Raw genomic sequence first — 68,714 nt, forward strand, 5'->3', positions numbered from 1 at the left:
TTAAGATCAGTTGAAGAAGTGTCTTTCAGAGCATTCCGTCTGCGGCGTTCCCCTGTCTGACTGGGAAAGTGAGAAGAGAATTTCTCAACATTTCTCAACATTTTGCATCATTTCAGAAGCCATCAACGGCGACACGGTGGCAGAAAAGCTCGCCACAAAATTTTATTTTTTGCTGAAGAGATGTTGCCACCTTACCATCCCCCTGCGGAGTAGCTGCGTAGGTGTTCGGGGATGTCCGTCCCTCTGTCCGTCCCTCTGTCCGTCCGTATGTGCGGGCACTGTCAACTGTTGTTGAAAGATTTTCGTGTCGTTGTTTCCATGCCGCCTGCCACCAGACGACAGACATGAATTTTCCCGCAACAAAAGAACAAAAAATCCAAAGAAAAACGAATACATTTCGAAAATCTTTCTCGTTCCTTTAACATTTCTCTTGATATTTTCCTCGCGGTTTTTTGTCGCTTGCTCGGCGCAGCTCATACAAAACGTAAAAAGATTTAGAAATAGCAATGAATTTAGTTAATTTATGGCATTATTAATAACATCTATAGGAGAAAAGCGAAACTGTTCAAAAATGAGTGCCCACTGAAATGTTTTGTACCATACAGGCTAGAGAATAACACATCCACGTTCTCTCAATAGAAGAAGAAAGAGTCTTCATATATCTATTTATGCAGATAACTTGGGACAAATAATATCCTTTAATTTGAGTTATTTGAGGTTCTTTAAGAAGGGTGTGAATTGCTTACTTCCATTGCATTCCATTTAAGTTGTGAGAAACCCCAAAAGTAATAGCAATGTCAGACTACCTCGTAGAACATCGATAGCCCTTCAAGGGCTGAGTCTTGTAGCTGGTTTGGACAATGGGGAATCTCACTGGGTCAGCTTAGTTATGCAGAGATTATTGAATGTTAGCTGAGTTCCGATGCTTGTCTTGTGAATGGCACGAGCTATCAACCTGCATGAAATGCAAATAAGCGCCACAATGGAGATGCCAGCCAGCCGCGGCCCAAAACCAATTTACGACCCAATCAATAGAGCTTCAAAGCTGTTTCTTTGGATTTCATTTTGGCGTTTGTAGTTTGGCTTTTGTTTTTGGGTTTGTTTGGATCCGACTAACAGCGGGCTTCGATTAGTATTGGTCTCGAGTGGTTTCTGGTTTTCTAGAGTTCCATATTTACATTAATTTGTGAACAAAGTATGGCATATTATGCAAATATTTGACAGATTCTAGTCCGTCGGCTCCCCTAGCAACCAAACGAGATATATTCAAAGTGCAGCCCCCAGTGCTTGACGGTGGCATACTCAGCAATGGTTATAAAACTGTTCCGAGCTCTCCAGCCAATTGTTTGCCTGGAAACTACCAAAAAATCAATGGCTATCTGCTGGGATTAGTCGTGTATACCCGTCGTACCCAGCGTGGGGCGGAATGGTAAGCTCAGATTGAGACACAACTGACCCGAAACTGTCCGAGTGAAGCGTGAGGCTTTGTGGCGGAGATACCGATAACCTGGATGACTCTCTAGCTAGATCAGGCACTTAATTAATGTTATTTAGCATTGACTTGGAATTTAATAGTCCCCAGTTCTCAGTCCATGTCGCAATCGACATCGTCAAAACAGCTCGCTTTGTGCTGGACGCATTCCTTGGCGGCAACTTTGAACCCCACCGAGATTAAACATTTTCTGCTGATTCCAAACTATTGAAAGTGTAGATCAGAACGTCCCCTTTGTGTACAGGGCTCGGGAAACCATGAATGAGATTTCTCATATTCTTCAATTCCAACAATACCGAGAATATGTTTGTTCATATGTATAGAAAATTCCCCGAACTATGTTTGTGAAGCTCTTCAAGGAGAAAGTTAATTTTAGCCAGGGCCAGGCGAAAGGTTTTTCTTTTTCGAGGGCAATTTATTATTCAAATTTATGGCGATATTAAAACACGAAAATTGAAATAACACTTTTACGCATTTGACATTTTTATTGGCCACCCCCATAACCTGGCCCACCGCCACCCCTCCGTCGAAGGAGGGACGGGACTGACACTGACTGCCGCAAGAACAGCGAAACAGATAAAGAAGATTTGTACCAATTCCGATGCGAAGAAGACATTTTAAATTAAGTCTCAAGTCTCCTCGCCGCTGCCCCGATTGTGCCTAATTTATTGCATAATCATAGGAAAATGCCGAGACAACAAAGTAAAAAGATTATCGAACGTCTTGACCCCAAGAATAATAAAATAATATAGCAGTTATATGCCTGTATTTCGAAATTTAATTCGGTGGAATCTGTTTTTAAGAAACATTTTACCACTCCACAGAAATATTGATCGTAAGCAGATGAAAAATGCCATATACACACACACACACAACACTAGCGCATAGGCTATTGGAAATCGGAAACATGTAATTTGCATAAAATCACCTGATTGAACGTTAAATATTTTAAGATTCAGATTATAATGCAGAGAGATGAAATGCTCATAAAGTTCACGATCGGGCGGCACTAAAAAGAGACAACAATAAAATTGGGAGTACAACACTGAAAGAAATCGGTGTGAGCCGTCGAAGGAGAACCAAGAAAGTCTCCCTCTATATCTGTACAATTTCTTGCAGTGCAGAGGGGGATCTGGTGAATGAGGGAGAAAGAGAGGGAGGACTGTGAGCCCAACTTATGGAGCACCTTGCCTAAAGTCCAGCAAACATATTTGCATAAATTAACCAAATACCAAGCTATTTTACATTTTTAATGAACCACAGAAAATTTCTTATGCAGAATGAAATGATTGGGTACTGGGTACTCCCCCTTGGTCGCTTAACGTTTGTTGATTCTGTATTCTATTTCTTTATCTATTTTTATCCAAAGGTATTATAAATTAGAATTTTATGACAGCCATAGGTGGAAGATGGCACGAAAATGTGTCAGACATGTGAGCATAAATAAAAGAATTTCGAGTTAATTTGTTTTTGCTGCAGCTGAAAGCGCAGGGTTAAATGGGAGAGATTTAAATAGGAGGAAGCTGTTTTATTTACATGTCTTGCGGTTTTTATTCCCAGATAACTGTTAAAAAGAGACCGCAATATCGATACAAGCTGCAGTGCTGCAAAACGAAATACTTTCCGCCTATCGATACTATCTACCATTCTGAAGCCCTGAAAAGTATTTTCTTTAATTTTTGCTTTGATTATTTAATCTATAAAATTTAACAGGTATATTTAAGAACAAAATGTATAGAAACTTTTTTGAGTTTCCGATCTCTCCATCTATCACTTCAAAATTTATCCCAAGGATTGCGTTTAATTCATTCACTTTCAAACAATTTCTGTTTGGCGCGCAAAACTCTTATTCAGTCAATAGTGTCGAAAAGATGCCAGCAACACATGCTGGATATTATAGAACTAAGGAAATGTTTGTCACCTGAAGTTCCAATGATGGCAGAAAATAGTCAGTTTCTGTTTTAAAGCTATTTCAACGATATATAATATGAAAGTGGGAAATATGTATACAGGACACTAATCGTATGCCAAAATTGGTCTAAAACATGTCAATCTGAGAAAAGTAACTAGTAATGTTTCAAATCAGCTTAAAAACAGAATTTTCATATTAATTAATTGATATATGGTATAAAGGGGCTATACTCATAGTGGACACCTGTTGACCAGCAACAATCACGTAACATTCCATAAACACTTACGCTTTATTCCGTACACACTTACGTTTTTTGCTCTAATTTTTTGTTGACCTATTTTGTTTAAACCTAATTCTAGACACAATTCAATAAAACAGAGTAATTCAAATTTACATATCTTTTAAGAAATTGATCTATCAATCTGTTATGATCCGCCTCTTTGCCACCCTGGCCTATCGTTCCCAGCTAGCTCACGGGGAAGTCAGGGGTGTTTCCGACCCGATAAGCCAGGGGACGGATTGAACAAAACAAAAAAACAAAAAAAAACATACAAAAAAAACAAATCTAATTTATAGGACAGACTTGTCCTCGTTGGCACTTTCGTCAGCGGGGATAGTTGGTTTCGTTATCCCTAGCAGGGTCCCACCCTTCCATGAGCGCCACCTTTTGAATTCGCTCCCTTTTCATATTCAGGGTCCCGCTCTTCTTCTCGCTCTCGTCCCACCCAACTACCGTTTTCTATTCACTCATGACTCTTTTCAAATTTTCATTTTTATATCCACTATATTTTCATATTTAACTTGAACATTATTAATTAATAATCTAGGTTTATATAAAGGAAACAAATACTAGCACAAAAATACTAACAACAAAATAAACCCTATTTCGGCCGAATTGGCAGCCCCCTTTGATAAAAGTTGTTGCTTCCTGATGCTTGCTGATGTTTACGTTTGATCGTGGTGTCTTTTTATATGATCGTGATATATTGTTTAATTGTGGGTCGGACGGGTGTAGATGTGCGAAATGTGGTGATGTTATGTGATGTGTTATGAATGAGGGTATACATGCGTGGGTTGTGTGTGATGTGGGTGGATGAAGGTGGGTGTGTGTGAATCGTGTGTGTGTATTTCTGCTTTGAAGTCCGGATTCTTTCTCCGGGGGGCTGGTGTGTGGGGACAGAAACGTGTCTCCAGTCGGTGCTCCGCTGACGGTTCCTTGGTGCCGGTGCTCCGCTGACGGTTCTCGCATCAGTTTTCCGGCCTGGCCAGTACCGGGATGCTGCTGCCGATGTCCGCCGCTTCTGCTGATGTTGATGCCTGCCGCTGATGTCTTGGTGGGATCGTCGTCTCAACGATCACCGATTTTGTTTCCTTTTTTTCTTTCAGGGCACGTGCGGCCTCCACTATTCTCCACCGGAAACTCTCCCTTTTCTTCCTCCTCGCCCCGTTTCCTTTTCTCCCACGCAACTCTGCCACTACTTCCCAGGATCCACTGTAGATGCCGCTGTCTCTTTCTTCTCCAGCCCTGATACCTATCGGCTCTCTCCAAAACCGACCATAACACCACACTACCCTTGCCAGGATTACTCCGCCGAAACGGGAGTGCCAAGCTGGCGGGCTTTTTCAATTAAGGGGCCCCAAACGTAGGCCATCGCCCACACCCTGAGATTGAGAGTCTCTGGCTCCATCGACTGAGATGCCTGGGCTACTGCTTCAGATCCTTTGCGTGAAACACCCCAATACGTGAGCCTTGCAACGTCTCCAGCTCGTACAGACTGTTGCCCATACTCCGGATCACTCGGCACTTGACGTATTTTGGGCTGAACTTCGCGTTGATGTTGTTTTTAAATTTGCTCAACACGAAATTCCGCTTATATATCTCCTGACCCGGTGAGTACCTAATTTCTCGAGCTTTTCGATTATACCTGTTCTTCGCTCTGTTGTAGGATTTATGAGAGTTTCCTCGGACCTCATCTCGGACTATCTCCATCTTGTCACTCCTCGCCAAGGGTGACATTTGTGCATCATTTAGGGCGCCCAGTCTGCGTGCCAATTTATAATCTCGGCCGCTAGTAAACATGTGCTGCCCAAACAACACAAAGTATGGCGACGTCCCGATACCCGTGTGTATAGCGCTCCTAGCCACACACTGGATCTCCGTCAGCTTCTCGTCCCAGCGCGTGTGATCCTCACTAGCGTATGTCCTTATTGCTGCCAGTACAGTCTGGTTCACTCGTTCGGCCGCGTTCGCCTGCGGTGCATAGTTCCCCGACTTCAGGTGCGTTATGCTTCTCCTATCCAGGAATTGAGAGAATTCAGCTGACACAAATTGCTTTCCATTGTCGGTATGCACTATTTCAGGCACGCCAAACTGCGCGAAGACCTCGGCGTGCAAGAATCGGATCACGGCCGAAGACGTCGCCTTAGGCAAAGCCTTCAACCAGACATATCTGGACATGTGATCGAGGACTATTAGTATGACCACATTGCCACTTCGAGTCCTCGGATATGGACCCAGGAAATCCAGGTACAGTTTTTGAATCGGCCTCTCGGTTCTGGTTTCGGCCCCATGAGTGGACGGTGAACCTGTGTTGAATTTTTTGTTTCTTTGCAGGTGTTACAATCAGCCACATATGCCTTCACCTGCACGGTCATCCGGGGCCAATAATAGAACTGTCGCAGCCGTCCCAGTGTCCTAAACAGCAGTCCTTCCTCCACCTTCAGGTCTGGGAATTCATCCTCATCGCTCTGGACCGACTCAATTTTTCTTCGGTATTCTTCATCCTCGAAGGCTGTGGTGTCGAACTCCAGGAAGTCGATAGCGTCCACGTCAAAGGGACGTGACAGCATATCGGCGACGATATTTTCCTTTCCTTTGCGGTGCTCGATTTCGAAGTCATAAGCCTGGAGAGCCAACGACCACCTGGCTAGCCTCCCATCCAGTGCTTTGAACCGCATGAGCCACTGCAAACTCGCGTGATCTGTTATCACCGTGAATGGCATCAGTTCTACGTATGCACGGAACTTCTCTATGGCTCTTACCGCCGCCAGACACTCCTTCTCTGGCACGCTATAGTTGAGCTGTGCCCCTCTTAGCTTCGCCGAAAAGAATGCGATCGGGTGCTCTGCTCCTTCATCATCCCTCTGGAAGAGAACTGCTCCAATCCCCACGTGGCTCGCATCACACTGGATGAAGAAGTGCTTCTTAAAGTCTGGGTGATGTAGCACGGGGGCACTGGTAAGTTCTTTTTTGAGCTCCTCGAACGATTTTCCTGCCTCCTCCGTCAGCTTAAATTGCCCTTTTCCTTTCAGACAGTCTGTCAGAGGAGCCGAGAGTGCCGAGAAATTTCGGATAAACCGCCGATACCAGCCAGCTGTCCCCAAAAATCTCCGGATTTGTCTCACGTTCCTTGGCATTGGTATTTGGGTGATCGCCTGTACTTTCTCCGGATCTGTCCTAAGTGCGCCGTCGCCTACGATGTACCCTAAATACTTTAAATATTTATAGCCGAATTTCGATTTTTTTCTTCCAATTGTCAGGTTTGCCTCCTTGAGACACTTGGCCACTTCCTCTAACAGGTGTATATGCTCCTCAAACGTCCGGGAAATAACTAGTAGATCGTCTAAGTATTCAAAGACATGGCTTCGGAGTCGTTGTGGTATTACTCGATCCATCAACCGACACAGCCGTTGGGCTGCATTGCACAACCCGAAGGGCATCGATTTAAATTGATAGAGTGGTCTGCCCGGCACCGTGAATGCTGTGTACGTCCGACTTTCAGGCTCCAGCTCTATCTGCCAAAATGCGTGCTTTAAATCGATGCTGCTGATGTACACCGTATCCTCTACGCGGCTCAGAATTGACTCGATGCTCTGCAGCGGGTAAGCATCCTTCACGGTTAATTGGTTTAGTTTCCGCGCATCCAGACACAATCGGTTTTTTCCCGGCTTACGTACCAGCGTCACGCGGTTGCTCCACGGGCTCTCGCTGGTTTCGATGACTCCGAGGCGCAACATTTCGTCCACCTCGGCAAACAACAGCTCTTGCACCGCGGGAGACACCGGGTAGAATCGCTCCTTTACGGGTACGGCTCCCTCGATTAATTGAATTTCGTGCCTTTCGAGCGTCGTTCTTCCCAAACCATGTGTGTCGAATGCCCTGAAGTTGTTCTTCACCTGGTCCAGACGTGTCTGCTGCGTGTGCGTCAATTCGTGCGGTTCCGTTGGTCTACTCCTAGTCAGCACCTCAGCATCAATTTCGGCTAATTCCTTGTGTCGTTCTAGGCCTACTATATGCGGAGCCAGACCAAACTTCCGCCAGAAATCGACCCCTAGGTACAGCGGCTGTTTCAGCGAGGGACACAGGAACAACTCCATAGTCTGCTTCTGGCCTCCATACGTCATTACTGTCGACACATGTCCCAGTATTTTATGAGGAGTGCCGCCCGCTGTTTGTACTGAGAATTTCTTTATGTCTTGAAGTTTCAGCTCCAATTCTCCTATCAGTTCCAGGCCACCTTTCCCCAGAAGGCTCACCGATGCCCCTGTATCCAGTAGTCCCATCAGCGTCCTCGGGCCCAACTTCACTCGTGCGAATGGCCTGTCATCCTGACGAATTGCCGAGTGGACTGCAGCACACACCTGGAGCCGCCTTCTCTTTCGCCCCTGAAACCTGTCCCGAGCCCGCTGTGCTCTGACTGCTCCCGTTCGGATACTCTCATCGAGTTCGTCCCCCATTATCCGATTCCTGGCCTGTTCGTACTGCCGCTGTCTTTCCTTTATCGGCTTGCGCTCGGACCATCTAGCTTCGGGTAATACCGCTTGGTTAACCTTATATATGGTAGTGTAAATATTCTTATTGCTACTTCTTTCCTTAGGGGTATCTAATTTAACGTTGGAGGGCCTATCTATTGGCTGCTTCGCGGCGACGTGGAACTCGACTCCTCCAATTGCGTCGTGCTCCTTTTCGCGTTTCCCGATCGACATTTAGGACATTTAGGGAGGATGACCCCGGCCAGCCCGCACTTGTAGCAGAACAGGTTACGTACGGCCGACTCACACTCAAAATAGGTGTGACCCGGCTGAGCGCAATTCCAGCACTTCAGCTGGGTGCGGTCGCCTCCGGATTCCCTCGTCCTATGGACAGCATCCAATGCCTCGGTCTGTTCCTCCGGGTCGTGAGTGTTCGCATCCAATTCATGTACTTTGTGATCTTCCCTGCGCCTACTACCCCCATGGTCTGGACCGCTCTTTGTCCATCGCGTCGCCAGCAGTTTCTCGGCGTCCGCACACTCTTCTCGCAGCTTCTGGAGATTTGGTATCTGCATTGGATAAATCACCCTCGAAATTGCATCCCTAATATTGATCTTTATGATCTTTATTAGATCATAATCCGAGAACGGATTCAGCAATCTCGACCTCAACACCAACATCTCCTGGATGTACTGGTCCGCCGACTCCCCGTGGCGTTGTCGGCGTTCCCTGAGCTCTTGCTCTCGCTCGAACTCTGTCCGACGAACTTGAAACTGTTGCTGGAGACCATATCTCAGATTCGGCCAGTCCGGCATTCCTACCGTCCGCACATGCATCCAGTACCAATCCCTTGCGTGGCCACTGACCAATGTGTGAAAGGCTTTCAACACCTCCGCCCACGGTACCTGATACGACGCCTGTAGATGCTCCACCCGGAATATGAATTCCGCCACGGGCATCCCCTTTGGATCGCCGTCGAAGCTAAGTCCCCATCTTCGTATCTGCACTTGCTCCTGCCTAGCCTCTCCGAAACTCGGTCGATTCCTGTTAGGGTTTGCTCCTGCGCCCATCCCGTTGAACAGCCACTCCTCCACGGGTCTCTGATCGGCTTGGGTCCTCTGATCGGCCTCCAATGTTCGGTTGTCCACGAACAAGTGCGTTGGATGTGCTTGCTGGTTCCCGGGTGCTTCCTGTTGACCTCCTCCCAGACTGGTTGCATTTGATCCCCGATTCCTTCCATTCGCATCACTCGCCGTTCGCTCCGCTTTTAACGAACCCACCACAGCGTTGATCTCTCGCATGAACTCTAGCATGTCTGCTTGCATTGACGATCTCAGCGCTTCCATTTGCTGCCCGAGCGACGCTCGGTAGGTCTCCTGTGCTTGGGCTAAGGCTGCGTTCACGGCTGAGCTTAACTCGGACGGTAACACCAGGTCCTTACGGGTTCGCTGTTGACCTCCTACCGCTCCGGCCTCTGGGTCCTCCTGGTGCAACCCCGCATGTACGTTTTCCGCCACTTGCGACGGCCCTTCCGGCCTACTGCCGGCTTTACCGTCCTGGGACCGAGTCGTCGGCATGTTGTACGGCTGGTACCTGCGCTGTGCCTCTGGGCTACGCCTTGTCTTTCCCGACCCTTTAAAAATCTCCGGGTCACTCATCAACCAATTTTCCTAACGTACTCCTTTCCTTCGTCTATTCCCTATTTACTTAACTATCTTGGTGATAAATAAATTGGATTGTTTATTATCTGTTTATTATTATTAGTTCCAGGCTAATTAATCCTCAATACCTTCAATCGTAACGAGAAAACAAATAAATAAATAGTGCAATAAATAAATAAGCGAATAATTAATTCAATGCTTAGATAACCAAATAAATAAATTTAAATACATAAATCGGTTAATTTAAATCAATAAATTGATAAATCTAAATATCTAAATTGATTCAATCAAATAAATAAACACCTACATCTACAATTAATCGCCTAATTAAATGCAACACTAAATAACTAAATACTTCCTCTTCCAAACAAAAACTCTTTTTCCGATGACTTGCCTAATGCCTACTTCTAAAATTGCTTTTAAACAATGCTAGCGAGAATCGTCAGTCCTCAAAAAAAAATGATTTCCCTTTGGGTTTTCTTGCTTCGGCTTTCCAATAGTCTGCTAAATCACTAACAAAAAAAACATATAATTCCCAAACTGCTTCAGACAAAAATTCACCTTTAATTTGTTTGGTGGGACGAGAGACAACTGCATTAATTGTTTTGCAGGTGAGCGGACTCCCTTTTTTTCCCCTTGCTATTTACCTTCGCTTACTTTTTCTAAGTGCCAACTCCCTTCGCTGTTTCCTCCCTCAGATCACCGTGGATCCCCCAGAATCGGACAACGACGTTAATGCCTCTGGACATAACCCGGACCACGACTCGACAGATCCTCCGGCACCTCTTCCTCTTTTCAGATCCAGACAGCGAGCTCCACGAGTCGGACAACGAGGCTACTACCACCTGGTAATACCTGGACCACAACTCGGGACACACACTTCCTTCCCTTCTACCTCCGACACATAACTACCATGTCCATTTTCCTCTCTTCTACTCATCTCAGCGGCTACGACGGCTAGGATTTATTCCCGGCTCGCGGACCGGCTGAGTTTCGTTCTACCAGGGTTCCATTTTACACCGGGTCTTTAAGACTCGCGTTTAAAATCGATCCCTTCTATTACCATTGGGCGCCATTTGTTATGATCCGCCTCTTTGCCACCCTGGCCTATCGTTCCCAGCTAGCTCACGGGGAAGTCAGGGGTGTTTCCGACCCGATAAGCCAGGGGACGGATTGAACAAAACAAAAAAACAAAAAAAAACATACAAAAAAAACAAATCTAATTTATAGGACAGACTTGTCCTCGTTGGCACTTTCGTCAGCGGGGATAGTTGGTTTCGTTATCCCTAGCAGGGTCCCACCCTTCCATGAGCGCCACCTTTTGAATTCGCTCCCTTTTCATATTCAGGGTCCCGCTCTTCTTCTCGCTCTCGTCCCACCCAACTACCGTTTTCTATTCACTCATGACTCTTTTCAAATTTTCATTTTTATATCCACTATATTTTCATATTTACCTTGAACATTATTAATTAATAATCTAGGTTTATATAAAGGAAACAAATACTAGCACAAAAATACTAACAACAAAATAAACCCTATTTCGGCCGAATTGGCAGCCCCCTTTGATAAAAGTTGTTGCTTCCTGATGCTTGCTGATGTTTACGTTTGATCGTGGTGTCTTTTTATATGATCGTGATATATTGTTTAATTGTGGGTCGGACGGGTGTAGATGTGCGAAATGTGGTGATGTTATGTGATGTGTTATGAATGAGGGTATACATGCGTGGGTTGTGTGTGATGTGGGTGGATGAAGGTGGGTGTGTGTGAATCGTGTGTGTGTATTTCTGCTTTGAAGTCCGGATTCTTTCTCCGGGGGGCTGGTGTGTGGGGACAGAAACGTGTCTCCAGTCGGTGCTCCGCTGACGGTTCCTTGGTGCCGGTGCTCCGCTGACGGTTCTCGCATCAGTTTTCCGGCCTGGCCAGTACCGGGATGCTGCTGCCGATGTCCGCCGCTTCTGCTGATGTTGATGCCTGCCGCTGATGTCTTGGTGGGATCGTCGTCTCAACGATCACCGATTTTGTTTCCTTTTTTTCTTTCAGGGCACGTGCGGCCTCCACTATTCTCCACCGGAAACTCTCCCTTTTCTTCCTCCTCGCCCCGTTTCCTTTTCTCCCACGCAACTCTGCCACTACTTCCCAGGATCCACTGTAGATGCCGCTGTCTCTTTCTTCTCCAGCCCTGATACCTATCGGCTCTCTCCAAAACCGCCCATAACAAATCATATAAAATTATGTGTTCAGGTATGGAAGTCCCATCTAGCTAGTAACAGCAAATCGAATATCAAAATCATGGAATATGGTTTTCCAGCCCTTGACGGAGAATGATTAACCCATTGTAGACCAAGGCAATATTTAAATATTTAGCCATAAATAATGAAAATTTCATATGTTTTGAGCAGTTCGGGTGAAAGATATCGTGGTTTTTTTTTTTAAGTTCAGATTAAAGATTGGCATGGATCTACAAGAAGAATTTAAAATCAGTAATATTTTCCGCCGTTTACCTCAAGTCGTTGAACTGTTTAAATAGAGGGGCTTAAGTGGGCCAAGTTCGTTTTATATTTTATCGGTCCGCTGCCCACAGAGTTTAATTTTGTTTTGACTATTACAATTTGTCGAAAAACAGAATGGATGATCCGCTCAAACCCAAGCCGGTGCCACTGGCGGCCGAGACGGTCTTGTGGTTTGAATTCCTGCTCGATCCGCACAAGATAACGCAGCACCTGCAGCGCGCACATCCCGGTAAGAGGCAAATTTTCCACTTGTAGAGCTCTGGTGACACAACTACGGTTTTTTACAGAACCCAGCGCCCTCGAGTTGATCATGCAGTTCATCAGCGTGACGCCGGACACGGCGGTAGCGTCCGTGGGGACGCCTGGAAGTGACCTGCAAAACCTGCCGGGCGCCACTGTGGGAGGAGCAGTGAATTCACCCACGCCCGCGGCTTCAGCACCTCTCAATGTCTGCCCGCTCGCACAGCAACAGCAGTGGCCAGAGGAGAATGGGCTGGATCTCACCAGAAAGCAGTTGGCACTGAAAATTCTCGAGTTGAAGGTTGCCACATGGCTGCGATGGGACCTAGACATGCTGGATAATAACCTGCCCGTGCTAATGCAGCTCGTCTTGCTGCGTGATCTCTGCACCATTAGCTATGGCCGCAATCTGAGCATACCCCTTGCAAGTGACTTCGATTTGAAAATATGTAAGTCCGAGCGACGGCTGAAACGAAAGAACTGGATAATCTTTATCTTTATATTTCCCTTAGCCGCATTTGGGAACGAGCGAGCTGCGAGGTTTGCCCTCACCATCTATCACCGCCTACTGCTACGGCTGCAGCTCGTCAAGGAGAGTTCTCCTTTCAGATTCCAGCCGATCGATCAGCTGCAACAGTTCCTGGAGTCGCCAACGCAGCCTTCGATTGAGTATCTGCAGCAGCTTTGCGCATCCAGCAAGCCGTTCTACGTGTTCCACTACGAAAGCTTTGTGACCCTGCATTGTGATGATGTCAGCACTGGCCAGAACTACGACATAATGCATCTGATCACCCCCCAGGAGCTGCGGGCCCAAATCAACTACGAGCTGGCCCACTATTACCTGTACACCAAACAGTATGTGCTGGCGAGGGAGGCGGCTGCCGCCTGCAACAACAACTTGCAGGCGATATCACCGCAGACCACCCTGTACTTCTGTCACATTCGGCCCGTGGAGCTGGAGGGGCTGCTGCTGGCCTGCGGAATCAGCGCCCAGAAGCATACTCTGATGGAGCGTTTCCATCAATCGTTGCTGAACAACTATGCGGAGATTGTGACGATTCTGCGGCTGGATAACCATGCACGCGAAATTCCGCTGGTCAGTAGACGCAATCTGGAGCTGGACCTTGAGGGCGCCATCTCTACGGGACAGCTCAAGGATACGATGCAACTGCAGCTGCAGGTGGCGGCCCTCAATATGGTGCGGATCATCTTCGAATGGGGCAGCATATTTGGCAGCGTGGAGTACTTTGAGAAGTATCGCGAGCTGGACTATCTGCCGCCTCTTGTGGAGGCCTTGACAGAGGTGCTGCCCAACTGCAACAAGGCGCAACAGTCAGCCCTCAAGCATTTCCTCATCGACTGTATGCTCCACCAGGCACAGCCACAGCAGTCGAAGCAGTTGCTGCAGATCGTGCGGGATTTGGGTATCTTCACGGTCGAGGAGCTGGACGATTTGGATGATCAGATGCTGCAGGCAGCCCCTCCCGTGCCGAACAGTTCTCTGGCCTCGCTCACTGACTGGATGTGCCACTCCAAAAGTAAGTGGCAATCGATGCGGTTTTCCCATTTCTAACCCCTTTGTGTTTTCTGTGCAGGTGCCCGTGTGGACGTCGCTGCCCTAGAGCGGCAACTGATCAGCTGTGAGAATGCGAACACCGTGAGGATTCTGCTAGTGAAGCTGTGTGGAACGGCGCCGGGAAAACCCCTGTGTTTCATAAGTCCCAGCTGGGATGTGCCTCAGCCACTAAAGGCAATGGTCATGGCGATGCCAGTGAGTTTCCTGCAGGATTTCAGCTACGTGCTGCTCGGAAAGGCGCGAGAACTGGCGACGAGGGGCGACTACATTGAGGCCGTGTCCATGCTGAGTGTGTTAAAGTCAGAGACGCAGCGCCAGGAGATAGCCGGTAATACTCAGTTGATGTGCAAGCTGCTCACGTGGGAGATTCTGAACATACAGATAACGCAGAGCCTGGAGGAGTGGCACCAGAATCCGCTCGACCTGCAGTCGCTGGGAGCGCGATGCAAGCAGTGTCTAAGTGTACTCCAGGCGGGCGACTCCATATTGCCTAGGCCGGACATACTCGAAAGCTGTGCCATTATGCTGCTCAATCTGACAGATTTCCCGCCACTCCTCTACCTGGAAAAGCGGACAGGTCCTCTCGAACTAACTCTGGCCTTTGCAGCCACCTTCATTGAAATGGAAAAGATGAAGACCAACAAGAAGGTGTCTCGCGATGCGTGGGAGCTGATGGTGAGCATGTTCCTCAATGTGCCCAAGCGTTCAACGCCATCGAGTGGCGGCAGTAGCTCTCTCCAGACATTCTTGCAACGTGTTCGCCATCAGAATATATTTGGTCTGGCCATCTCCATGCTGGGAAAGCTGCACAACATACTCAAGGATGATCCCAATCACGATCTGAGCTGTGAATACATGCACCTCTGGCCCACCAGCGTTAACAAGTGAGTCCCATATATCGTCCCCTATTTATACTTATATAATCTCTAAGCGAATTTTGTTCCCATCCTCTTAGCCCCATTAGCTTTAGCCTGCGTAGTGTTTGCGAGACTCTTCAGTGGCTGCTGTCCGAGGCTCTGTCATACTATCCGCAGACCATTTCCTGGCTTAAAATGAAGGGCGACCTGGACCTGGCCATCGGGAATAACGAATCCGCGATGCGGTGCTATGTAAATGCCCTGGTGACCGGAACGGACTACTGCACGATGCCGCTGCAGCGCAATGTGGCGGATGACTATGTCATTCGCAAGATGATTCGCTGTGCCGCCAATTTGGGCTGTCATATGCAGGCCACCGTCCTGTGTCAGTTTCTCGAGGAAATCGACTATGGGATTGTGTTTAAAAATCTCAGCGAGAAGTCGTCAAACTTCACCGATGCCATGGATTCGTACTACAGCTGCATATGGGACACCACGCTTCTGGAGTTCATTGTCAATCTGCATGCGAAACGAGGCGAGCACAGTCGAAAACTGGAGGCGGTAAGCCAATCCCCCAATCCTTGAGAAGCACTCACTCACTCACTCTGTCACTTTCGCCCTTCACACAGATCTCCATGATGGGCACTTTGGAGCTGAATGCCAATAACAACGAGGAAATCAAACGAGAAAGCGCCATGGTGCGCAAGTCTCGCTTCATTCGCGCCCTGGCCAAGCAGTATTTGCTGTAGTCGCAGACGCAGGTTAACATCCACATCCACACAAATCCAAAAGAAGACCAACTAGAAATAAGCTCAAATCGATGTAGTTATAATATTAATTGTAGGCTTTAAATATGTTTAAGTTAAGATTAAAAAAAATTGTACGTTTTTGTAGATAAAAACTATTTGGGTCTTCTGCCACGTGCGGCACCGCCGCTGGTTTTTGCCTTCTTGTTGTTGGCACTCTTTTTTGCCTCCTCGGCCTTCCGCTTGGCTGCATTCACGGCATTCGGTGTGCTAGGCAATGTTTTAAAGAAGCTATCCAGTCGCACTTGGGTCCGAGCATGCTTGGACTTGAACAGTTTTTTGGCACCGTTGCGAACACGCTCCTCGCTGAACTGCCTGTCCCCGCAGAGGAACTTGACCAGTCCCTCTTCGTCGGGTTCCGTCCACTTGAGATCAATGGCAGAGGCATCGGCCACCTCCGGCTCAATGAAAAGCTCGCGCGCCACCTTGTAGTTCCAGTTCTCGGGCACCGTGTACTTGCTGGTGTCCAGGTTATCCAGTATGGTCTCAATATCCCTATAGTTGTTGATCAACTCTATGGCACGTTTCGGGCCGATGCCCTTGATGTTCTCGCAGTAGTCGCAGCCCAGGAGGATGCATAGATCGATGAACTCGCGGTTGTTGACCTCTAGACCCTCGAGCACCTTGTCGTAGCTAAACTCCTTGACCGGCATCTTACGGGCCTCGCTGTATGTGAGATACCTAAGCAGCTTTGTTGACCCAAATGTCAGCGCATCCATATCCTCCGTCGCCGTGGCATACACCTTTCCAGCCTTGACGAGCGCTGCACACTGTGCCTCTGCCTCACAGGGGGCGTCTACATCGGGAACTCCCATCAGGGACAGCAGTTCCTTGGCTTCGCGAGCATGCTCTTTGGTAACTCGAACCAGGCGACGATTGAATTTCTCGATCTCCGCGTCATCGCCGGCGTCCGTGGCAGCCTTTAGGGCCTTCTCCGCCTCCTCACGGCGCTCGGCACGCTTGGCCAATTCCCCAGACTTCAAAACTGGAGGCTTACCATCAAACACATACACAGGCTTTATTCCGTTGTCCAGTAGTAGGATGGTGCGATAAAATATGCCCATCAAATGGGACGTGGGATCTCCGTTGACTGTCTCCAGCTGAGCTCCCTCCGACCGCACTGCTATGAGGAACTGGTACAAGCACATACTGGCATCGATAGCCACCTTACGACCTACAAAGAATAGGATCGGATAAGGTTTAAGAGGAGTTCTTTTGTTCAACCCAATTCAGACTCACCAAACAAATGCTTCATTTCACTCTCACGTATGGCCTGGGGCGCCAGGTCCGCTATGAGCTTTGATAAGCCCAAAATTCCCATGATAAGTGTGTGATCACTGAATTTCGAGTACGTAAATAAATATAAGGTTTATTTTATTCTAAGGTCACTCCGGCGTTTCCAAATTACTTTTTCCTGACAAACGTCGTGCGCTTTTTTTGCGACCAACCACTTTCGATAGTAACGATGAATTCCTTGCCGGCCGGCCATCGGTGTCTTCGATAGTGTAGAGTAAATATTAGAAAACGAGATCTATATAATTTAAACAAAAAAACGACACTTTATAACATAAATTATTAACTATTAATACCAGCACTTTAAAAGCAGTTGTCTGGTGCCTTTTACCATTAGTATTTTAAAGCAATATCTATCAGAAAGAAATATATCGCGACAAAACGGAACCCTGATTCATATTTGATATTTTTTAGGCACTGTTCCGTGCTGATGCGGTACCATCGATAGTGACACCACTAGTAAATGTGTGAATGTGTGTCGGCTGACGGAAAAATATAAAAACCATTAAAAATATGGTACGTAGAATTCTGAAAATGGTTTTAAAACAAAGTTGCGAGTGTGTGCCAAGGACGCGCATTGAAAACGGCTAGTTGGCAAATGCTTTTGTGGTGTAAATAGAGCGCAACAAATATTGGCTCCAGAGAGGATGCGGATTGCCCGACTATTGTTCTCTCCCCGCTCATTTTATGTGTATAAACATGGCGTCGTAGCGGCCCATAGCTAGGTTTCAGTGCGTGGGAGTGAGACAACGAGTGCGTGCGCGCCTCATAGATTTGCAATGTTGTTTTTCAATTTCTATCTCCTCTCCCTCTTGCTCGTCGTGCGGAAGACACGCATACAGAAGCTCTCGAACTCATTCCCGAATAAAACGCACAAAATCGAATGGTAGATGGTGGTCGCCGCCAAAAATTAGCAAGTGAAATAAAATTGTGATTTCGTATCTCTTTCCACTCTATTACCAGGATGCTAACAAAGCGGCAGAAACGGCAACAAAAGAGAATGCCGCCGACAAGGTAAACGAGGCGAAGGCAGTGGAGAATGCAGCGGCGGCCGCCGAGGACCGTGATGAAGAGTCGAAAGGAGCCGAACAGGGATCCGATGCAACGACACCCCCTGACGACGATGGGGCCTCCGCCACCACTGCTGATGACGTCGCTGATAAAAAGCCCAAAGGAGACACAGTGGAAGCCCCCACCCCCGACTCGGATGCAGGTAAATAAAAGCCACGCGCCCACAACGACAACCTGCCTATGTAGCAATGTCGTATTAATCGTGCTCGTTGGTGTTGGTGAAGAAAGAGCGAGAAAAACAAAAATCATAAAATGAATTTTGCGCGCGTTTCGCAACGCGGCGAAATGGGTTCATTTTCATCTGTCCCCAGCAGAGAGTGTTGTGGTAGGGGGGACATGTGTTCGCCGGCCCACATGCATATGTGTGTGCGTGTTCCTATTGGCTTTCTGCTGCTTATTTTAAGAGTTTCCGTGTGGCGCTGTCGTCTAAACTGTTCGTCGATGTATATGTTCCATGGTTCGAACCCCACAAGAGCGAAAATCTCCTCTCCCATCGGAGTAAAAGATAATTTTCGTTTTTCATTGGCTATTGTTCATGCTAATCCTTTCCAATGGGGTTTTTGCGTAGTAAAGGCCGAGGTATAGCAACATTTTCAGTATTCATAGTTCCTTGCGCTCCTAAGTGAAGTTAGCTCTGGACTTCCCAAGGCTGAAGACAATTCCTTTTTCCAGCAATTAATCTTTCTTTGATTTACAGAAATTTCTAATTAGTTTTAATCCTTTTTTTTCTGTGTTTGCGCAGGCGCATCGGACAAAACGGAGGTATCGCCTGATCCGGTGAAGAAGGTTAGCATTAACAACAGCAAGGATTCAAAGAAGGAGGATGCAAAACAGGAGGATGAGGATGAAAACGAAGACGATGCCGATACTCAAGGGAATGAGGAGGACGATGACGAGGACAAGGCTAGCGATGAGGAGAGCGACAGGACCACTAAAACCGCTGCAGACGAAAAACACAAAGGTAGTGATGCCAAGGATGGGGCCAAGGGAAAGACAGTTGCGGGAGCTGACAAATCGGCCCCAGCCAAGAAACCATTGTCGAAGCCCAAAAATGGTAAGGTGGAGAAGGCAGAGGACGACGACGACGAAGAAGCCGGAGATGCTGGCGAGGACGATGGCCTGGATGAGAACAATGAGGTGGCAGAGGACGATGAGAATGTCGTGGCTTTGGCGGAGATTGATCGCATCAATGAGAACATCAACAAGACTCGTGTCGACGGCCTACAGACCCTACATGCGGTGAGCGGACGAAATGAGATTATCATTCGGAGAATAATTGATTTAACATCGAATATACAAATCTGTTTTAGCTCTGTTTTGGGGCCCAAGGCAAAAACAATGTTGTGAAGAAGAATCTGCGCTCCTTTGCTGGATTCGAGTTCGCCAAGGACTCGACGGAATACAACAAGAAACTCGATGCCATCAAGAAGGTGGAAAACAAAGGACTTCGGAGCATTTGCGAGATTCTCACATTGGATCGCAAAGGCAGCAAGAATGAAATCGTAATGCGAGTGCTCAAATTTCTAATGGAGCCAGACGAATCGCTGTGCTTGGAGCAGGGCGACGAAGACGAGGAGGAGCCAGAGGATGACCTGGACGAAGAAGAGGAAGAGGTCAGCGAGGATGACAAGAAACGCAAGAGCAGCAAGTCGGGTGGCAGAGGATCTGCTCGCAACTCTAGCGGACGTCCCCGGCGCACGACGGCTGGCAAAAGTAAGTCAAATACAATCATTAGTTCGAGAAGATCCTTAACCCTGACCTTTGTGTCGTCTGCTTTCAGAAATGTCTGCGTACGGTGACTTGTCCAGCTCCGAGGAGAGCGAGCAGAAAGTTCCGGTGACCAAGCGGAGACGCAACGATGACTCAGAGTCGGGTTCAGACGTAAGTATTGCAGCGGATAATGCAAAAACGAGATTCTCTAATTTACACCATCAATTACAGTACAATCCTTCGGCCAACTCAGACTCTGATGCCGGTCGTGGCGGCGGCGGCGGCGGTGGTGGTGGTGCCGCTAAAGCTGGTCGCAACGTGTCTGCACGAGGCAGTCGGGGTCGTCCAGCGCGCAAGAGTCGGCGAAGAAATTCGGATTCTGAGGAAGAAGAGGAGTCCGAACTATCCGATGCCGATAGCGATGTATGTCTACCCCCTGTGCCCTTCCAAGTCACCTTCTAATCAGCAACGATCTTTCTACACTTCTAATAGGTTCCGAAGCGCAAGCGCCCAGCCGTAACTGGTAAGCGTGGGAGACCGGCGGTCACTTCCGTGGCTGGACGACGGGGACGTGGACGGGGGGCACCTGCGCGAAAACGCAAAGATTCCGACAGCGAAGAGGATGACATTTCCGAAGATGAGGAGGAGGAGGAACTGTCGGAGTTTGGCAGCGACCAAAGTGAGGTAAGCGAAATAACAGACATGGAGGGCATAGAGGGGAAAGGTTGTAACATCTCCATCTTGCAGGATGTACGCCCCAAGAGGAGTAGGAAGCCCACAACGCCTGCGAGAAATAGCAAAGCTAATAACAAGTCAAAACCAGCTGGAAAGGGTAAGCTTACCAGCACCTTTGAACCATTAATTATTTTTTAACCTCCGCCTCTCTCTGCTCGATGCATCCAGCCGATGGTCGATCAAAAAAATCAAAGAAAGAATCGTCCGAGGAGGAGGATGATGATGTCGATGACAAAGATGAGTCTGACGAGGATGAGCCACTAACCAAAAAGGGCAAAATGGCATTCCCAACGGTGAGTAGCCGCTAGCTCTGGCTATTGCTAATTCGATCTTAAATCGTGTGGTATGGTATACCTTTTGATTGCAGGATGAGCAAATACGCGGCTATGTCAAAGAAATATTGGATAAGGCAAATCTGGAGGAGATAACCATGAAAACAGTTTGCAAGCAAGTCTATGCGAAATATCCAGAATTTGATCTAACAGAAAAGAAAGACTTCATTAAGGCCACAGTAAAAGCGGTAAGCAAACATCAGTGAATTAGTATCTTTGCCTATTGATCGGTCTAATCGCAATCCCTATGCTACAGTTAATTGCGACATAAAACGAAGACGGGGGGCATCTTCAAGCCGGAGGAAGGGCCAGGTCCTGTAAACAAACCAAGCAAAATAAAACAAACAGCGGCAGAAAAGTAACCTTTGCCACCCTTTGAGAGCTGTTTCAACACCATCCAACGTTCGGCGTAGTTCAAGAAAAGTAACTCTAGCTCTCCTATAAGTATATGATGATTTGTGCTCGTAAAGCTATCTGCAGTTAATCTTAACTCAAGTTAACTCAACGACAGAGTCATTCGAAAAATACAATGACGTCTCCTGTCCACTCTTATATATATTCACATGTATATATAACTTCTTTTTGATCCCAGAAAGCGACGCCCCCGCGCTTTAACTTTCATTTATTTAATGGCTAAATGTGCTCTTGACAGCTCTGCAAAATGTGTGTAAATTAAGCCAAGGAGAAATTTGTAAAAATCAGCTTAAAAAACGTACTAACATGTAGCTACTTTGATTGACATTCAAAAGAAAAAAATTTTGTATTTAAAGTTAAGGCAAGATAAATAAAACAAAAAAAGAAGAAAGTAAAAGTAAAAATCGAAAGAAGAAAAAGGAAAAATAAATAACCAAAATTCACACACTGACAGCAGTACAAAAACATAATAATGAATGAAGGAATTAAGCCACTTTGCAAGTAGATGGAAGAAGACTTAAAATTTAAATTATTGCAACACTTTTTGGCAATGTAAAAAATTCAACTTTGGGCGAGTAACTGTAGTTTTAAGGCGCAGACACACACACACGCACGGCAGAGAGGAGCGAGGGAATTGAATGATAATTAATTGATGATCCCCTCCCGCCGCACCCCCATAATCCTATTCAGATCAAGTGCTTCACCATCACACCTAGTAGTTGAGGATTGAAAGGAAGAGAAGAGATACATAGGTTTCTCGGCAACATAACGCAAATGGGAACACGCTCACACGCCACGGATGAGTGCATCAAATAAATGAATGAAAGAGTTAAATATTATAAATATTTATAAATGTAAACAAAGGCGGAAATAGATGTATGTTAATTTTAAAAAGAAAAAAGGCAGTACACAACACAAAAGGGAATCAAGCAAATCGTTGAATTATCGACGAAAGGAATCGTACAGAACAAATTCAAAATATATATCTAGAACATCAGCATTCTCAATGTAAGTTTTCTTGTAGTAAACTCGTTCATAAATAGCAGATCAAAAATCCAAAATTATACAAATAAAAACAAATTGATGTATGTTGAATTGCCCAATCTATTATACCTACTGATACGCACTGTACTATGTATGTATGTCGTCTAGTTTAAGAGTTTACAATATGAGGTAGTCTGCCTGACGAATCCAGCTGAAATGGATGGTTGGATCGATCTAGCAGGCACTAAGCTCTATAAATATATACATATACATATTCTGTTGTTCTAACTTTAAATGTTTCTTTGCGAAATGCTTAAGAGGGATGAGATGAACAAGAAATGATATATATATCAGTAATAAAATGCGAGAAGTTAAGTAAAAGCAAATCTGTGTGCTGGAATAACTAATGGTAGGGAAGGGGAGGGGATGGGGTGTGCATGTGGTAAGAAATTATTATTGTTTTTTTTTTTGCCCCTGGCACCCTACATGAGCTCCATACAATAAACGGTATCGTTTTGTGGTTTTAATATGGGGAAATTTATTTGAGAAAATTGGAATATTCAATATTGAGGACATTTCATTGGGTATATACGATTTACGATCTATTGCAAGTTGAAAGGTTAAGCTAATATCCATCAGACTCTGACCAGCCGAATATACGAAGATCACGCAGATAGGGCTGTAAATTGCAGATATTTCATGGTTCAGTTATATATGTATTATCAAAAGATATGGATATATCAACAAATGTTATTAAAACAACAACAAAAAATATATATATGTTCCAATTTCTGGTTAAAAAAATACGATATAATATCTATGTATCTATGCATATGTTAATATGAGTTATAGAAAGGTAGAAAGGGATTTTGGTATATTCAATTGCCCCTGCAAATAGCACGTAATTTAAATCAAATATAAAGAAATACATCTATGTATCAATTTCAAAAATATCATTTGATTGCAAAATAAACGGCTTGACATTGGATCCAAAAAAATGCTGAATTGGGTTTTAAAATGGACTTCTAAGGGTAGATGGACCATACTTACCTCTCTGCAGATCGAACAGGAGGCCATCAGGGGATTCGAGACCTTTGCTGAAACTATAAGAGGACAAACGGCTTCCCGATGTTATATAAAACAGGTCTAGGCCAATCTAAACTAGCAGAATTCCATATGTACATCAAACTGTTTGAGATATGCCTTGCACAGATACTATTCAAACCCTTCCTAGTCCCAGACCTATGCCACACTTTGAGAGGAGTTGTTAGACAATATACAGTATACAAATGGTGGATCTATAAAGATATACATATGTAGATATAGATGGGCTTTGGAGGCAATGTTATCCGAATATATAGCAAGCAAATGATACCTTGAAACTATACACATAATTATCTGTTTATGTTCATGATCGACTGAAGTCTACTCTGGGGAGGGAGCACTGCACTGCACTGTTTGGGATATCGGATATCGTCGCAGTTGCTATGAAAATATATAGAAATATATATATATATATACACACTTGATCATTATAATAGGTACACGTTGAAGCTTTTCATTAATAATTAGTTTTGTCGTACTTTAAGTGTTGAAAACAAAATTTTTTTTATGTTTTATTTGTCAATGTATTGCAGTTCCGTGACAAAAAAAATGAAACAGGGGAACCGCCGAATAACAGAGCTTTAAGCGAAATTGCGAGTTGACATCACATTTTGGCTGATCAAAATAATAGGTACAGTGTCAGTAAATTTGGAATATCAAGTGAATAATTTGGAAATTCTTGGCTTTTTGGCAATTAAACATCCATTTCATTTAACTACAGTCTAAATATAAACAAATAACTATTTTTTTTCTTACAAGAATAGGCCGAAAGTCTTATTGTACAGCCCAATTGGCTCTTAGTCTGAAAAGAGAAGGTTAATCTCTTCGGGCCATTGCCAAATAAATGAAAAGGTCGCATAATTTTGTTGAAATGCTTTAAAAATTAAAACCTAGTCAGGAAACTCGCGGAAAGCCACAGAAAACAACCATAACACTTGACCACTACATACTTTTCTTTGAGGAGTAAGGACCCATTTAAGTCGTCAAAGGCTATGGCATCAGAAATTGCACTAGAAGTTAGTGCTCCAACGATCCGTAGAAGGCTACAACAAGCCAGCCTTCCAAGGAGAATAGAAAGAAAGGTCCCACTTACGCGTCAAAAAAATTTAGCCATGGGGCAAACTTTTGCTAAAGATCATAAAGACTGCGCAGGATGCGCCGGAGAGAAAAAGTGGAGAAGCCTTTTATGGAGCGACGAAACTAAAATAAATTTATTAGGGAATGAATGTGAAAGCAATGTAGGAAGCCCTAAACGAAAGAATTTTGATCCATGTTTTACAAAAAAAAATTGTCAAACATGGAGGTGCCAATTAAAGATATGGGGCTGCTCATCCTGGTACGGCGTAGGTCCATTTTTCGTGACAACGAACAGAATGGACGCTGACGCAATACAAACCCAGATTGCAGACAGTTATTCTACCTTATGCTGAAGAAAACATGAGTTTCCATTGGGTATTTAAGTAATATAACGACCCAAGGCACACATCCAAGCTTTTGACCAAATTTTTTGAGGGCCAAACAATAGACGTTTTAAAGTGGCTTCTTAAATTTTCCGACTTAAATCCAATCGAAAACTTGTGGGGAGATTTACGAAACAAAATTAGCTAAGTTTTCATTTTCAAATAATCAAAAATTATGCGAGGGCGTCCAAAAATTGTGGTATGAGACACCTGCCAGACGCTTATTAAAAGTACGCCAAAAATAATTATAAAGGTGACAAAAAATAAAGGAGGATACATCGGATATTAACTATTAAATCCCATTTAGGCAACAAAAAAATAATAATCAGTTAACAATCTTTTTTCATAACAATACTTGAAGTGTACGTATTATTTTGAGCAGCCTGACATTGACTTTGAAGTACAAATGGATCTATTTTCTTTTATAACATTATCTTATAATATAATCAAGATTATTTTATTGAAAACAAAAACTTAAGGAATAATTGAGAACCGTTTTCTGTTATGTTAAAGTTTACGTAGATGTGTGTACCTATTATTATGATCAAGTGTGTATATGTAAAGTTTGCACACAAAAATAGATGTTCATGTATATCATATGTCAGCGTAATCATATCAATCAAATATCAATATTATAAAAGTGCATTTCGATAAGATAAGGCAATTGTATATGTAAAAATCGTTTTCCAATATTTTTCAAGGCATACCGATCGTGGCACTGAAGCAAGCAATTAATCAATCAACCAATCAATCGACTAGGAAAAGTTAAAGCCTGTCCTTTGCCTGTGCCCCCAAATATTCTCCAACGCCAAGACCACAGCAGCGCCCCTGAAAATACGCTCGAGAAACGATTTTCAATTATGGCAATAGACAATAGTCAATAGGAAAAAAAGAAAAAAAAACATTAAAGTCAATAGAAACGCAATGGGGCATAGAGCACTGTTGAGTGCCATATGCTGAGAATAGATTTATAATAAGTATATATATATATATGTGGGATATATATTATATATGGTATTATATTAAATGTTTATTCAATGTCTCGACGGCTGCGGGCAGATCAGATCCGCATTGAGCTCTGAGCCTGCCCTGCCGGCCAGCGTTTACAAATTGTTGTTGTTCATCTGCTGTTGCAACATTCAGATGTATTGGTGCGACGTAAAACTTAGTTTAGATTATACAAATTAATGTTTAAATATTATGGTAGACCAACTTTTCATATGGGTAAGTTTTATCATATCATTGTTAGATTTGCATATATGTACGTTTGTATATCAATATGTTTTATATAGATAGACAGTAACAAGAACACACGATCTTACCAAGCTTGACACTTTTACAATTTAATATTTCGTATCTGTTCATGTTCAATTAGAGAGTGTAAAGGAGTTCTGTTCTGGAGTTTTGCTTTCGGATTTCTGTTATGAACTGGCTTGAAGAATGACCCCTCTGAAAGTACATATATGTTGGCATATGTATGTATAATATAGGGTGGCATATGGTAATATATGTAGATATTGAAATATATGGTGGAAATGTGGCGTGATATTATTCTATTCCTTGTACCTTGGGAAATAAGTTTTTGTTTTAAAGAAAATACATATTGAAAATAGTTTCTCCAGTTAATATACGATATAGTCCTATATATAGTACAGAAAATAGAGTACAGTACGAAATCAAGTCTAATTGTATTGAATCTTGGGTTGATCGTAAGACTATTAAGTAAGGTATATCTTCTCCACAAACTGAAAGGTAAAAGTTATATATTGAACGAGCATGTGTTTAATTATTATCATCAAATCAATTCGGTTTGGTTTCAATATCCACTCCACTCCACTGCACTCCACTTAACAAACATTTCAGACAAGGCCCTGGACTTTCAGAATCTTATGAAGAGTACATTTAACAAGTTGAAAAGTCTTACCAGATCACCAGATATCGAACTTCGTGTATTGCTTGAATCGGTTTTTGTAATAACACTAAGCTAAGTACGAGAGAAATATGTTCATATATCAAAAACGATCATCATTTATGAGCTACATTCGATTTATAGGTAATATATATGTATGTAAGTATATGGATGTATATTAATATAATTCTATATATTTCAGTTATTGCAATTTGAGAACTCTCAAAAATGTTGTCTTTAAAGTGTAAAAAACGCTCAGCACTCTCCGTTCGCTCATTCATTTCGCTTGACGAGGAAAGAAATTATATTCAGATATACATATGCAGATAGATGTACTATATGTCACCAAAAACGGATTGGATTGGCTTGGTTTGGTTTGAGTCTACTGTGTGTTTGTATGGCTCTGTGCTATTGAACATGGACAGCAGAGGCAATATCTTTTCTTTCAGTTAGGTTTATAGATAAATATAAATACAAATATAAAAGTAGAGTTCGGCTTTCAGGGGGGCTTACTTATGTACTAATGGAGAAATCATAGTGTGAATATATTAATTTACAATTATGCAAAAGTGCGACGCTAGAATGATTTGTCTTGTTTGACTGATGGATCCGGTCTCTCTTTCTCTCTGACTTCGCTTCCCTTCCCTTCTGTGCACCCTTCTCTGTGATTCTTCGTATTGCTGTTGTTGCGGTTAAAAACTTTTACTCTTATGTTTTACTTTTATTTTTTGCTAGCTTGTGGGGGATAAAAGACATAGGACATAGTGGAACAATAGATCACTGCAAAGAGTTGTACGCATGGTAAACGAGATTTGGTTAGGATATCACATAGTGAAAGCATATATATTGTACTAGTACGTATGTATACATAAAAAGTTGAGGGAAGGGCTGATCACTAAAATGAAGCAGGCAATTAAAGCAGAAAGGTAAAGCAAATATACGTAAAGCAATTATTTAATGGCAGCTATTTTCAGTTCAACACGAAAGAAACGTTCCGTCTATCAACTACTGGGACTACGGTTTGTCACTTGGTTGTCACTCACCCAATTCAAGGCACCTGCCACATCCGTTAAGTGGAGTAATTTCCACTCCAGCTACAGCTACCATCTCTACTCCGACTCCGACTCCTACTTCGATCTCCTCGCCACATCACATCCCGAATCGTTATCAATGCTTGTCATTTTTCTGCGGCTTCTGTTGCTGCTGTTGTCCCGGCGCACCCGGGTAGCCGCCATAGCCACCACCCGGATATCCACCGGGATAACCAGCGGGCGGACCACCGCCGGGCTGCGGTGGTGCTTGGGGCTGACCCGCAGCCGCAGCAGCGTAATACTGTGAATATTGTGCATATTGGCTAGGAGTCATACCTTGTGCATAGCCACCGGCTGCTGCAGCAGCGGCCGCTGCTGCCGCCGCTGGATTGGGCTGCTGCTGCTGGCCGGGATTGGGGCCGCCTTGGTTGGGGTTTTGCGCATTGCTTTGGCCAACAGCAGGTCCACCGTTCTGTGATTGCTGCAAGGCATCAAAAGTGCCCCAACGACAGAATTTAGCGATTGTTTAACCAGAACTCAACCACTTTTACGACTCACCTTATTCTTCAACGTCTTCTCAATCGCCTCTGCTTCCTCGTGCTTGCCCACACTGCGGTAGTATTCCGCCCACTGGGCGCTATAGTCAGCGCTGTTGCCGCCGGATGCCTGCTGCTGCTGTGCCTGCTGCGGCACTTGCTGTTGCTGTTGTGACTGCTGCGGCACCTGCTGACCGGGACCAGGTGCTCCGCCCCCTTGCTTGGCCTTCATCTGTTGCTCGATCAATTCAGCCTCGCGATGGCAGCCCATTTGCCTGTGAGTTGATTGATTTGTTAGACGGATGTGTATGGAGGAGACCAGCTTAAAATTCTTACTTGTAGTACTCGATCCACTGGGCCGAGTAGTCCTGCCCAGCGTTCGCACCGGAGCCACCAGGTCCACCGCCCATTGCCATTTGCTGCTGTTGCTGGGCCGCAGACGGATCCCATCCCTGTTGGCCATAGGGACCCCAGGGCTGTTGCTGCTGCTGGTACGCTGCTGTAGCGGCGGCATTCGGATCGCCGCCTTGCATTGGATTGGGTCCACCATAGCCGCCCTGCTGCTGACTGTGATGGGAATTGCTGGGTCCACCTCCAGAGCCATTACCACCGCCGCCACCGCCGCCTCCACCGCCACCACCACCATCACCGATGGGCTTGCGGGCAATAACAGTGAGCTCCATGTTGATCTTCTCAGAAATCATTTGACGGGCCACCTCCACCTGGTCGGTGGTGCCCTTGGACTTAAACAGCTTCTCGTTGGGCGGATTGCTGGCATTGCGATCCATTGCAGTAGGGCCCCCGGATTGCTGATGGATCAGCTTAATCGTCCCCCCGCCACGTCCAATTACAATCTGCAAGGTAAAAATTTCAGTTAAGATGGGAGGTGGAGGGCCGGAGGAGGTTTGTTCTCAACCTACACCGCATTTAGATGCTGGCACCATGAATGTGATCTCCTCACGCCCGCCCTGGGCATGGTTTACGCCATAGCCATAGCCGTAGTTGGAGTTTCCTTCGCCGCCACTTTGGGAGCCGCCGCCATTCCCATTGCGGTTCAGGCCATTTCGTTGCTGTCGAATAGAATAGAAAGAGGTCAATGAACCAAATTTTGATTAGATTATTGTCTCCTACTCCCTAGTGCGACATACCATCACGTTCTCGATCAGTCCATCGATGGTCCGCTTGGCGTCCTCGACTTGCTGGCGTGTGCCCTGGATCACACAGCGTCTATCGCCCATCTCATCGTTCTTGCCCTGGATGAACTGCAGCTTGCAGCCGCATTCGGTTTGAATCTTTCGGATCATGTCTCCCCCCTTGCCAATGACAACGCCGACGGCGATTTTTGGCACAAAGACCTCTACGCTCCCGCCGACATTGCCATTGTTGAAGTTGTTGTAGCCGAGGCCAGGGCCACCGCCTCCGCCACTACCGCCTCCTCCGCCACTACCGCCCCCGCGTCCACCCTGCTGCTGAGCCAGTGCGTCTTTCTGGGCGATGAGATCCAAGACCATCTGCTTAGCATGCTCGATCTTCTGCGGATCGCCGGAAATGCGCAGAGGTTTGATAACCTCCTGGTTGGGTCCGTCTTGGATGATAATCATCTTGGCTCCCGTCTTCTCCTGCAGCTGTTTTATGGTGTCGCCACCCTTGCCAATGACCAGGCCCACCTTTGCTCCGGGTATCATGATTTCTTGGTAGGGCGAATAGCCACTGGGTCCCGGAGGCGGCATGTTGATGGTTAGTAGTACCTCCACGGTTCCGCCACCACCGCGGCTGGCCATCTGCTGGATCATATCTCGCCCCTTGGACACGGTGTCCCGTTGGCCACGCAATGTAATGACTCGCTCCTGTTCCGGCATCAACTGTACCTTAGCCTCCGACTCGGCCTGGATATGAGTGATGGTGTCGTTGCTGCCACGTCCCATAAAGGCATTCGCTATGGATTCGGGTATGCGGATTTGCTCCTCGCACGTTGTTCCGGCCGATGCCGCCAGGCGAGCAGCCACTGCAGCTGCCTGGGCAATGGCTTGCGTAATGTTTGCACCGCCCGGACCTGATCCCCCTCCGCCTCCTCCACCGCCCCCGCTGCTACTGCTCATGTTCGAGTTGTTGTTGTGGCCGTAGTCCGGACTGCCAAAAGAGCGCTTGCAGTCTGGTCCGCTATCCCCGTCGTCGTTGTGCCTCTTGAAGTTGTTGCCCGCACCGGGTCCCGGCCCGCCACCACCAGAAGGTGATGGTCCTGCTCCAGGTCCTCCTGGACCGCCTGCCTGCTGGCTGGGTTGGATCTTAGCCGCTATCTGCAAACGAATGGCAGATACACACAAGACGTGTGTACAGAAATAAATGAATTTTCCCTCGTTTTCGCGTATGTATTCTTCTTCTTACCTGCTTGGCACGCTGTATCGCCTGAGCCAACGCCTGGGATTGACTGATACTCTGTCCTTGTTGCGGTTGAAATTCACTCATTTCAATTTAATTTACCAACTCAACTTCGTTCCCACTATCGTTAGCTTGTAGTTAAGGGAATCTTGATTTTTTCTCTTCGTCGGGGTTGAAAATTCAATAACCAATAAAGCGAATTTTCTAAGATGGCGCTAGCAATGTTTAAGCGTTTATTTTCCAGCCACGAAACACGTTTTCACCAGTTTTGACGTCGCGAAAGGCACAGAACTGTTTTAAGCTGTCTTTTTGCAGTTTTTTAATAGGTTTATTGTTTTTTCACGTCGAAAATGCGGAAATTATGCGTCGGAAAAAACTTTTGCAGCATTGTCCATGACTAGCAGTGTGACCGCTGATTTTCGATAAAATATACCGTCCGACCCAAGAAATATACCAAAATATACCGTCTCATTTAAAAACTCTGCCGTAGATTTACTGACGATTTCAAGTTTTATTACACATATTCCTCGTTTTTGATATTTTTGTCATGTATAATCGTAGTGACCACCGGTTGACAAGCACATTTGTGTATTGCAATTTTTATTTTCAAAATAAAACGCCTATTAGTTTTTAACTACCGATATTTTTGTGCACCGATAATTAAATATATGACATCCCTACAAGACTTAAAAACGTAAAAAATAAAATGCTCAACGCAAAAGTTGGTAAAGTTGGCAAAGTGTTGGTATGTGGCATGAAAGGCGTTGGTAAGACAACAGTAATTGAGCAGTTGGTTTATGGAAACCTAAATCCAGACACAGTGAGTAGACAGAACAAGATTTAGCACGGCCTAAGTGGGACAGTGTGTGGACTATTTTCGAATGGAAATTGGTTTTAATTCATTTAATGAAACGTAGACATTGTAAGATTGCACTAAAAGGGATGTGTGAGAATCAACACCGTCACGAGTACTGCCTCGACCTAAACTGAATTCATAAATGTGAAAGCGTGCATTTAAAACATAATTTGTTTGCTTCAGGAACTCCATCCTACCATTGAGGACATCTATGTTGCCAGCTGCGACACGGGCCGTGGAGGGGCTCGTGAAACATTACGCATCTACGACACAGCTGGACTGCAGGGCAAGCAGCCGCGGCACTACTTACAATTCCCTGATGCTTTTGTATTGGTCTATGACCCCATTGATCCACGAAGCTTAGATATGCTGGCTGATATATCCCTGTCATTGTACTGGCCAATGTGCGAGCCCGGGTTAAAAGGGACACACCACCAACAACGCCTAATCCCGTCGAAAAGATTATGGACCGGGCAAACATCTGGTGCCAGCGGGAGCGTATAAAGCACTACACAGTCAATGCCATGGAACGCCCTTCATTGTACGAGCCGTTCACGTCTCTGTGCGCTCGTGTTCATCCAGCACAGACGAAAAGCACGTTCCCGCAACTGCGCCAGGTCATGCAGAATCGGCAAAAGAGCGAGGCGTAGATTCCTACAAATATATGTCTCAAATTGCGAACTACTAACTAAGGGGTATTGGGGGTATTATTTATATCTTAATTTGTTTACTGTTTACTTGCCTTTCAATGTGCTGCTTTAATTGTACTTATATTTATGTTTGTGAGTGTCCAATTAAATATTAGTATTTATTACAAAAAGTCTTTGTAATGCATTAATTTCAAGATAGTCAACCTGTTGGTTAATAAGCCTAATATTACATACATATGTATAGTCAAAAAAAAATGACACTAGACTATTATTACCAAGGGCGTAAGTTTTTAGGCCCAGTTTTTTCACTATCGTTTCTCTTAAGTTGCAAATCCTCCAATTCCATAAAAAAAATCATAAATTCTAGAGCATTGTCTCTAACTATCACTGCATTCTTTTTCTAAAACTGTTTTAATGCTGCGCCCCTCTCTTAAATTGAAATGCAGTGGCATACGACTATTGCTCCGGGTGCTAATTACTCATTCTAATATCTTTAATTGTTGAAATGGTGTTTCGAATTTCTGATTTAATTTTAAGTCATTTACGATCAAATTAAGCTAATGACTTCAAAAGTGAATATATGGGCTCAACGGAAATTTCGAACGGCTCAAGTTTTACAAGAACGCAATGGTCATTGGCACTAAAAAGTTTGGTATTTTTCGGGATATGCTGACATATTATTCTAGTACGGTTGCATTTAATACCGCACAGATCTCTGTACCTTTGATCTCCGATTTTATATCGCTTCCATACGAACAACATCCCTGATTTGGTCGACCAAATATTTCGTCTGAGTTAGTCAGTCTAGGCTATAATTTTCTAGATTTTTTTTCTTTTTCATGGCAACTATTAGCTATGCTATTAAAAATTGTAGAGGGAAACATCGATATCATTCAATAGTGACAGTTGTGGTAGTCATAAAAATATGAGGGGTACTCAGGTCCTAGGTACATCTTCCGAAAATATTATGAAAATATTTCCATTTTCACAGACTGCATCATACGGAATAATACAGAACCAATTAAAATTCTTAAAATTTTCCTAAATTACCTACAAAGTCAATCACATCGCACCGTTCGCATTTCAGAGGAAAAACATCGATAGTCTTCAAATATTGTAACATTGAAATATCGATGGTTTTGCAGGCTTTACTGTCTCTACATGACACTGAACTGTAAGACGCTTCTTTCCTTTCTTTCCCACATACCATAATGGCGGTAGGTTTATACGAAATTTTGAGTGGCGTGTAAATTGCCCCGCATCGGCTATTATTTACCTATATTTGTGAAAAGTTGAACCGTCAAAACTATGTGGACGTCTGCAATATGCCACCCGAAGCTATATTTAACGCGAATACGGCTCCCAAGTAACGAAATTCATTGATTGTTTCAGGCCGTTGCTAAGAAGGAACCCAAAATTAAGCGGGACCCGGCGAAGAACCCGATGCGCGACCTGCACATCAGGAAGCTGTGCTTGAACATCTGCGTTGGTGAATCCGGTGATAGGCTGACCCGTGCCGCTAAGGTAACTATTCTTTTGTGTACACACGACTGGTGTCTGTTCAAGTAAACTAAAAACTGTCTTCAAACACAGGTGCTGGAGCAGCTGACTGGCCAGCAGCCAGTGTTCTCCAAGGCCCGCTACACAGTGCGTTCTTTTGGCATTCGTCGTAATGAGAAGATCGCTGTCCATTGCACCGTGCGCGGCGCCAAGGCTGAAGAGATTTTGGAGCGTGGTCTGAAGGTGCGCGAGTACGAGCTGAGACGCGACAACTTCTCCTCCACCGGCAACTTCGGTTTCGGCATCCAGGAACATATCGATTTGGGTATCAAGTACGATCCATCGATCGGTATCTATGGTCTGGACTTCTACGTCGTCCTGGGCCGTCCAGGTAAGCAAGAGAAAAACTTCGCCGTAAAGCGAATGTGCACTTAATTATTTATCTCTGCCAGACTAGGCATTGATACTCAGTGAATGTGCGCAAAGAAATGAAGATGTGCTCAAAGGGTTTTGCACTAATGCGAATCCATACGGTACAATTTCCACATTATCTGAATTTTTCCCAAACCTTTTTAGCATATTTCTTACCTATTCTTTTTACACCGTTTCAGGCTACAATGTGAACCACAGGAAGCGCAAGTCCGGAACTGTGGGCTTCCCTCACCGCCTGACAAAGGAGGATGCCATGAAATGGTTCCAGCAGAAGTACGATGGCATCATTCTGAACAGCAAGAAACAGTAGAAGCTCCTATCGTAACAATGTTTTTTTAAGATGAATTCTACAATAAAACTTGGATTCTGTCGAAACGTTATTAATGTTTTATATAAGTTATGATTTAGATTGAGATTAGGAAATAATCCACGAAGAAATAGCTGGATATGCTACATGTACATACTATACTCGAGCAGTGTTAATGTTTCAATGCCCCAGTTGTTGTTCAGGTGTGGGCGAGGGCGAGTTGGCCAAAGTCAGCCAGAAGGTGAACTTGAAATTTCTCCGGCCAAAGGGGGAGTGGTAGTAGCAGGTGCTAAAGTTGAAGGCAGTCGAAACTTTCAATAAATCGATGCCTTCACACTGAGGATATTGTTGCCATGGCAATCCATAGTCCTTTGCGGGGCCAAACATGTCAGAACCATCGTAGTGAAGCTTATAAACAATTGCGGCGGATGCCAGTCAAACAGTAAAATGGGAATGTTGCACAATTTGGCCGATTTGATTAAAATCAAAAAGGACAAAATGACGATTCTAGTGCTGGGCCTGAACAACAGCGGCAAATCCACGATAATCAACCACTTCAAGAAACCGGGTGACCAGTCAGCCATTATGGTTCCCACAGTGGGTTTTATGGTGGAGCAGTTTTACAGTAAGTTCCGCCAGGACGAATGCTATGCCTACCTCTTCCATTCATGAATATCTATCATTCTTGCACAGGCATGGCAGGAGTTAGCATAAAGGCGATCGATATGTCGGGCGCCACACGCTACAGGAACCTTTGGGAGCATCAGTTCAAGAACTGCCAGGGGATAATATACGTCATCGACTCCACTGATCGCATGAGATTCGGTATCTTAACATGAATTCACATTGATTCCACATCCAATTGCTCAGCTATCCTTTACATTTCAGTTGTGGTCAAAGATGAGTTGGATCTGGTGCTACAGCATCCCCATTTGTGCAATCGAACTGTGCCAATTCTTTTTTATGGAAACAAATCGGACGCAGAGGATTCCCTATCCAGCGTCAAAATAGCAGCAGGTGCTCCCAGTTCTACTCTTAACTATGTGTGTCAGTAAATACATAACGACCATAACTTTTTAGCTCTCAGTTTGGAAAACATCAAGGAGAAACCCTGGCACATCTGTTCCAGCAATGCCATATCCGGCGAGGGCCTCGGCGAAGGTGTTCAGTGGCTGGTCCAGCAAATGCGCTTCGCCATGCTAAGCAACAAGGACGCCTCCAAAGCCAAGTCCAAGCATAGCAAATGATGCTCAAAGCCTGCGAATGTTTCTTGAGTTAAATAAAAGGGTTATTTTTAAACAAGGAATTATTGTCGTTTAAGAAATTAACAGAATTTTATTTTTTTCTCGCCTACAGAGACAATCATCTTGATTCATTAAAAATTAACACAGGCAAAAATTAGGCTTTATTCAAGTTTGCTCTTCCCTTGTTTAATTGATAATAAAGTATATAAAGTTAACCAATAATTTAGCAGTCTAGGAAGTTAGCCGCCATTAAAAGTTCTAATGCGATCTCTGGTGCAATTGGAAACTCGGGTATTTCAGTGGAACTATTGGTGTACCGTACTTTGTAAGTGAAGTACATGCAGACCTTTTGTAAGACCTGCGGCCTGAAAAGAAACAACACGAATATCAGCTCAGTCGGTGGTTGGTAATCCCAAAAGCACGAGTGTCCTCAAAACGTATGCAGAATGTACGATTTGATAATCATTTAAAGAAACTGTGGGCATTTTATTTAAGTTTAGTGTGTTTCAGCACTAGTGTCCATCCACACATTCATGCATGTCTCTATGGAAAGTCGCCGCCGGTCAATAGGTCAGAATGGATTATGCGGCCTAAGATAGCCCCCAGTTGCTAGCGGGACTGCAGTTTGGATTGAACTTACGGAATCTCCCGAAAGTGCACTTCATTAGCCTCGTTCTCGGCAAATTGTCCTGGGCCGGATAACATCGCCTTGATGGTTCCAGAGGTGAGAGCGTGTTCCCGTTTTACAATAAATTCATGGCCGTCCGACGAAATTAGCTTGACATACATGGCGTCTGGACCCTCGCATCCGCCATAGATTTTGTCGCTGCGCTGCTCATCCATTGCTATCATCTTTGTGGGAACAGGTTTCGGTAAAAAGCATTTATTTGCAAAAATTCGCCCTATTTTATTTATTTTTTCATCTTACTTGTGTCGATAGAATATACTGACTTATCGGAAAAATATACCTCAGAAGTATACCAAAATATGCCATCTCATGTTAAAAATATACCGTAAATATATTGACGAATTCAAGATCTTTTTTAGATATTCCTCGTTTTTGATCTTCCGTGGAATATTACTTGCTATATACAACATTTGGCCATGCCCACATAATTTCAGGCCGTTGATGAATAAATTTTCTTCAAGATTGGCTAGTTTTTAGTCCTTGCTTTGATATTATTTTGGCTAAAACAAGGCTTAAGCAAAATAGTTCAACAACAAAAAAACAGTCGCAATGTTGGTGGTATTTGAAGACATGATGCGTGTATAGGCATTTGTATACCCTATTTCGTTAATTTACTATGAAGATCCTGTTTTCCAAATTGTTTTTAAAACGTTATTATTAAAGAAATTTTCTCAAATTTATACATATGTTTTAGATATATTCATGCATATGATGTTATGATCCGCCTCTTTGCCACCCTGGCTTATCGTTCCCAGCTAGCTCACGGGGAAGTCAGGGGTGTTTCCGACCCGATAAGCCAGGGGACGGATTGAACAAAACAAAAACAAAAAAAAACATACAAAAAAAACAAATCTAATTTATAGGACAGTCTTGTCCTCGTTGGCACTTTCGTCAGCGGGGATAGTTGGTTTCGTTATCCCTAGCAGGGTCCCACCGTTCCATGAGCGCCACCTTTTGAATTCGCTCCCTTTTCATATTCAGGGCCCCGCTCTTTTTCTCGCTCTCGTCCCACCCAACTACCGTTTTCTATTCACTCATGACTCTTTTCAAATTTTCCATTTTATATCCATTATATTTTCTTATTTATCTTGAACATTATTAATTAATAATCTAGGTTTATATAAAGGAAACAAATACTAACACAAAAATACTAACAAAAAAAATAAACCCTATTTCGGCCGAATTGGCAGCCCCCTTTGATAGAGGTTGTTGCTTCCTGATGCTTGCTGATGTTTACGTTTAATCGTGGTGTTTTTTTGTATGATCGTGATATTTTGTTTAATTGTGGGTCGGACGGGGGTTGGTGGTGTGGGGACAGAAACGTGTCTCCAGTCGGTGCTCCGCTGACGGTTCCTTGGTGCCGGTGCTCCGCTGACTGTTCTCGCAACAGTTTCCGGCCTGGCCAGTACCGGGATGCTGCTGCCGATGTCCGCCGCTTCCGCTGATGTTGATGCCTGCCGCTGATGTCTTGGTGGGATCGTCGTCTCCACGATCACCAATTTTGTTTTCTTTTTTTCTTCCAGGGCACGTGCGGCCTCCACCATTCTCCACCGGAAACTTCTTTTTTTTTTCTTCCTCCTCCCGTTTCCTTTTCTCCCACGCAACTCTGCCACTCTTCCCAGGATCCACTATAGATGCCGCTGTCTCTTTCTTCTCCAGCCCTGATACCTATCGGCTCTCTCCAAAACCGCCCATAACACCACACTACCGTTTCCAGGATTACTCCGCCGAAACGGGAGTGCCAAGCAGGCGGGCTTTTTCAATTAAGGGGCCCCAAACGTAGGCCATCGCCCACACCCTGAGATTGAGAGTCTCTGGCTCCATCGACTGAGATGCCTGGGCTACTGCTTCAGATCCTTTGCGTGAAACACCCCAATACGTGAGCCTTGCAACGTCTCCAGCTCGTACTGACGCTGCCTTTCCTTTATCGGCTTGCGCTCGGACCATTTAGCTTCGGGTAATACCGCTTGGTTAACTTTATATATAGTAGTGTAAACATCCTTATTGCTACTTCTTTCCTCAGGGGTATCTAATTTCACGTTGAAGGACCTATCTATTGGCTGCTTCGCGGCGACGTGGAACTCGACTCCTCCAATTGCGTCGTGCTCCTTTTCGCGTTTCCCGGCCGACATTTAGGGCATTTAGAGAGAATGACCCCGGCCAGCCCGCACTTGTAGCAGAATAGGTTACGCACGGCCGACTCACACTCAAAATAGGTGTGACCCGGCTGAGCGCAATTCCAGCACTTCAGCTGGGTGCGGTCGCCTCCGGATTCCCTCGTCCTATGGACAGCATCCAATGCCTCGGTCTGTTCCTCCGGGTCGTGAGTGTTCGCATCCAATTCATGTGCTTTGTGATCTTCCCTGCGCCTACTACCCCCATGGTCTGGACCGCTCCTTGTCCATCGCGTCGCCAGCAGTTTCTCGGCGTCCGCACGCTCTTCTCGCAGCTTCTGGAGATTTGGTATCTGCATTGGATAAATCACCCTCGAAATTGCATCCCTAATATTGATCTTTATGATTTTTATTAGATCATAATCCGAGAATGGATTCAGCAATCTCGACCTCAACACCAACATCTCCTGGATGTACTGGTCCGCCGACTCCCCGTGGCGTTGTCGGCGTTCCCTGAGCTCTTGCTCTCGCTCGAACTCTGTCCGACGAACTTGAAACTGCTGCTGGAGACCATATCTCAGATTCGGCCAGTCCGGCATTCCTACCGTCCGAACATGCATCCAGTGCCAATCCCTTGCGTGGCCACTGACCAATGTGTGAAAGGCTTTCAACACCTCCGCCCACGGTACCTGATACGACGTCTGTAGATGCTCCACCCGGAATATGAATTCCGCCACGGGCATCCCCTTTGGATCGCCGTCGAAGCTAAGTCCCCATCTTCGTATCTGCACTTGCTCCTGCCTAGCCTCTCCGAAACTCGGTCGATTCCTGTTAGGGTTTGCTCCTGCGCCCATCCCGTTGAACAGCCACTCCTCCACGGGTCTCTGATCGGCTTGGGTCCTCTGATCCGCCTCCAATGTTCGGTTGTCCACGAACAAGTGCGTTGGATGTGCTTGCTGGTTCGCTGGTGCTTCCTGTTGACCTCCTCCCAGACTGGTTGCATTTGATCCCCGTTTCCTTCCATTCGCATCACTCGCCGTTCGCTCCGCTTTTAACGAATTCACCACAGCGTTGATCTCTCGCATGAACTCTAGCATGTCTGCTTGCATTGACGATCTCAGCGCTTCCATTTGCTGCCCGAGCGACGCTCGGTAGGTCTCCTGTGCTTGGGCTAAGGCTGCGTTCACGGCTGAGCTTAACTCGGACGGTAACACCAGGTCCTTACGGGTTCGCTGTTGACCTCCTACCGCTCCGGCCTCTGGGTCCTCCTGGTACAACCACGCATGTACGTTTTCCGCCACTTGCGACGGCCCTTCCGGTCGTCGGCATGTTGTACGGCTGGTACCTCCGCTGTGCCTCTGGGCTACACCTTGTCTTTCCCGACCCTTTAAAAATCTCCGGGTCACTCATCAACCAATTTTCCTAACGTACTCCTTTCCTTCGTCTATTCCCTATTTACTTAACTATCTTGGTGATACATAAATTGGATTGTTTATTATCTGACTACCCTACTCCACTAAACACCTAGTTCCTGGCTACTTAATCCTCAATACCTTCAATCTAAATATCCAAATTGATTCAATCAAATAAATAAACACCTACATCTACAATTAATCGCCTAATTAAATACAACACTAAATAACTAAATACTTCCTCTCCCAAACAAAAACTCTTTTTCCGATGACTTGCCTAATGCCTACTTCTAAAAATGCTTCCAAACAATGCTAACGAGGATCGTCAGATCACGTGCGGCCTCCACCATTCTCCACCGGAAACTTCTTTTTTTTTCTTTCTCCTCCCGTTTCCTTTTCTCCCACGCAACTCTGCCACTCTTCCCAGGATCCACTATAGATGCCGCTGTCTCTTTCTTCTCCAGCCCTGATACCTATCGGCTCTCTCCAAAACCGCCCATAACAATGATTAGTATCTTGTAACGTACGGAGCCTGGGATGACAAACATTTTCTCAATTCTATAATATCCTTTTCCCTGGGGTATGAACATTAGTGTTGCCGGGAATAATTGTTGTCAACCGGTTATTACGACGAATTCCTGGTTTTTGATATTCCGTCGAATATTCCCAGCTATATAGATCTCTCAGCCATGCCCATTTAATTTTATCCAATTAATGAACCTTGTTTCTACTTGACTGGCCTATTCTAAATAATTGTTTTTATTGGATTTCTATATACCGTTGAAAATGAAATTTAAAGATTGATGAAATTGACCGATATACCGTAAATATACCATCGGCTTAATGTTTACCTCAAAAAATATCGAAAAGTACTACAAATTCCAGAAACGTTCACCCTGATATACGGTCTGACACTCAAAATGTACCGATAAAAATCCAGCTTAACCCACTTAACCCTCCTTTATTTGAACAGGTGAATGACTTGAGTTAATTTCCTAAAAACAAAATATCCATGATATCTTTCACCTGAGCTGCGTTAAAGCACTAACCATACAGTATATACTGTATGGTTAGTGGTTAAAGTTAGTCAAAATTTATACTTTTCGTGGAGTTACACAAAGGTCTAATCGTTCGCTGTACATGATAGAGAATCACATTCCTCGATTTTATTGTTCGGCTTAAGATTACTAACTAGTTAGAAATTTCAGCCCTGAACACATAATTTTATACGATTGATGAAACAATTTTCTACAAGAGTAGTCTCTTTTATTTGATTTTGTTTAAAATAAGGGTTAAATAACAAAGGTCAACACAAATTTCCTATTTTTATATGTTAGGTACACATTTGCTACATGTAAGGTACATGTAGGGAAATTATAGATAGAGCTGCGCGCCAAAGTGGAATTTTTTAAAAGTAAATGAGTGACGAGGAGGTAAGAAAGAAAACTGAATAGAATCACCTCCAATCCAGTCCGATTCCTGAATAATGGGCATTTTCTGGGTATAACTTATATAATAAAGTTGGGGCAGGTTAAAATCTGCTAATGGTTATTGATTAATGCCCAAATCAATGGCCGCGTACTCAGCACGCCCTATTATGGAAAATCTGTACATATGTAGACGTTTAGTCAAAAACCCATCCTTCAACAGTTCGTTGAACTCTTAACTCTTATGTAGCTCAACGTAATCAGATCATTTTAATTAATTGACCCCAATGTAATGACTCAAGGACCACAAAAATATTGCAAATAACAATTAGACATGTGAACAAAATGGATCTGACTTTATTGATTACGTTGTTAAAAGAAACATTTTACAACTGAACTTTTGTCCTGGTTTTATTTTTCGCAAAACATCGAATTGAGAAGTTAGTTCTCATCAACCTCAGCCTCTTGCTCCTCCTCGAATTCGGCATCCTCGTCGGCAGTGGCTTCCTGGTACTGCTGGTACTCAGAGACCAGATCGTTCATGTTGCTCTCGGCCTCAGTGAACTCCATCTCGTCCATGCCCTCGCCGGTGTACCAATGCAAGAAAGCCTTGCGACGGAACATAGCAGTGAACTGTTCGGAGATGCGCTTGAAGAGCTCCTGGATGGCGGTGGAGTTGCCAATGACGGTGGCGGACATTTTCAGGCCACGGGGCGGGATGTCACACACGGCAGTCTTCACGTTGTTGGGGATCCATTCGACGAAGTAGGAGCTGTTCTTGTTCTGGATGTTCAGCATCTGCTCGTCGACCTCCTTCATGGACATGCGTCCACGGAAGATGGCGGCGACAGTCAGGTAACGACCATGACGGGGATCGCAGGCAGCCATCATGTTCTTGGCGTCGAACATCTGTTGGGTCAGCTCAGGCACGGTGAGGGCGCGGTACTGCTGGGAGCCGCGGGATGTGAGTGGGGCAAAGCCGGGCATGAAGAAGTGGAGACGTGGGAATGGAACCATGTTCACAGCGAGTTTGCGGAGATCAGCATTCAGTTGGCCGGGGAAGCGGAGGCAGGTAGTAACGCCGGACATGGTCAACGAGACCAGATGGTTCAAGTCGCCGTATGTGGGGGTCGTCAGTTTGAGGGTGCGGAAGCAGATATCGTAGAGAGCCTCGTTATCGATGCAGTAGGTCTCGTCTGTGTTCTCGACCAGCTGGTGCACCGACAGAGTGGCATTGTAGGGCTCCACAACGGTGTCCGACACCTTGGGCGAGGGCACAACCGAGTATGTGTTCATGATTCTGTCGGGGTATTCCTCGCGGATCTTGGAAATCAGCAGGGTACCCATGCCGGAGCCAGTGCCGCCGCCAAGGGAGTGTGTGAGCTGGAAGCCTTGCAGGCAGTCGCAGGATTCAGCCTCCTTGCGCACGACATCGAGCACGGAATCGACCAGCTCGGCGCCCTCTGTGTAATGACCCTTGGCCCAGTTATTGCCGGCGCCGGACTGTCCGAACACAAAGTTGTCGGGCCTGAAGATCTGGCCGAAGGGGCCGGACCGAACAGAGTCCATGGTGCCGGGCTCCAAGTCGACAAGGACGGCGCGGGGCACGTATTTGCCTCCGGACGCCTCATTGTAGTACACGTTGATGCGCTCCAGCTGCAAGTCGCTGTCGCCGTGGTAGGCACCGGTGGCATCAATGCCATGTTCGTCGGAGATAATTTCCCAGAACTATAACGAAAAGAAACCAAAGAAAATGCATAATTAACAATTTAGTTCAATAAATGTATGAGTATTGATTGATGGTCTGACTAATCTTTCGAGATGTCTGCGCTATATTCAATGTACAATGTGTATGTACTGTGTTTGCCTGTTTGCCTGTGTACGTATGTATGGCCCGAGCTCTGATTAACATATCTCAGGCGATGCCATTTTTGGTGCGTTGCTTAGCTCATGAGACTCCGCCGACACAGACACCGGCGTCGACAACGATAACGTCATCTGGCGTGGGCCCAGCTCGGAGCACATCTGTCGTGCCTGGCATTGGACTCTGCAATTGTCAGTGTGGGCCGGCGACGGAAATATCAGCCCCGCCCATTCTCCGTTTCCCTGACACCCCACGCACCTTTCAGGGCGACCTCAGGCTTGGCTTGGCTTTCCTTCTTCCCCCTTCCTCCCACTCATACATTTCCCCAGTGCGCTTACATCACCGGCGCGGGGGCAACCACAAACACACAAACAGCCCACACACACATTTAGGCCAGACGGCGACTGCAAGCGGCAATGGCGTTGGCGGTGGTTGAGGTTAAGCTGCAACTCTGGTTCAGCGTACCGACCATATGGCGCACAGAATGACTATTTTCAGGGCATTGCGTCACCGCGAGTGACAAAAAAAGTTTGCTTCGTTATTTATGTCGAGTAAGCAAATAAAATAATGAACTAAAGTAAGTCGATAGAAAGGCGAGGACGATGTATGTACATGCATACAAACATACAGAGAAAACTGCGTGGTTGACATTCATAAAAAGAAGTTGTATTGTGTGGTAGCTATACAGTTCTCCGAACCTCCCTGTAGAACCAAAGGGGTCAATTGACCCCTCTCGAACTAGTTCTGCGCTGTTTACCGCGCAACTAGTTACGCGGGAAGCGAACGCGGACCAGGTCTTCGTCGACTACAATGTACTAGTTCTGCAACTAGTTACGCGGGAAGCGAACGCGGACCAGGTCTTCGTCGACTACAATGTACTAGTTCTGCAACTAGTTACGCGGGAAGCGAACGCGGACCAGTCGAAAAAGAACCGAAAAACGAAGCCGCCTTCGGTTTGTTTTTGAAGGCGGCAAATAACCGCAATTCCGTGGAGTTACAGTGCCCACTCAGCTAGTTTTTACCGAGTCACGACATGCAATAAGCACCGAAATGGTAAGTTAATCGTGATATTTTACTGTAGTTGCGCTCGTGGAATGAAAGAGACAAGAATTTACACAAACAAAATGCATTTTTTTTCCTCGTTTGCTTTATGCGTTGATTTTGTTCACTTCTGTACAACATCTACTCGTTGGAAGAGTCTTTTGTGTAAACATTTATTAAAAAAGTGGAAAAGAATTAATAAATAAATCAAATTAATATAAACAGGTACGTGCAAATATATATTATATATTTCAAATAAAATGATGAGCAAAAGGCATTTGCGTAGACTCCGTAAGAGTGAAAGGGAAGCTAACATTGCAAAGTTAGCGTTGTGCAGGAAAGATAAAAGATAACAGATAACAGCAAGGAAATCGATTCTCCAGCCAGCTGGCGTTTTGAGCGGCTTAAACTTTATTTTGAGTGAGGAAATTGTTCTAGCCTATAACGTCGATGGGGTCCAAGCGAAGAAGGCCCTTAGGACCCACAAAGAATTTTTTGCAGCTTTGCTAGGTAAAATACCATTTACACTTCTAGAGATTTAAAAATTTTTCATATAAATTAAAACAAATATTAATTACAGAATGTATTTCGCCTGGCGATGAGCCCCCCGAAAACACTGTGCGGAAGGCAATGCAAGGGATGAAGAAAAGGGTTTTTAAGAAGAAGTGTCTTGCCAAAAACCAGGAGTAGGCTAAGCATCATAAAATGAAAAATTATTCGTTATAATGAAAGACATTGTGTTTTTATTTTTGTATTATTCTAGACTGCCAGATTGACTACTACCAATAGTCAGTTCGGAACTAGTTACTGGTAACTAGGTCAGAGCTAGCTACAGGTAATCGAAGGGTAGTCGAGTGGGGAACTAGTTGCTGGCTTTCTACTGGTAACTAGTTCGGAACTACCTCCTGAGCTATGGGTAATCGAGCGGGAACCAGGGGTGGTTCCGCCCTAGGACATGCATGTGTTAAATTCTCCGCTGAAACACATTGCGGGTAATCGATCTGGAACCAGGGAGGTGAGAATGGTAGCTAGTGCGGCACCAGTGCGGAACTAGTTGCCTGGTACTAGAGGGCTCTTTAAGCCGCGTCGGTGATACACACACATAAAGTCTTACATTGAGCACAACAAATATTATGTTGCAGCTGCCAGAAGTTTTAGGCTTTTTCAGGGGTTGTTTTCAGGACACGGCTATTGATTTTTCCGAAAAGGACTCGAAGGAGACGATGATACAGAGGATTCCTCATCAATTTTCCCCGTCCCAGTCCTTTTCGCACGCATGTGCAGCACCGCCCTTTTTTCTATGTGTGTGTGTGCAGAAGAAAATATGGAGTTGGAAGGAGAGACCGAGTGTTCGCGAAGTATGCGGCAAATTCCTCTATATGGTTACCCCCATTTTGGCCGCCTCTGCAGCAGAAAAATTTCTCGCGCATTTCTGCCTCTTCACACAAGCAAATGCAGATTTTCCCCCTACATACACTTATACATGGACGGAAGGTGCGACTGTGTTTGTATGGACTGTCATGAATAAAAAATAGAAAATGTTTTCATGGTAGATAAGATAGAAGCCAAGCCGCTCCAAGAGTGCAAAAATAGCGATTTGTATGAACATACACATCGAACATACGATCGATAGAATGAGTACATACTTATACACAAAAATATGTATAGTTCTCTCTTATACGACCGGTCACCGACAACCGGTTCAGCCATTTTAGGTTAAAATGACGTCATGTTTTCAATTTAGAAGCATAGCGGCATAAACCGGCAGCCAAACTAGTAGAAAATGTATACATATGTATATGAGAGCTGTTTGGAAGTATGTGTGCTATGCCTGTGCAAACCCTTCACCATCTGTGAGCCCGAGTTGCTTTCACATTCAAGAGGAAAATTGAGAAAGTATTTGTTTGAGGGAAAATGACTCGTGCATTGGCTAGCGTTCATTTTTCTGTGTATATACAGATGAATGTAACTGCAGGCAGACACACCCAAAACTATAATTACAGGCACATAAAAGACAGGCTACCAGAAATTTTGGGCGTGTCCGAGTTTTTTAGAGGCACACTCACACAGATCAATGGGAAATTGCAAGCGAGGAAAGAGCATCTCGCGGGGAGCAGGCAAACAGATGCCGGTACGCACGCAAACATACGTCTTCATGTATACATAATTCCCCGCCTGTATGTGTGTTTTTTGTAGGCAAATGCCAGCGGCGGTTTCAATCATTTTTGCCACATGGGCAGCAGTGCAAAAAACGACGCCATTTTGACAACTGTACTTAATTGGCCGATCTTCTAAGAGTATAGCATGCACAGAATATGTGGCAGTAACATACCTTGGCTCCGATCTGGTTGCCGCACTGACCAGCTTGGATGTGTACGATTTCCCTCATGTTGTCTTTGTATGGATTTTTGAACTTTTAACTTAAATTATCTCTTTTGCTTAAAGCCTTGTCGAGCACGGAAAACACTTCGGGGCCGAAAAAAATACTGTCTGAAAATTACGTGGAGTGCACCGCTATTTATATATAGCGTCTGGTATATCGACAAGAAATCGAACTTGGCCCACCTAAGCCCCCTCTATTTAAATAGTTCGACTGCTTGAGATAAATGGCGGAAAATATTAACGATTGTACATTATTCTTGTGGAACCATGCCATCTTTCCTCTGAACTTAAAAAAAAACAAGGACATCTCTCTCCTGAACTGCGCTAAAATGATAAAATTTGAATTTTTTTTGGTGGAATATTAAAATACCCCGTTGGCCTACAGTGGGTTAATCGTTTTCCATCGATGATTGGAAACCATATTCCTCGATTTTGATATTCCGTCGAATATTACTAGCTAGATAGAACCTTCAGCCCAGCCCACATAATTTTAGGCCGTTGATGAATAAATGTTCTTCAAGATTGGCTAGTCTTTAGTCCTTGCGCTTATTGTATTTTGGCTAAAACAAGGCTTAAGAAAATAGTTCAACAAAAGAACAGTCGCAATGTTGCTGGTATTTAAAGACATGATGCGTGCAGAGGCCCTTCTACACCCTATTTCGTTAATTTAATATGAAGATCAAACGTAATTTATTATGATATTTTCTCAAATTGATACGTTTTAGACATATTCATGTGTATTATTAGTATCTTGTATATATTTATCTCGATCCTGATAATTAGGGTATGAAAATTAGTGTTACCGGTAATCATTGTTGTCAACCGGTTATTCACCAATAAATACTCGTTTATTATATTCCGTCGAATATTCCCAGCTATATAGATCTCTCAGTTTTGCCCAGATAATTGTACATGATTGCTGAATCTATTTTTATCAGGATTAACTACTTTTAAGTACTTGCATGTTTTTTGTTTTGACAAAAACACGGTTTCAACAAAAATGTTCAATAGTCACAGGTTGTGACGTCAATGTTGCTGGTATTTGCAGACTCATTTGTTGTCGCCCAGGGTATGGGCATTTGTATACCCTATTTCGTTAATATTATATTAAGATACTGTTTTCCAAGACATATTCATGCATTTGATTAGTTTCTTGAATATATATCCTGATCCCGATATTTATTCTTGGTCTCTGTAAGAAGACAATAAGCTGCAAAATATTGTTGAAATACATTTTAAACAGAGACTGACCAGTTTCTGCATTTATTGGAGCCTGCGATGACAAACAGTTCCTCAATTCTATAATATCCTTTTCCCTAGGGTATATCCGGTATTTTGTTGTAGAAAATACTCAAAAATACTACGTAAATAAGTATACAAATATACCACCAAAATCTATCATCACCAATACGCCATCTGCTGGTATTTATATGACGTAATGATTTTAGTCCATAAGAATATAAGCAGACGGCGCCACTGCAAGCTTTTGTTTTATGTAGGTTAGGTTAGTTTAGGTAGAGACGGCCGCCAAGCTCGCTCGGAGCCCAGCACACTTAGGCCGGTTTCGGCCCGTTGTGATACCGCTTGGGATCATTCCCTCCCTGCAGATGAGACTTCATGTCAACAGTTGTCCCATCCAGATGCCCTTATAAAGTTGGCGATCTTTCTGGGACATAGCGTGGACATCTCCGAGATGTCGTTCAGAAAGGCAGAGCCCAAGTGATGCAGCCTCCTTCTGCTGTGAGCTGGACAGGAACAGAACAGGTGTTCCACTGTTTCCTCCTCGTCCTCGTCTCTGCAGCTGCGGCAGAAATCATTGTATGGGGCACCCAGCCTGTTTGCGTGGGTGCCTACTAGCCAGTGTCCTGTGAGGGAACGTATGACTGCGCTGCACCTTTCCCTGCCTAGTTTGCAGAGCTCTGAGGTGCGCTTCTTATCTATGGTCGGCCATGTTTGCCGAGCTGTGCGACAACGTGGCCCTATTTGCCACTTGTTGTCTATCAGTCGCGTGTACTGCTCCTTTATGATGAGCTTGCAGGTGGCCATAGGCATACAAATATCCTCCTTATCTTGGAGAAGGGGGGTTGTAGTGCCAGATCTGTCCAGCTCGTCCGCTATGCAGTTGCCCTCGATATCCCGGTGGCCCGGGGCCCATATAAGGCTGATAGCAAATTGCTGAGCCATCTCGTGAAGAGATCTGCGGCACTTCGCCACAGTAGCCGAGTTCGAGGAGATCGCGTTAAGTGATCCTTTTGTCCTTGTCCTTTTTGTTAGGGCAGGCCACCAGACAGTAACTCCGTAGAGTATTATAGGTCTGGCTATTGCCAGATATATCCATCGGACTATGCTTGGGTTCATGCCCCACTTTAGGCCGATAGCTGTCGTTGCCTTCCTCACTCTATCCTTGACATTCAGGTTCCAGCTAAGCTTTTTGTCAATTACCAACCCTAAGTAACTGGCACTGTCGCTGAAGGAGAGCCTGTATCCGTTTAGTGTTGGGGGGTTGAGGGGCGGGACCTTGTATTTTTTTGTGAATAACACGAGTTCCGTTTTCGAGGGATTTAGTCCCAATCCGCGCGATTCTGTCCATTTGGACAATAGAGCAAGCTTTGCGGTCATTAGGTCGCATAGTGTTTGGGGGTATTTCCCCGCAAAGATCCATCGATGATGTCACCGTCCTGCGTATGAGCAATTGATCAATGAGCATCACCAAGTGACGGTCCACCCCCAGGTCAGTCAGGGCTTCTGTAATGGCGCCCGGTGTGACGTTGTTGAAGGCTCCCTCGATATCGAGAAAAGCTATAAGTGAGTATTCTTTGAGATGCAGGGATTTTTCTACACTCGAGATCACTTCGTGAAGTGCCGTTTCCGTGGATTTTCCTTTCCGGTAGGCATGCTGCGCACTTGAGTACAGCTGGGGACTTATGGTAGTCCGTAATTGTAACCCGATAAGTCTCTCAAAGGTTTTGAGTAGGAAAGCCGATAAACTGATTGGTCTAAAGTCTTTCGGGGTTGAGTGTGAGGCTTTGCCTGCTTTAGGGATGAAAACTATCCTAGCCTTAAGCCACGCTTGCGGTATTGTACATACCGCCAGTATCTTCCTGAAGATACTATCTAGCCAGTTGATGGCCGTCTCCCCGGCCTTCTGAAGTTGGGCCGGGATTACCTGGTCCGGGCCTGGCGATTTAAACGGGTTGAAGCTGTTTACTGCCCAACTTATGTTCCGTTTTGTAAGGATATGGTCCATCGATTCTACCGATCCCTCTCCTGGGAGGTGTGCCGGATCGGTGGATGTGCATCCGGAGAAATGCGTGGTCCACGTGCCATCATTCTTTTTGAGGTAACCTACCGAGGGGGTAGTTTTTGAGAGAACTTTCCGGAGTCTTGCGGCCTCCGAAGTTTCCTCGATTTCAGAGCAATATTTTTCCCAGGAGGCTCTTTTAGCCTTCCTCGTTTCCTTTTTGTATAGTGCTATACTGGTTTTATAGTCTGCCCAGTGAGTATCCTCCTTAGTTCTTGTGGCTCTATTGAATAGAGTCCTACAAGTTCTACGAAGAGTGTCTAGTTGCTTAGACCTCCAGGGGGGTTTCTTCTTCCCCCTTGGTCTGGTAGAAGGGCATGCTGCCTTGAAGGCTTTGTTGCACGCATCCGTAAACCTGTTCACAAGACGGTTTAGGTTGTCTTCAGTGTTCGGGCAATTAGGGGCGTTAGGAGGGAGTAGCTCCTCCAGGGTTGTGTTATATTTTTCCCAGTTGGCTTTTCTGGGGTTGATATAGTCGGTTGGTTTGGGAATATCGAAGGATAATATCGTCTCGATATACCTGTGGTCCGAGAAGGAGTGGTCTCCTAGGACTCTCCAGCTCTTGATTGTGTCCAGCAGTTTGCTTGACACTAGCGTGAGGTCAATGACCTCCTGCCGATTTTTAATTATAAATGTGGGGTCGTTACCCCGATTGCATATGAATAAATTTGAGTTCAGGATGAAGCTGAACAGTGACTCACCCCTTACATTCGTGTCCGTGCTCCCCCATTGGGTGTGGTGGGCGTTGGCATCGCAACCTATAAGTAGGTCTTTGTCCGTCCTTTCGCTGTCGCTGGCTATTTTGCGAACAAGGTCGTTCGGAGGATCATCCTCCTCGTGGGCCATATAGGACGCCACCAGCCTGAGATGATTCCCTTTTAGTTCTAGGCTTACCGCCGTGTTATCGCCATCGCTATAATTATGGAGCAGAAAGATATTTAGGTGCTTTCTAGCAAGTATGCAGGTACGGATTTTACCTTCATTTTGGGATACAATGATCTTGTATTCCCTCGTCCCCAATCCACAGACCTTGCCTCCTACCACCCAAGGCTCCTGGATCAGGACTACGTCGGCTCCGCTTGCGTCTAGGCGGAGTATGAGAGCAGCCGATGCTGCTTTACAGTGGTGGAGATTTATTTGAAGGATCCTTAGGACCATCTTCAAGATTCTCCACCACCGTGATGTCCGCGTCCGAGTCATCTGAGACTCTCTCTCGGCACATTGACTCAAAGTCGAGCATCAGCTCTGTCTCTGAGGAGAAGCCTTCCTGGTCTGGCTCCAGCTCGTCGTCAGGCGCTTCGATCTCCGCAGCGACATCCTGCACGTCTGGGTTGACGACAGGAAGCGCCGCGGCCGCCGCGTCCGATTTGTACACCTTGATGGTGACCGAGCTGAAGCCGAAGTTTAGCTCTCCTTTTGCTGCCTCTATCGGGGCCAGCGACTCTTTATTGAGAACGAGCACTGCCTAGTTAGTCGGCCCTTGTGTCGTCTCAACCTTGGCTACCTTCCAATCTGAGGTTGGTAGTCCTGGGTTGCATCTCTGCAGCATCTTGAGGATGCGTTCTGGCTCCTTAAAGGTAGCCGGCACCCAAATTCTGGCCCTCGGTCTGCTGGGCACCTCGCTCCAGTCGACTGCGACGAGTTTCGCCCCAGCATAGACCTCGCCGACCTGCGCTACCGCCGCCTTTTAAAGCTTTACAGAGCGCTCGTCTTCGCAGGCAATTATCTTAACATTGCCCTGGAACCACCCCATGTCCTTGCAGACTGGCGGAGGTCCAGGGTCTTTGTAGAGGAGTTCGAAGCAGCGGTCGGCCAGTGCCGCTTCCACCCACTTCCACTGACTCCTTGGGATTCTACCCTCTGCGCTGCCTCTGTCGAGGACACCAATTAGCGTCCTCTCCTTGGCAATCTGCGCAAAGGAGACATTTGGCAGCACTCTGGAGCGCTTTGCTACCGGTCCCGGTGTCTCCTGCGAGTGCTGCCTCTTGGCTTGGGGAGCCAACTTTTTCTGTTCCAAGGTGAACTCCGGGAGCACGGCCGAAGCCCATTCCACCTTCTTCAGCCAGTCGGCTGATGGGCTGGCTTCCCTGCTGGCGTGTTGCCGACGGAGTATGTGCCCTGCACTCCTCTTTTCGGCATATGTGTAGCGTCTGGCTTGGGCGCTTGTCGACGGCAAGTCAACCCCCTCCGCTTTACCAGAAGGTCGGGCAGCCGCAATATTGCTTAGCTTTCCTTCCAAGGTGTCAGCTTCGGGAGTTACCTTGCCACCCACACCGGATTCGGGATGGGACCCCCTCGGGTTCGCACAGGCACCTTCCACCTTGCAGGTATTCACTACCATAGAGCCGGTTGGGCCAGGCCTTTGGGCCGCTGCCTTTCCGAGCTTGGGATTGCTCCCAGTTGGCATTTGGGGAGCGCCGCACTCATTTGTTTTTTTGTTTGTTTTTTGGTTTTTGTTTTATGTAACTTACATTTCTTTATCAAATCTGATTAGATCTATCTATCTCGGTAGTGCCAAAAATTGAGAGTGGTTTTTGTTCCTGTTAACATCCTTGATCAGATAAAGACCTGTCCTGCGGTGCTTCAATTTCACGTGGTCCACGGTCTATAAAACGTAGGCAACATGAGGTTGGTACCACATTTGTTCAAAATTCGCCCGACTTAAACCGAACTAAATGTGTTCCAGTCCCACCTGAACGATAGGTGGCCAGGGCTGAGGGCGACGCGCCATCTATCGGAAGTCCAGGGAGGCTCGATGGTGTACTGGGGATATAACTAATAGAATAGGATTAGTTATATGTATTAGTAAGGGAAAAAGGGGATAAATAGGAGTGAAAATATTAGAAAACGTGGATTGGATTATGGAAATCGTGGAGCGTGGACGGAAGAGTAACGTCGAAATTTGAAATTTTGTGCTTAAAACAGAAAGTTTGAAGTGAGTACAGAAAAAGCGGGCGAGAAAATAGGTTGTAATGCAGAAAATTTTACTCACAGCCGGCAAGGAAGATAGCCACCAGAACCGGGCCAGAAGGTTTCCTGGAGAGGAACACTGGAGTTCGAGAAAGTCGACTGCAGAGAAGAAGACTGTCCAACGTGAACCTGAGTGAGTTCGTTCCAGTTGCGCGTGTGTGAGCGAAGTAGCGCGGGACGTGTGAAGGGGAGGGTGAAAGAGGACGATTTAGCTGCCAGGGCGATTCTAGCCACACCGCACGATCGTTGCATCGCCTTCCAGTGCGTGCCACACGTTTGGTCTCATTCACCACGTAAAAACCCGAAACCCTATTCACACACACACACGCGCACACGTATACACGGACCTATATAAATTTAGGGCTGACCGGCCACGGCCAGCGATCGCCCGCGTCGTTTGGACTTAAAGGAAAAAAAAAACATAATCCGCACTCAAAACACCGTTCCACATTAAATGTTATTTTGTTCTGTGTGTTGTCCTTTATTTAGTATTTAGTATTAGAGTAAACCGTTTAACGTAAAATCTTGGCCATTGAACTAAATATGTAACGAGGGGGAACGTTGTGAGTTGCTGCGGACACCGCAACTCTACGGTTATACCCGATACTAAGTCAGTATGGCTTTCCTCCGGCAGACGCCGCTAATATTAAACGACACGACAAAGAGTGCGTGCGAGAGAGACAGAAAATCAGTCTGAGCGTGACGTCGGGCGCTGCGTAGCCACTGCAAATTGATTTGTTCCTATTGGCTATAAAAATGATCTGATCTGATCCAGATTCAGCAATCTGATAGATATGGTCATTATCTATGTTTGAGATGCCAAGCTTTTTTAGCACCTATGTGTTTCAAAATGAAAAGAGATTTTGGGTTAAACTTTATAATTCGTATTTAATCTTGGTGGCTTAGCGGAAGCCGATTGCTTGCTATTGCCAGATAAACTTTATGCGAGATCGATATGCATCTTATTTGCAGAGGGGTTAGCATAGAACTAAACTATAAACGACGGCGTTAGATCAAAGTGATTGCCGAAGTGGCGGCAGCAGATCAAAGTAGTTGCCGAAGTGGCGGCGGCAGAGAGCCCCTTTAGCGGGAGAGCGCAGCAGCTCTGCAGAACGTCAACGTTTTACAACATAGGCGGCTCTCTCTGCTCATACAATAATAATGTTAAAGTTACGGTTATTCTTCAGCGGCTGGCCCGAACATTCTACCCCCGTTGGGAGCTAGTCTCTCAACAGATTCCTTAAGGGGCAGCAAACATAGCCGAGTGACGGCCCTCCTGATGTTTCCTGAGGATGTCTTCAGGTCAGCGACGCGACACACTCCGTCCTTGCCCAAAACGACATCGACCACTCTAGCCAGTGGCCAACGCATTGGAGGAAGATTTTCGTCCTTCACCAGAACGAGGTCGTTCTTGCAGATGTTTTGCGCGGTGGTACGCCACTTTGCGCGCTCTTGCAAAAGAGTGAGATACTCTTCGCGCCAACGGCTCCAAAATATTTGCTGTAGTTGCCGCTGCCAGCCATCCAGACGGTTGTAGTTCAGCTTCGTTAGGTCAGGCTCGAGGATTTGCTCATGGGGGCCGCCTAAAAGCAGATGAGCAGGAGTCAAAACGTCTAAATCATCAGGATTTTCTGAAAGCGAGAGCAAAGGGCGAGAGTTAACAATTGCAGTGATCTGACAGATCAGAGTGCGCAGCTCGTCGAAGCTAAGCACAGATGGTCCAACTGAGCGGTACAGGTGATATTTTGCGGTCTTCACGGCCGCTTCCCACAACCCGCCAAAATGCGGAGAGCGAGGTGGGATGAAACGCCAGTCGATCGAGTCAGCCAAGCAGGATTCGTGGACCTCCTTCATATGCGGTTCGCTCAGACAAAGCTTCGTTAGCTCCAGAAGCTCGTTCTTGGCCCCAACGAAGTTTGTCGCATTGTCCGACCAAATTTGACTTGGCCTTCCTCGAGTGGAAGTAAAACGCTTTAGTGCGCCTAGAAACGATGCGGTGGTCAAATCCTTTACGAGCTCCATGTGTATAGCCTTAGAAGTGAAACAGATGAATACGCTAATGTAGCACTTGATCGCAGGCCTCGTGCGGATTTCTGATCGGTAGAAAAAAGGTCCACAGTAATCTACTCCAGTGACTTAAAAAGCTCGAGATCCTTCCAAACGTTCCTTAGGTAGGTCTCCCATGATGTGTTCGACCATGCGCGGCCTAGTCCTGAAGCATCTCACACATCTGCTGACGACCCTTGACACTGCCTTAACACCTCCAATGGGCCAATATTCCAGCCGAATTTTGGATAGCAAGGCGCGAGGTCCGGCATGGAGGTTTCTTTCATGATAATATCTTATCAGCGCAAAGGTAATGGAATGTCCCTTTGGCAGAATGAGCGGGTGCTGAGCGTCAAATCCTAGCGATGAGTTGCCAAGACGACTTCCAACTCTAAGTAGTCCAGAATGATCGATAAACGGGTTGAGCGAACTAATAGAACTGGATTTCATGACTTGACCATTGCGCCGAATCTCCTTTATGTCCATCCACAAATTTGAATGAATGAATGTGTCGAATTAGAAGATGCGTTCCTTGCCGAATATCAGAAACGGTGAGTCCTGGATGCCTAAAACGATGTATAAATGTATGCATGTAGGCGAATGTGCGCTGCATGCGAAAGAATGAATTCGCAAATTTGCATCCGGACGTGAGATCGGCATGTGGAGACGTGATTAGCAATCCTCTCTTGCGAAGCTCCAAAGTTGCTATGTTGTTAGATGGAGATACAGGCCACTTATCCTTGGAGCCTAGCAAAAATGATGGGCCGTGAAACCATAGCTCTGACTGGATAAGATGGTTGGGAAGCGAGCCTCTCGAGAGAATATCAGCAGGATTTAACGATGTGGGAACATAGCGCCATTCCATGGCTGCCGTCAACTCCTGAATTGATGCCACTCGATTTGCCACGAAAACTTGAAATTTAGCTGGCTCGTCCCTAATCCAAGATAATGCTGTTGACGAATCCGACCAGCAATAGAACCGACCTGTAAAGATTCCCATGTCCTTTACATTCTGCATGATTTTCGCAAGCAAATGGGCTCCACTTAATTCCAGCTTAGGAATCGATATAGTCTTTAGCGGCGCCACTCGCGACTTTGAGCACAAAACGTGGCTCAAAGACTGGGCTTCCCTGGACACGACATACACACAAGCGCCATATGCTTCTAAGCTGGCATCACAGAATCCGTGAACTTCTGTAGCCACACTAGAACGAAGAACCAAGCGAGGAAATGAGATCCGAGAAATGCTTGCCAAACTATTTCTCAAGTCCATCCAAGTTGAATGCAACGCTGAGGGTAGGCTTTCATCCCAATCCAAATTTTCTCTCCAAAGCTGCTGAAGGAAGATTTTGCACCTGACAATGACTGGATTTATCAATCCAAGAGGGTCGTAGAACCGCGCAATCGTAGATAAAACCGACCGCTTTGATGGCTTTGAGTTTGTGTCCAGTGCGGACAAGGCAAAAAGCAGCTGATCCGAAGCAGGGTCCCACGCTAAGCCGAGAGTTTTGGCAATGTCGCTTCCATCATTAAACTTTAGGAACTTCTCTATGTCATCTTCAGGGGTTCCCTCAAGTACTTCCTGGTGGCTGGAGCACCATTTCCTAAGTCTAAAATTACCACGGGACAGTAAAGCTGATGTTTTGTGCATCTTGACCATGACCTGTGCGACCGAATTACCGCCCGAAATAAGGTCATCCATGTAAAACTCCTGCCGCAGAGTAGCTGAGCCAAGAGGGTAGGACTCACCCTCGTCGACGGCCAGCTGGTGCATTGCGCGGACCGCTAAAAATGATGCAGCCCTCGTCCCGTATGTGACGGTGTCTAATGTGTAGACTTGAACCTCGGACTCGATGGAATCTCGCCATAGGATGCACTGATACAAATTGTCGGGTGGAGACACTCGTACGCAGCGGTACATTTTACAAATGTCCCCAGTGAGAGCGACTGGATATGTTCGAAAGCGAATCAATATGTTAAACAATGCAGGCTGAATAACAGGGCCTGTCATCATCACATCATTTAGAGAATATCCAGTTGATGTAGCTGCGGATCCGTCGAAAACGACACGGAGTTTTGTCAACGTACTGTCCTCCTTTAGGACACAGAGATGAGGCAAGAAATATTTGCAGAGGCTACGGGAATCAGGGTTGACTTGGTGCATATGATGCAAATCAATGTACTCCCTCATAAAGGCGGAATACCGCTCCTTGAGTGTAGGATTACGCTCCAGTTTTCGCTCCAGACTGATGAACCGTCGATAAGCCTGAGCATAAGATTCTCCTAAACGATCAGTATTGTTATTTAGCGGCAGACGAACTGCATACTCCCCGGATGGCAACCGTGAAAGGTGGCTTACGAAATGTGCTTCACAATCGTCTTCTTCTTTGGTATTCAAACCAGCCTCCACACAATTCTCGACTTCCCAAAACATACGAAGAGTTTTATCCAACCTTGCTTCCATCTCAGCTATCAAATCTGGACAATTGTGCGTAGCCAAAAGCGCCGAGCTTGATACCTTCTGTCCACCGCCAGATACGATCCACCCAAGCCGGGTCTTCTGCAGAAGAGGCAGTCCATCGGTTAGTTTGATTGGCCCTACGCAGAGGAGATCATAAAAAACGCTCGCACCAATGAGAAGATCAACCCGTTGAGGATTGAAAAATGCAGGATCAGCGAGCTGAATGTTAGATGGAATACGCCAATCGGATACATTTACTGTCATACTTGGTTGAGAATCGGTAATCGTGGGGGCGATGAGAGCAGTAAGTGTAGTTGTGTAAGCAGAGGTGCGAGAATGCATACAAATGCTTATGGTGGATCCCTCAGTAGAAACGCTGGTATCGCCCAGCCCAGACACAAGTGCAGACGATTGAGTTCTCCTAAGCTGAAGCTGCTGGGCGAACCTGGATGTGACGAGATGCAGCTGCGATCCTGAATCTAAGATGGCACGACAAGGAACTAAAACGCCAGACCGATTCTTTACGAGAACCACGGCTGTAGCCAGAAGCACGACATCAGAGTGAAGACCTTGGGCAGCAAGAGAGGTAGAGGAAGGTAGAGACGAGCTGCTACCAGAATTTTGAGCAACGGAAAGAGTGCCCGGTTGAACGGCCAGATCGGGAGGAGTAATACCTGGGCAGCCTTGTGTTGTGGGCTGTATACTATCGAAGTGCAACAAACTACCTACCGCCGCATACTCGACATTTTCCACTATTGCATGCGCGGGTCCGGTGCCCCGGCTTTAGGCAATTGAAGCATAGAGAAAGCTTCTTCAGTTCTTTGTGGCGCAGCAACGGTGAGAGATTTCCTAATATCTTGCACGAGTATATTCCATGGCCCGCTGAGTGGCAAAAGACGCATACAGACGGGTCGGCGGAAGAGTTGGAAGCTAAAAACGTTTTCTTAACCTGCGTATAGGAATGGTTTTTTCCCACCTTATCGCTACTAGCGTGTGTCGCTGTAGCATATTCCAACCGCTCCATTTTCTGGCAGCGTTGCTGCAAGAATTCGAAGAATTCCTCTGCGGTAGGTATAGCATCCGACGATGTGTGCTCCTCCCATTTGGTTTGCGTCTTCGAATCCAACTTCTGCAGCAGCATGTTGATGACCATGAATCCTGAAATCTCCTCAGCAGTTCCCAATGTCTGCAACGCTCGCATGTGTAAATTGACTGCATCCGAAAACTCCCGAAGCCTTTTAGCAGAAGGCGAGTCTACCCTCTGCTGGAATTTCTCGATGTCACTGAGATCCGCATCCGCTTCAATCACCGATTTGAACATTGCCATAAAATCCGAGAACTCGACGTATCCACCAGAAAATTTAGGCACCTTCAGCTCAGGAAGTCGCTGCTGGTGAGCCATGATGATGGTACTATGTCCGGAATGGCTTGGCAGAGTCGTAGAATGGGCAGCGGCGTGTGACTGGCTTACTTCAACAGCAGCCAGCAACTCAGCTTTCAACGATATGAAAAGAGTATCGAAGATTTCGCGCAGCTCACTCCCAATCTCGTTTTGATCGAGGGACTCCAACTCATTATGGGCCTTATTAAATTCCTCTCGAATTTCTGCCAACATATCAAGGCGCACCTCGACTTCCGCGGCGGTCAGCTTATCGATTTTATTCCCCGCGAAGGATTCGCCAAGCCTGTGCAATCGATCATATAATGACTGACTTTTACGCTTATACAGACTCAGTCTGGAATCAGCCACCACAATATTTCCGCCCGCGCCTGTATTCGGATCGATGTCCATGTTAACCGTTGTGCAATTCGACACAATAATGGAAAATGAAATACCGCTTAAGCGACGATGTATAGACGCGAGAGCGAGAATGCAAGACACGAAAAGTCAAGAACCGCGGCTGCAGCTGCGCAGAGAATGAGAGATTCGACGCTTAAAGTACCGGAATTTGTCTATAAATATTCCAGCCGCACTCTCACTGAATTTGCACTTCAAACTGTTTTTCAACGTGCACCCAAATGTATTTGTTGGTAGTTAAACTACCCAACAACAAAATATTGTATAAATAATAAGTGTTTTAACGGAACGCGATTAAGCAATAGTTTTATATCACGTCGGGGGGTCACCAATGTTTGAGATGCCAAGCTTTTTTGGCACCTATGTGTTTCAAAAATGAAAAGAGATTTCGGGTTAAACTTTATAATTCGTATTTAATCTTGGTGGCTTAGCGGAAGCCGATTGCTTGCTATTGCCAAATAAACCTTATGCGAGATCGATATGCAACCAATGCGCAGAGGGGTTAGCATAGAACTAAACTATAGACGACGGCGTTAGATCAAAGTGATTGCCGAAGTGGCAGCAGCAGATCAAAGTAGTTGCCGAAGTGGCGGCGGCAGAGAGCCCCTTTAGCGGGAGAGCGCAGCAGCTCTGCAGAACGTCAACGTTTTACAACATAGGAGGCTCTCTCTGCTCATACAATAATAATGTTAAAGTTACGGTTATTCTTCAGCGGCTGGCCCGAACAATCTATGATTCTGCGTTTTTAGTTTTCTCGAATGTGCAATATTGTGGATGCAACAGATTTTCGTCCTTTGTGTGGGCGGAAGGGGGTGGGGCGAAACTTTGAGATACACGTTTTATAGTAAGATCTAACAGGAGTGCGGATACCAAATTTGGTTACTCTAGCCTTAATAGTCTCTGAGATTTTTGAATATCCCCAGATTTTCGTCCTTTGCGGGGGCGGAAGGGGGTGTGGCGAAATTTTGAAACAAACTCGTCTCGGTCCTATATATTAGGAGTGTGGATACCAATTTTGGTTGCTCTAGCTTTTATAGTCTCTGAGATCTAGGCGCTAATGTTTTACTCTAAGCAAAGCCGCCTATGCTACGTGTGTGTTAGAGAGAGACAGGGCGAGAAAAAATAAAATTGTTTTCTTGATGCTGGCTATAATAATAAAACGATCCAATTCAGATTCCGCAGTCTTAAAGATATGGTCATTCTCTACAATTCTACGTTTTTGGTTTTCTAATATCTTTAAAATTGTGGATGCCACAGATTTTCGTCCTTTGTGGTGGCGGAAGTGGGCGGGGCGAAGTTTTGAAATATTTTTGTAGCAGTGACATATCACAGAAGTCTGGATCCAAAACATCGTTGCTCTAGCTCTTATAGTCTTTGAGCACAAGGCGCTGAAGGGGACGGACAGACGGACAGACGGACGGACGGACAGACAGACAGGGCTCAATCGACTCGGCTATTGATGCTGATCAAGAATATATATATGTACCTTATGGGGTCGGAAACGATTCCTTCTGGACGTTACACACATCCACTTTTACCACAAATCTAAAATACCCCAATACTCATTTTGAGTATCGGGTATAAAAACACCAACACCTTTCACGAACCTAAATCTGCGATCAGCTGTTCAGTGCCAGAAGATTAACCCTTAGTGGGTGACGCGGGGGTCCCATCAGTCCACCGTATTTGGTCGAGCGATTTGTGGAAAAATATTGTTTATTGTTTATGTCCCGGGGACCCTTAACAAGAGCTCTTGGTATGTTAAGTCTCCGTAGGGGCCCGAGTTAAATTAACTCCTGTAAAACTGGATCCACTCATCTACACATATGCCATTACGTATGGGTGAGGGTATCCCTGTTGATTGAACGAAATTTCAGCAGTTATTTCCTTGTTTGCCTTTGTGTCGAACAGGAGTGCGGATACCAAATTTGGTTACTCTAGCCTTAATAGTCTCTGAGATTTTTGAATATCCCCAGATTTTCGTCCTTTGCGGGGGCGGAAGGGGGTGTGGCGAAGTTTTGAAACAAACTCGTCTCGGTCCGATATATTAGGAGTGTGGATACCAAATTTGGTTGCTCTAGCTTTTGTAGTCTCTGAGATCTAGGCGCTAATGTTTTACTCTAAGCAAGGCCGCCTATGCTACGTGTGTGTTAGAGAGAGACAGGGCGAGAAAAAATGAAATTGTTTTCTTGATGCTGGCTATAATAAAAATACGATCCAATTCAGATTCCGCAGTCTTAAAGATATGGTCATTCTCTACAATTCTACGTTTTTGGTTTTCTAATATCTTTAAAATTGTGGATGCCACAGATTTTCGTCCTTTGTGGTGGCGGAAGTGGGCGGGGCGAAGTTTTGAAATGTTTTTGTAGCAGTGACATATCACAGAAGTCTGGATCCAAAACATCGTTGCTCTAGCTCTTATAGTCTTTGAGCACTAGGCGCTGAAGGGGACGGACAGACGGACAGACGGACGGACGGACAGACAGACAGGGCTCAATCGACTCGGCTATTGATGCTGATCAAGAATATATATATGTACTTTATGGGGTCGGAAGCGATTCCTTCTGGACGTTACACACATCCACTTTTACCACAAATCTAAAATACCCCAATACTCATTTTGAGTATCGGGTATAAAAACACCAACACCTTTCACGAACCTAAATCTGCGATCAGCTGTTCAGTGCCAGAAGATTAACCCTTAGTGGGTGACGCGGGGGTCCCATCAGTCCACCGTATTTGGTCGAGCGATTTGTGGAAAAATATTGTTTATTGTTTATGTCCCGGGGACCCTTAACAAGAGCTCTTGGTATGTTAAGTCTCCGTAGGGGCCCGAGTTAAATTAACTCCTGTAAAACTGGATCCACTCATCTACACATATGCCATTACGTATGGGTGAGGGTATCCCTGTTTATTGAACGAAATTTCAGCAGTTATTTCCTTGTTTGCCTTTGTGTCGAACGTTTTGGTGTTTCTTTGTGGTTAGTGATAATTTTGAGTATAGCTATTTATTAATGAGAAAGATGAAATTGTCAATTTATAATTATTAAAGCTTGGATTTATACTGAAGCATGATGCCGTAAATTTAAAATAGAGGGAGGACGCGTGGCGTACGCCATGGATTAGGCCAGCCGTTACCGTTCCAGCAGAGGGTGGCCAAAATGAACGTTGTGTTTGGTCACAGGTAGGGCGGGCGCGCGAAGTGATAACACCCAAGCTTCACCCACTTGATAGCCGTCTGTTTATGATTTTCTTTGTCTGTAGGTTGTTGTTAGTTTTGATGTCCCGAGAAGTAGTATTGCTCCTTTTTATACCCGATACTCAAAATGAGTATTGGGGTATATTAGATTTGTGTTAAAAGTGGATGTGTGTAACGTCCAGAAGGAATCGTTTCCGACCCCATAAAGTATATATATTCTTGATCAGCATCAATAGCCGAGTCGATTGAGCCCTGTCGTCTGTCCGTCCGTCCGTCCGTCCGTCTGTCCGTCCCCTTTAGCGCCTAGTGCTCAAAGACTATAAGAGCTAGAGCAACGTTGTTTTGGATCCAGACTTCTGTGATATGTCACTGCTACAAAAATATTTCAAAACTTCGCCCCGCCCACTTCCGCCCCCACAAAAGACGAAAATCTGTGGCATCCACATTTTTAAAGATACGATAAAACCAAAAACGCAGAATCGTAGAGGATGACTATATGTTCTAGAGTGTAAAATCTCAACCAGATCGTATAATTATTATAGCCAGAATCAAGAAAACAATTTCATTCTTTCTCGCTCTGTCTCTCTCTAACACACAGGTTTCATGGTCGGCTGTGCCAATTGCAAAATATGAGTTCAAGGATCTCAGAACCTATAAGAGCCAGAGCAACCAAATTTGGTATCCACACTCCTGTGATATCGGACCTTGACCGTTTCATGTCCAAATTTCGCCACACCCCCTTCCGCCCCCGCAAAGGACGAAAATCTGGGGATATTCAAAAATCTCAGACACTATTAAGGCTAGAGTAACCAAATTTGGTATCCGCACTCCTGTTAGATCTTACTATAAAACATGTATCTCAAAATTTCGCCCCACCTCCTTCCGCCCACACAAAGGACGAAAATCTGTTGCATCCACAATATTGCACATTCGAGAAAACTAAAAACGCAGAATCATAGATAATGACCATATCTATCAGATTGCTGAATCTGGATCAGATCGGATCATTTTTGTAGCGAAAAGCAAGAAATCAATTTTCAGTGGCTACGCAGCGCCCGACGTCACGCTCAGACTGATTTTCTGTCTCTCTCGCACGCACTCTTTGTCGTGTGGTTCAATATTAGCGGCGGCTGCCGCAGGAGAGCCATACTGACTTAGTATCGGGTATAACTGTAGAGTTGCGGTGTCCGCAGCAACTCACAACGTTCCACCTCGTTTTTTTGTAATATTGGTGTTGCTCGGTGCAGATGCCACAAGAAGGGGGTAGTCGACAGTATCATACGCGATCACGCGTACACAAAACAGTGGACCAGATAGGAGAAGTGTCAGGGGCGATGTTTGATCAAGATCGGGAGGAACTTGGAGCTGTGGGTGGGTTGCCAAGAACACCGGTCCAAGCCAGGTCAGAAGAATGGCTCCAGCCGGTTAGACAGCTGCAGCAGCAGAAGGAACCGCAGCGGGAGGAGGTTCACCACGAGCAGGAGTATCGAGGAGCGATCCCGAAAAGGAAGCCGTCTAGCACGACTGATGCGCCGATTCCGCCACCAAAACCATTTTTGGCTCGCTCGGGGCGAGGTGGTATTGGTCCGGAACCGTCTTCAGGAGTAAGACCGACCGCATCCAGTGAGCAGCATCAACGGGGTGGGCATCAAGCGCGAAATTGGCGAAACCCGATAGCACTCAGACACTCGGGTCAGGGTCGTGGCGAGAGTAGGAGAGCTGGTGGGATTCCTCGAGAAGATCCGCATCCAAATCCCCCGGGTTATAGACCTTGGCCACGGTGGGGCCGAGTCGAAAAATGGGACGTGACGTTCGACGGAGACAGCAACAAAATGACAGTCGAGGATTTTGTGTTCCGAATTGAATTCCTACAAGCCCAATGCCGCTGTCCGTGGGATGAAGTTCTAAAGGGATTTCATCACCTGGTTACAGGAAACGCGCGGGAATGGTACTGGCAGTACATCCGTGATCATGGCGGTGGTGTTTGGCAGGAACTAAGGGGCGACTTAATTGCTCGTTTCCGAGGCACGGCGTCCGAGTTCGACCGCATGAGAGAACTGCGAGAAAGAATGCAGCGGTCAAACGAGAGTGTGGAAGACTTTTTCCATGTCATGAGAAAGCTCGCGTCGAGGTTAGAGATGCCACCACCTGAAAAGGAGATGGTAAAAATCGTCAAAAAGGCACTCACAGATGAGATAGCGAGTTTCGTCTACGGCTTACGGGTTTATTCCTTAGACCAACTGCGGGATGAGTGCGTGGAAATAGAGGCACATCTGAAGAGGAAGGCTCGATCTTCGTGGCGAGGAGCACCCAAAGCCACAAACTATGGTCGCGGGCCGAATGCGAACGTCAGCGAGGTCGCGCAGGATCGGTCGAGTAGCGATGAACAGGCAGAGGTCATTGAGGAAGCGCAAGTGCTAGCGTTTTTCTCTGCCAAACTGAATTGCCACCAAAAAAACTACTCGGTGACAGAGAAGGAGTGTCTGGCAGCCCTCATGGCGATCCTTAAGTTCCGTCCGTACGTAGAGCTTATGCCTTTTAGAGTCATAGCTGACCACGCCAGTCTCAAATGGCTCATGACCATGAAGAACCTGGATGGTCGCTTAGCTTGTTGGTCCCTTCAACTGCAGGCCTTTCGATTTCGGCATAGAACACCGGAAAGAAGCGGACAATGTAGTGGCAGATACATTGTCGCGCAGTATTGAAGAGCTGGAAGTGGATCCGAGTAGTATCCTGGGTTTTGAAACGGTGGAGTTTGAATCTGGAGAATATCAGGAGTTAAGGAAGGAAATAACAGAGAACCAAGACCGCTTACCTGATCTCCAGATTGTTGACGGCATGATATTCAAGCGCATGCGCTTTGAACGATTGGATGATCAACTGGAGGGCGCCGTCTGGAAATTGTGGGTTCCGAGTTCGCTAACGGCCGCGTTGATAGACAAAGCACATTCGGAAGAGAAGACAGCGCACGGAGGAATCGCGAAAACCTTGCACTTATTGCGTAGGCAGTTTTACTGGCCGAACATGGCGATAGAGGTGCTATAGAGGATTATATCCGTCGGTGCGCCGTGTGCAAGGAGTCGAAAGCGCCGAATTATCGGATGCAGGTCGGGATGGGGCAAGAAGTGGTCACTAAGCGCCCGTTCCAAAAACTTTATATTGATTTTTTGAGCAAATATCAGCGGTCAAAGAACGGTCAGGCGTGGATATTTATTGTAGTTGACCAGTTCTCTATGTTCACATTCCTAAAGACCATGACCAAGGCCACAGCAAAGGAAGTTGTAAGATTCCTCGTTCACGAGGTGTTTTACAAGTTTGGAGTGCCGGAGATGATTCACTCGGACAATGGGGCTCAGTTCGTCTCGAAATCTTTTAAGGAGATGACCGATGCATTCGGAGTCACTCATATGAGGACGCCAGTGTATCCTCCGCAGAGTAACGCAGCCGAACGCGTGAATCGCACAGTACTCAGCGCGATTCGGGCGTATCTGGAAGACGATCACCGGGACTGGGGGGTGCATCTGCCGGAGATAGAACTGGCTATAAGGAACTCGGTTCACGAGGCGACAGGCGTAACACCATTCTTTGCAGTCTTCGGGCAGCAAATGTATTTGCATGGGTCATGCTACAAGCTGGCAAAGCGACTGCGGTCAATCGGCGAGCATGACATATCGCAGCTGGAGGGTCAGGACAAGCGACAACTCATCCAAGAGAGGATTCGCGCTAGTTTACATCAGGCATACGAGCGTAGTAGGGTAAGGTACAACCAGCGAGGTCGGAATCCGGTGGGCATGCCCACGCGTATGTTGTCCCTCCTGGGACTGACGACATACTCGTGGTGGTGTTCCAGTCCCACCTGAACGATAGGTGGCCAGGGCTGAGGGTGACGCGCCATCTAGCGGAAGTCCAGGGAGGCTCGATGGTGTATTGGGAAATCGGGGGGAGCTGGAGCCGTACTGGGGATATACATAATTAATAGAATTGGATTAGTTATATGTATTAGTAAGGGAAAAAGGGGATAAATAGGAGTGAAAATATTAGAAAACGTGGATTGGATTATGGAAATCGTGGACGGAAGAGTAACGTCGAAATTTGAAATTTTGTGCTTAAAACAGAAAGTTTGAAGTGAGTACAGAAAAAGCGGGCGAGAAAATAGGTTGTAATGCAGAAAATTTTACTCACAGCCGGCAAGGAAGATAGCCACCAGAACCGTGCCTGAAGGCTTCCTGGAGAGGAACACTGGAGTTCGAGAAAGTCGACTGCAGAGAAGAAGACTGTTCAACGTGAACCTGAGTGAGTTCGTTCCAGTTGCGCGTGTGTGAGCCAAGTAGCGCGGGACGTGTGAAGGGGGAGGGTGAAAGAGGACGATTTAGCTGCCAGGGCGATTCTAGCCACACCGCACGATCGTTGCATCGCCTTCCAGTGCGTGCCACACGTTTGGTCTCATTCACCACGTAAGAACCCGAAACCCTATTCACACACCCACACGCGCACACGTATACACGGACCTATATAAATTTAGGGCTGACCGGACACGGCCAGCGATCGCCCGCGTCGTTTGAACTTAAAGGAAAAAAAAACATAATCCGCACTCCAAACACCGTTCCACATTAAATGTTATTTTGTTCTGTGTGTTGTCCTTTATTTAGTATTTAGTATTAGAGTAAACCGTTTAACTTAAAATCTTGGCCATTGAACTAAATATGTAAAAACACCAACACCTTTCACGAACCTAAATCTGCGATCAGCTGTTCAGTGCCAGAAGATTAACCCTTAGTGGGTGACGCGGGGGTCCCATCAGTCCACCGTATTTGGTCGAGCGATTTGTGGAAAAATATAGTTTATTGTTTATGTCCCGGGGACCCTTAACACGAGCTCTTGGTATGTTAAGTCTCCGTAGGGGCCCGAGTTAAATTAACTCCTGTAAAACTGGATCCACTCATCTACACATATGCCATTACGTATGGGTGAGGGTATCCCTGTTGATTGAACGAAATTTCAGCAGTTATTATACCCGATACTCAAAATGAGTATTGGGGTATATTAGATTTGTGGTAAAAGTGGATGTGTGTAACGTCCAGAAGGAATCGTTTCCGACCCCATAAAGTATATATATTCTTGATCAGCATCAATAGCCGAGTCGATTGAGCCATGTCTGTCTGTCCGTCTGTCCGTCTGTCCGTCCGTCCGTCTGTCCGTCTGTCCGTCCCATTCAGCGCCTAGTGCTCAAAGACTATAAGAGCTAGAGCAACGTTGATTTGGATCCAGACTTCTGTGATATGTCACTGCTACAAAAATATTTCAAAACTTCGCCCCGCCCACTTCCGCCCCCACAAAGGACGAAAAATTGTGGCATCCACATTTTTAAAGATACGATAAAACCAAAAACGCAGAATCGTAGAGGATGACTATATGTTCTAGAGTGTAAAATCTCAACCAAATCGTATAATTATTATAGCCAGAATCAAGAAAACAATTTCATTCTTTCTCGCTCTGTCTCTCTCTAACACACAGGTTTCATAGTCGGTTTTGCCAATTGCAAAATATGAGTTCAAGGATCTCAGAACCTATAAGAGCCAGAGCAACCAAATTTGGTATCCACACTCCTGTGATATCGGACCTTGACCGTTTCGTGTCCAAATTTCGCCACACCCCCTTCCGCCCACGCAAAGGACGAAAATCTGGGGCATCCACAAATCTCAGAGACTATTAAGGCTAGAGTAACCAAATTTGGTATCCGCACTTCTGTTAGATCTCACTATAAAACGTGTATCTCAGAATTTCGCCCCACTCTCTTCCGCCCCCACAAAAGACGAAAATCTGTTGCATCCACAATATTGCACATTCGAGAAAACTAAAAACGCAGAATCATAGATAATGACCATATCTATCAGATTGCTGAATCTGGATCAGATCGGATCATTTTTGTAGCGAAAAGCAAGAAATCAATTTTCAGTGGCTACGCAGCGCCCGAAGTCACGCTCAGACTGATTTTCTGTCTCTCTCGCACGCACTCTTTGTCGTGTGGTTCAATATTAGCGGCGTCTGCCGCAGGAGAGCCATACTGACTTAGTATCGGGTATAACTGTAGAGTTGCGGTGTCCGCAGCAACTCACAACGTTCCACCTCGTTTTTTTGTAATATTGGTGGTGCTCGTTGCAGATGCCACAAGAAGGGGGTAGTCGACAGTATCATACGCGATCACGCGTACACAAAACAGTGGACCAGATAGGAGAAGTGTCAGGGGCGATGTTTGAT

General features: G+C 45.7%; 9 protein-coding genes and 1 long non-coding RNA gene across 12 annotated transcripts; 6 read left to right on the plus strand and 4 right to left on the minus strand.

The window, feature by feature from the left end:
- Positions 1-12,276: 12,276 nt before the first annotated feature.
- LOC117194023 (integrator complex subunit 8-like) lies at positions 12,277-15,829 on the plus strand. The gene is made up of 6 exons (XM_033398650.1): positions 12,277-12,556; positions 12,615-13,016; positions 13,080-14,105; positions 14,163-15,027; positions 15,099-15,561; positions 15,630-15,829. The coding sequence occupies exons 1-6, from the start codon at positions 12,442-12,444 to the stop codon at positions 15,747-15,749; spliced, it is 2,991 nt and encodes a 996-aa protein (XP_033254541.1). The 5' UTR covers positions 12,277-12,441; the 3' UTR covers positions 15,750-15,829.
- LOC117194025 (flap endonuclease 1-like) lies at positions 15,808-17,252 on the minus strand. Its single transcript, XM_033398652.1, has 2 exons — positions 17,046-17,252; positions 15,808-16,980 (listed from the first exon to the last, which is right to left on the minus strand). Exons 1-2 carry the CDS (start codon positions 17,125-17,127, stop codon positions 15,902-15,904), a joined length of 1,161 nt encoding a protein of 386 aa, XP_033254543.1. The 5' UTR covers positions 17,128-17,252; the 3' UTR covers positions 15,808-15,901.
- A 279-nt stretch (positions 17,253-17,531) lies between these two features.
- LOC108158781 (protein DEK) lies at positions 17,532-22,725 on the plus strand. 2 transcript variants are annotated; one of them, XM_017291455.2, is made up of 11 exons: positions 17,532-17,615; positions 18,063-18,312; positions 18,913-19,409; positions 19,481-19,883; positions 19,951-20,051; positions 20,112-20,303; positions 20,373-20,564; positions 20,628-20,712; positions 20,784-20,908; positions 20,983-21,135; positions 21,204-22,725. In XM_017291455.2, the coding sequence occupies exons 1-11, from the start codon at positions 17,613-17,615 to the stop codon at positions 21,216-21,218; spliced, it is 2,016 nt and encodes a 671-aa protein (XP_017146944.2). In that variant the 5' UTR covers positions 17,532-17,612; the 3' UTR covers positions 21,219-22,725. The 2 variants fall into 2 exon arrangements, with proteins under 2 accessions (XP_017146944.2, XP_017146947.2); XM_017291458.2 differs by lacking the exon at positions 17,532-17,615 and adding an exon at positions 17,968-17,985.
- A 3,192-nt stretch (positions 22,726-25,917) lies between these two features.
- Positions 25,918-31,178, minus strand: LOC117194024 (far upstream element-binding protein 3-like). Of its 2 annotated transcripts, XR_004474726.1 has the most exons (7): positions 30,771-31,178; positions 29,534-30,682; positions 29,306-29,455; positions 28,722-29,239; positions 28,408-28,660; positions 27,862-28,330; positions 25,918-27,598 (listed from the first exon to the last, which is right to left on the minus strand). XR_004474726.1 is itself a non-coding variant. In XM_033398651.1 (6 exons), exons 1-6 carry the CDS (start codon positions 30,849-30,851, stop codon positions 27,986-27,988), a joined length of 2,496 nt encoding a protein of 831 aa, XP_033254542.1. In that variant the 5' UTR covers positions 30,852-31,178; the 3' UTR covers positions 27,857-27,985. The 2 variants fall into 2 exon arrangements, 1 of the variants encoding a protein (XP_033254542.1); XM_033398651.1 differs by lacking the exon at positions 25,918-27,598 and having other exon boundaries at positions 27,857-28,330.
- Positions 31,179-31,391: 213 nt separating this feature from the next.
- LOC108158783 (NF-kappa-B inhibitor-interacting Ras-like protein) lies at positions 31,392-32,662 on the plus strand. The gene is given in 3 exon segments (XM_017291460.2): positions 31,392-31,584; positions 31,804-31,996; positions 31,999-32,662. Coding segments are annotated over 3 exon segments (579 nt in total). The 5' UTR covers positions 31,392-31,470; the 3' UTR covers positions 32,271-32,662.
- Positions 32,663-33,466: 804 nt separating this feature from the next.
- LOC117194027 (60S ribosomal protein L11) lies at positions 33,467-34,582 on the plus strand. The gene is made up of 4 exons (XM_033398654.1): positions 33,467-33,487; positions 33,663-33,794; positions 33,864-34,161; positions 34,382-34,582. Exons 1-4 carry the CDS (start codon positions 33,482-33,484, stop codon positions 34,510-34,512), a joined length of 567 nt encoding a protein of 188 aa, XP_033254545.1. The 5' UTR covers positions 33,467-33,481; the 3' UTR covers positions 34,513-34,582.
- A 99-nt stretch (positions 34,583-34,681) lies between these two features.
- Positions 34,682-35,815, plus strand: LOC117194026 (ADP-ribosylation factor-like protein 6). Its single transcript, XM_033398653.1, has 4 exons — positions 34,682-35,134; positions 35,203-35,334; positions 35,398-35,526; positions 35,590-35,815. Exons 1-4 carry the CDS (start codon positions 34,957-34,959, stop codon positions 35,754-35,756), a joined length of 606 nt encoding a protein of 201 aa, XP_033254544.1. The 5' UTR covers positions 34,682-34,956; the 3' UTR covers positions 35,757-35,815.
- A 546-nt stretch (positions 35,816-36,361) lies between these two features.
- LOC117194028 (elongin-C-like) lies at positions 36,362-36,762 on the minus strand. The gene is made up of 2 exons (XM_033398655.1): positions 36,682-36,762; positions 36,362-36,605 (listed from the first exon to the last, which is right to left on the minus strand). The coding sequence occupies exons 1-2, from the start codon at positions 36,745-36,747 to the stop codon at positions 36,390-36,392; spliced, it is 282 nt and encodes a 93-aa protein (XP_033254546.1). The 5' UTR covers positions 36,748-36,762; the 3' UTR covers positions 36,362-36,389.
- Positions 36,763-41,722: 4,960 nt separating this feature from the next.
- On the minus strand, positions 41,723-46,770 carry LOC117192706 (tubulin beta-1 chain-like). Its single transcript, XM_033397443.1, has 2 exons — positions 46,632-46,770; positions 41,723-43,122 (listed from the first exon to the last, which is right to left on the minus strand). The coding sequence occupies exons 1-2, from the start codon at positions 46,686-46,688 to the stop codon at positions 41,836-41,838; spliced, it is 1,344 nt and encodes a 447-aa protein (XP_033253334.1). The 5' UTR covers positions 46,689-46,770; the 3' UTR covers positions 41,723-41,835.
- LOC117192707 lies at positions 44,122-44,990 on the plus strand. The gene is made up of 3 exons (XR_004474420.1): positions 44,122-44,311; positions 44,525-44,809; positions 44,880-44,990. It is a non-coding gene; the product is annotated as an uncharacterized LOC117192707 (long non-coding RNA).
- Positions 46,771-68,714: the final 21,944 nt, after the last annotated feature.

The sequence above is a fragment of the Drosophila miranda genome, assembly GCF_003369915.1.
Source record: "Drosophila miranda strain MSH22 chromosome Y unlocalized genomic scaffold, D.miranda_PacBio2.1 Contig_Y2_pilon, whole genome shotgun sequence".
Classification (NCBI taxonomy): domain Eukaryota; kingdom Metazoa; phylum Arthropoda; class Insecta; order Diptera; family Drosophilidae; genus Drosophila; species Drosophila miranda.

Coding starts and splice junctions, on each gene's coding strand:
- LOC117194025 (XM_033398652.1), bottom strand. CDS start 17,127: ATGGGAATTTTGGGCTTATCAAAGCTCATAGCGGACCTGGCGCCCCAG. Junction 16,981..17,045: donor TGAAATGAAGCATTTGTTTG/GTGAGTCTGAAT, acceptor TATTCTTTGTAG/GTCGTAAGGTGGCTATCGAT.
- LOC117194027 (XM_033398654.1), top strand. Junction 33,795..33,863: donor GGCTGACCCGTGCCGCTAAG/GTAACTATTCTT, acceptor CTTCAAACACAG/GTGCTGGAGCAGCTGACTGG. Junction 34,162..34,381: donor CGTCGTCCTGGGCCGTCCAG/GTAAGCAAGAGA, acceptor ACACCGTTTCAG/GCTACAATGTGAACCACAGG.
- LOC117194028 (XM_033398655.1), bottom strand. CDS start 36,747: ATGGCATATTTTGGTATACTTCTGAGGTATATTTTTCCGATAAGTCAG. Junction 36,606..36,681: donor AGTATATTCTATCGACACAA/GTAAGATGAAAA, acceptor GTTCCCACAAAG/ATGATAGCAATGGATGAGCA.
- LOC117192706 (XM_033397443.1), bottom strand. CDS start 46,688: ATGAGGGAAATCGTACACATCCAAGCTGGTCAGTGCGGCAACCAGATC. Junction 43,123..46,631: donor GCAACCAGATCGGAGCCAAG/GTATGTTACTGC, acceptor TTTTCGTTATAG/TTCTGGGAAATTATCTCCGA.
- LOC108158781 (XM_017291455.2), top strand. Junction 19,410..19,480: donor GCCTACAGACCCTACATGCG/GTGAGCGGACGA, acceptor AATCTGTTTTAG/CTCTGTTTTGGGGCCCAAGG. Junction 20,713..20,783: donor GTCAAAACCAGCTGGAAAGG/GTAAGCTTACCA, acceptor CGATGCATCCAG/CCGATGGTCGATCAAAAAAA.
- LOC117194023 (XM_033398650.1), top strand. CDS start 12,442: ATGGATGATCCGCTCAAACCCAAGCCGGTGCCACTGGCGGCCGAGACG. Junction 13,017..13,079: donor TGACTTCGATTTGAAAATAT/GTAAGTCCGAGC, acceptor TATTTCCCTTAG/CCGCATTTGGGAACGAGCGA. Junction 15,028..15,098: donor TGGCCCACCAGCGTTAACAA/GTGAGTCCCATA, acceptor CCATCCTCTTAG/CCCCATTAGCTTTAGCCTGC.
- LOC117194026 (XM_033398653.1), top strand. CDS start 34,957: ATGGGAATGTTGCACAATTTGGCCGATTTGATTAAAATCAAAAAGGAC. Junction 35,335..35,397: donor CACTGATCGCATGAGATTCG/GTATCTTAACAT, acceptor TTTACATTTCAG/TTGTGGTCAAAGATGAGTTG. Junction 35,527..35,589: donor CAGCGTCAAAATAGCAGCAG/GTGCTCCCAGTT, acceptor ATAACTTTTTAG/CTCTCAGTTTGGAAAACATC.
- LOC117194024 (XM_033398651.1), bottom strand. CDS start 30,851: ATGAGTGAATTTCAACCGCAACAAGGACAGAGTATCAGTCAATCCCAG. Junction 30,683..30,770: donor CGATACAGCGTGCCAAGCAG/GTAAGAAGAAGA, acceptor ATTCGTTTGCAG/ATAGCGGCTAAGATCCAACC. Junction 28,331..28,407: donor AGAAGACGTTGAAGAATAAG/GTGAGTCGTAAA, acceptor GATGCCTTGCAG/CAATCACAGAACGGTGGACC.